General features: G+C 39.1%; 3 protein-coding genes across 3 annotated transcripts; all 3 read right to left on the minus strand.

The window, feature by feature from the left end:
* Positions 1-3,033: 3,033 nt before the first annotated feature.
* LOC138857357 (uncharacterized) lies at positions 3,034-3,657 on the minus strand. Its single transcript, XM_070109760.1, has one exon. It carries the CDS (start codon positions 3,655-3,657, stop codon positions 3,034-3,036), a length of 624 nt encoding a protein of 207 aa, XP_069965861.1.
* Positions 3,658-19,036: 15,379 nt separating this feature from the next.
* LOC138857358 (uncharacterized) lies at positions 19,037-19,660 on the minus strand. Its single transcript, XM_070109761.1, has one exon. It carries the CDS (start codon positions 19,658-19,660, stop codon positions 19,037-19,039), a length of 624 nt encoding a protein of 207 aa, XP_069965862.1.
* A 32,634-nt stretch (positions 19,661-52,294) lies between these two features.
* Positions 52,295-52,918, minus strand: LOC138857359 (uncharacterized). Its single transcript, XM_070109762.1, has one exon. It carries the CDS (start codon positions 52,916-52,918, stop codon positions 52,295-52,297), a length of 624 nt encoding a protein of 207 aa, XP_069965863.1.
* Positions 52,919-57,332: the final 4,414 nt, after the last annotated feature.

The raw sequence follows: 57,332 nt of genomic DNA on the forward strand, positions 1-57,332 counted from the left end.
CTAATATAAAATTAATGTGTAGAAATATTGTAGTGTATAACAAGTGCATAATATAAAAGAAAAGTTAACCATAAATCAAAAAATTTTAAAATAAAATTTGTGAAACTTTCAACTTAAAATGCAAATATCTCGAAAACTATAAGTTTTCGACGGCAAGAATGGTATATATTCGTGATCTGGAGAGTCTCCTCTATCCAATACCATACCTCTATTAACCCTGAAATCGTGGGATGGTATACTAAAACCAACCCAAATGTATAGTTCAGGTCCCCCAACTAAGGAGGCCTCAAAAATATTTTTTTTTTTAAATCGGGTTATTTTGACTCGAATATTACAAATCCGTGAGCGAAATGTGATTTTTTTCAACATTTCTATTTTTTTTTTCAAAAAAACCAAAAAAAATGTTTTTTAAATTTTTTATACATATGCATTAAAAATAAAAAATTGTGATACATTAAAATTAATTCTTTTTCTTTCCGCTGCTGAATGGAATTCGGTGCGAAAGGACTATGAACACCCCGGTGTTAGACCAACCAGGATTTTTTTTGAAGCGCGACCGAAGGCCACTACGGGGGAAAGGAGTTCGACGATCTCCAATATTCGTCCATACCATCAGATCACGGCGCAAAAGAAATTGTGACTGTTCCCTTTCTTCAGTATTTTTTTCACAAGAAAATGTTTAACTCGCGGAATTGATAATTAAAGCTAAGTCATCAGAATTCTGCAGAGTTTTGCCGCTACAACATTTAAGTGAGTTGGAAAATATGTTCAAAGTGTGTTAAATATGTTTGTAAATACATGCATAAATTATTGAAAAAATTCACTTTCCGCTCACGGATTTGTAATATTCGCGTCAAAATAAGACGATTAAAAAAAAAATTTCATTTTTGAGGCCTCCTTAGTTGGGGGACTTAAACTATACATTTGCCTATAAATGTATAGCCATTATTGTTACCTTAATCTTTTGTAAATGTGGCAACATCATCCACTACCGACAGGCTAGAACTATGTTGTACTATGTTACCGACCGTCAAAACGCACAACACTACCGACCGGCAACCCTTTACTACATTTTTATATTTTCCACCATAAGCAACCCCATTCTCCTTCATCCTGCAATTCTTCCCTTTTATCACGGACACCGAGCTGATCAGACGTGCTAGCAGCAGCAGCCATTAGCATCAAACATTAATTTAAAGAGTATACAAGTATAGCTTATTGTAACTTTGAAATAATTTAATAAAACTTCTTTTTAAAAGCGCAACCATTCAATATAATATAATATATAAGACATTATTAGTTTTTCGCGTAGAAGTCCTATTTGAGTTGGCGATGTTGTTGATGGGTGGTGAGCTATAGTTTAGTTGTAGTCGTGGTCATCTAACTGGAGGCCCAGTTGTATCGGGGGGACTTATTTCATGCAGGACATATATTGGGTATGTCGGGGTCTACTCTGGATAAGTAGGAGTTTAAGCTGCTACAGTATCCAGAACGAAGTTGCGCAATTATCACTCTAGATTGACAAAGCAACTCGAGCTCTACGTCTTTAATGGGTAGTGGTTTGACTCCTAGTAAGCCATTCACTGAGAGGGAGTCGATGAAGGTGTTGATAGCCCCACTGGCGGTCCGTGCTTGTCTATAGTTCGTTGCGTCCGAAGTCTGGTCGGCGTACTGTCTTATGTCAACGACGTAATCAAGGAAGGACATCTTGATGTTCCTAGGAGGCGGTTCCGCTTCAAGCAGACGACTGCAGGGGTGGTTTCTACGAAAACAATGTCTATCTATCACTATGAAGGTGTTCGATTGTGGACATCAAGAGGCATCCCGTGATAGTACGGAGTGCAGTGTTTTGACAAGTCTGAAGCTTCTTCGTCTACGTTGAACTACATCCAGGCGACCATATTGAAGCAGCATAGTTTAACACTGGCCGGCCGATTGCCTTGTAAGTTGCCAGTAACGTTTCGTTGGCTTTTCCCCAAGAGCTGCCGGCAAGCGATTTGACGATTTTTTTGCGGATCTGTACTTTGGCAGTTATCCCGGTAGATTGACAAAGCAACTCGAGCTCTACGTCTTTAATGGGTAGTGGTTTGACTCCTAGTAAGCCATTCACTGAGAGGGAGTCGATGAAGGTGTTGATAGCCCCACTGGCGGTCCGTGCTTGTCTATAGTTCGTTGCGTCCGAAGTCTGGTCGGCGTACTGTCTTATGTCAACGACGTAATCAAGGAAGGACATCTTGATGTTCCTAGGAGGCGGTTCCGCTTCAAGCAGACGACTGCAGGGGTGGTTTCTACGAAAACAATGTCTATCTATCACTATGAAGGTGTTCGATTGTGGACATCAAGAGGCATCCCGTGATAGTACGGAGTGCAGTGTTTTGACAAGTCTGAAGCTTCTTCGTCTACGTTGAACTACATCCAGGCGACCATATTGAAGCAGCATAGTTTAACACTGGCTGGCCGATTGCCTTGTAAGTTGCCAGTAACGTTTCGTTGGCTTTTCCCCAAGAGCTGCCGGCAAGCGATTTGACGATTTTTTTGCGGATCTGTACTTTGGCAGTTATCCCGGTAGTGTGAGGAGTGAAGGAGCACAGGCTGAGAAGAAGCAAGAAAGTTCGGAGTGAGAGCCGTTTACTTTTGAGCACATGCCATCGATTACATTGCCCGACGTCAATATCGTGCAGTTTTCAGCGTACCAGGACATGGAAACTCCCTCTGGTGGCTGGAGGAGTTTCGAAATACAGAAATTAAACAGTAGCGGGTAGAGGACACCGCCCCGCGGAATCCCTGTTTAATTCTTCTAAGTTTGGAGTTTTCACCTCGAAACAGTACGGATGAATGTCGACCGCTCAGGCGGTTCTTAGTCCACCGCTTCAGCTCTCAAGGGAGCGTGGATTGTTCTATACCCTCAAGTAGTGTTATGTGGTTGATTGTGTCAAAACTTTTGACAAGTCCAACGCTACGAGGATCGTCCTCTTTGCGGAAGCCATGCTGAAGGTCTGCTAGACTCAGGTGGTGAGTAAATGTCGGGAGTAGCTAGGTCTCAAGTGTCTTCACTACTGGTGGGAGGGGAGTTATCGGACGATAATACTCTCCTTTGTGGGCAGGTTTCCCAGGTTTCAGTAGTGGGTCCACTCTTCCGACTTTCCACACTTCGGGTATTTGAAGAGTGATCATCGACAAGTTGAGAACCTTGGTGAGATAGCTTACTCCCGTCGAGCCGAGGTTTTTTAGCATAAGCATTCTTATTTCGTCAGGGCCAATGGGTTTGGACGATTTGGCTTTGTTGATGGCACTCTGCAACTCCCCATCGGTGAAAGTTAGTGGTATGCGTTCTTTTGGCATTTTGCGCAGCCGTCGATTAACACATCGTTTGGTCTTGTCAGCCGAAGGGTGCAGTATAAATTGTGGGCTAAAATACCCTCCGCACTTCTTCGGGTCCGAGGAGGCATGGCCATCGAATTGAATTTCAACTCGGTCATGTCTCCTCGGATTAGACAAGGCCTTGACAGTAGTCCAAAGCTTACGCACACCGGTGGAAAGGTTGCCGGACTTCAGATGCTCTATCCATTTTTTCCGCTTATGTTGATTTATCATTTGCCGAATCTCCAAATTGAGATCCCTTATCCAGGGATTACAGGGATCAGCAACCAGCTCCATCCCCCAATGATCGTTTGATATGATCGTATATATAGACGATATTGCACAGTGTTGTGCAGTCTGAAGGTTAGACCTCCACCAAATTCTCGCTCGCGATCTTTACGTAAAACGTTGAAACCTGCGCAACTCAGAAGATTTGAGCGGCTGTTTAACTTGGTTTCTTGGACCGCTGCTATCCATATGCCTTCCCGGCTCATAAATGCAACTATCTTCTCGATCATAATCTGGAGTCCGCTGCAGTTAAATAGTAAAAGTGCGTTTGATTCAGGTGTCCGGTGGTTATCCTGGGGGTAAGGGAGGTACATGTAGATGGTGGTTGTTGCAGCTGTAATATCCTCATGAGCGGTTATTGCACTGTCATGTTGTGTTGCGGGGGAGACTCCTACAGCACGGGGCAACGTACGACGCACTTTACTCACGTGCGGTGCGCAGCCTGGAACACAGAAAGGGACATCAGAACTGACACACAGAACAGACTGTGCGAGGAACCAGGAAATGCTGGGTGGTTCTCGGACGAAGATTGGAGCGGGATGAAGGTTGGGAGGGATCGGGCAGGCAAGGAGTCATGCTGCCTGTGTGAGCTCCTTAAGGCCGTGGAGGTCCTTTTATAGCCACTCAACTGGAGAGGCGGCGCAGTGCCCGAACATGGTGCATGTTGCAGGGCCACATAACTCGTGGTCCACTCCCTATGAGCCTATGAGAACAGGTCTTAAGATGGCTCCATTCATGCCATGTGTTGCACCTAACCAAGCAACAGAAGAATTCCTCGGGGCCCAAGTTGGGCTCGATGCCGGCACGGATCAGGAGGATACGGAGCAACCCTGCTGCTTGGCGTTGCTCTAAGGACGACAAACTTAAACTAAAACTCACTTCGACCGCACTTCAAAAAAATAATCCTTTACGGTCCAACTTATTGTCCATATTCAATTATGGTTTCTGTATTTGGGTAATAATATTTCTTTTTTTTTTTTTTTTTCGTTTGCGAAATATATTATTATGGTAGCACTGGGTATTAGTCAGTGTGCAACCGTTTTGTTATTGTGTGAATAAATAAAATTGAACAATAAGTTAAATATTGAATGAAAGATATTTTTTCACTATACAATGTGAAATCAATGTGTACCAACGAATAAATGAAGTGTTAGTGGTGTAAAAGTAAAATTCATTCTTCAAAGAAAAAATACGTACTTTAAATAGTTGAATCTACAAATTGTGTTTTCAAGAGGATTTCAATCGCACCGAATTGAATAGTATATGGGAGGATTGAGGATATTCTGCAGATCAAAAATATATTAGTTATAGCAATAAGTTAAACTCGAATAACGAGTAGTAAGCGTAAAGTTATTAGAAATATAACTGGGTAAATGTATGGGGAAACTTTGGTATACCATCCCACGATTTCAGAGTTAAGAGGGGTATGGTTGGATAGAGGAGACTCTCCAGATCACGAATATATACCATTATTGCCGCCAGAATTATAGTTTTCGAGATATTTGCATTTTAAGTTGAAAATTTCACAAATTTTATTTTAAAATTTCTCTATTTATGGTTAACTTTTTTTTTATATTATGCACTTATTATACACTAACACTTCACTACAATGTTTCTATATATTTTTTTATATTAATTATTTAAATATTTGCTTTAAATAAGCATATTATTTTTACAAAATTTTCGTTAAATGCACAATAACAAAATATATCAAAAAACCTTCACTGTTATTATAATTATCCTTAATAAAAATTGAAGTTTAAAGAGAGAGAGATACACCCTTTAACATTACTTTTTTTTGTTTAGATTTCCTATTTGCACTGGCGGCCTTCGGCCGCGCTTCAAAAAAATAACCCTGGTCGGTCCAACACCGGGGTGTTCATAATTCAATCGCGTCAAACTTCTTTCTACACCAAAAAAAAGTATTGTTAAAGAAAGTATATAACTCTTTTTAAACTTCATTTTCTATAACAGAATATAACAGATATTGTTACAACTAAACAAGGTACCGTTTCTTTTTTTGTCTGTTTTGTCATTATTTTCATATTCAAATTGAATTGGTAAATATTGTGCATATAATTTTTATTATTTTTTAGTTTTTTATTTATTTTGATTGCTTTCATTCATTTGGATATGGCAACACTTATTATCTGTCAACATGAACCCATTTGTTATTGTGCATATAACGAAAATTGTGTTAAAATAAAATGCTTATTTAAAGCAAATATTTAAATAACTAATATAAAATTAATGTGTAGAAATATTGTAGTGTATAACAAGTGCATAATATAAAAGAAAAGTTAACCATAAATCGAGAAATTTTAAAATAAAATTTGTGAAACTTTCAACTTAAAATGCAAATATCTCGAAAACTATAAGTTTTCGGCGGCAATAATGGTATATATTCGTGATCTGGAGAGTCTCCTCTATTCAATACCATACCTCTCTTAACCCTGAAATCGTGGGATGGTATACTAAAGCCAACCCAAATGTATAGTTTAGGTCCCCCAACTAAGGAGGCCTTAAAAATAATTTTTTTTTTTAAATCGGGTTATTTTGACTCGAATATTACAAATCCGTGAGCGAAATGTGATTTTTTTCAACATTTCTATTTTTTTTTCAAAAAAAACCAAAAAAAATGTTTTTTAAGTTTTTTAATACATATGCATTAAAAATAAAAAATTGTGATACATTAAAATTAATTCTTTTTTTTTCCGCTGCTGAATGGAATTCGGTGCGAAAGGACTATGAACACCCCGGTGTTAGACCAACCAGGTTTTTTTTGAAGCGCGACCGAAGGCCACTACGGCGGAAAGGAGTTCGACGATCTCCAATATTCGTCCATACCATCAGATCACGGCGCAAAAGAAATTGTGACTGTTAACTTTCTTCAGTATTTTTTTTACAAGAAAATGTTTAACTCGCGGAATTGATAATTAAAGCTAAGTCATCAGAATTCTGCAGAGTTTTGCCGCTACAACATTTAAGTGAGTTGAAAAATATGTTCAAAGTGTGTTGAATATATTTGTAAATACATGCATAAATTATTAAAAAAATTCACTTTCCGCTCACGGATTTGTAATATTCGCGTCAAAATAAGACGATTAAAAAAAAAAAATTTCATTTTTGAGGCCTCCTTGGTTGGGGGACCTAAACTATACATTTGCCTATAAATGTATAGCCATTATTGTTACCTTAATCTTTTGTAAATGTGGCAACATCATCCACTACCGACAGGCTAGAACTATGTTGTACTATGTTACCGACCGTCAAAACGCACAACACTACCGACCGGCAACCCTTTACTACATTTTTATATTTTCCACCATAAGCAACCCCATTCTTCCTTTTCTGACGGACATCGAGCTGATCAGACTTGCTAGCAGCAGCAGCCATTAGCATCAAACATTAATTTAAAGAGTATACAAGTATAGCTTATTGTAACTTTGAAATAATTTAATAAAACTTCTTTTTATAAGCGCAACCATTCAATATAATATAATATATAAAACATTATTAGTTTTTCGCGTAGAATTCCTATTTGAGTTGGCGATGTTGTTGATGGGTGGTGAGCTAAAGTTTAGTTGTAGTCGTGGTCATCTAACTGGAGGCCCAGTTGTATCGGGGGGACTTATTTCATGCAGGACATATATTGGGTATGTCGGGGTCTACTCTGGATAAGTAGGAGTTTAAGCTGCTACAGTATCCAGAACGAAGTTGCGCAATTATCACTCTAGATTGACAAAGCAACTCGAGCTCTACGTCTTTAATGGGTAGTGGTTTGACTCCTAGTAAGCCATTCACTGAGAGGGAGTCGATGAAGGTGTTGATAGCCCCACTGGCGGTCCGTGCTTGTCTATAGTTCGTTGCGTCCGAAGTCTGGTTGGCGTACTGTCTTATGTCAACGACGTAATCAAGGAAGGACATCTTGATGTTCCTAGGAGGCGGTTCCGCTTCAAGCAGACGACTGCAGGGGTGGTTTCTACGAAAACAATGTCTATCTATCACTATGCAGGTGTTCGATTGTGGACATCAAGAGGCATCCCGTGATAGTCCGGAGTGCAGTGTTTTGACATCCAGGCGACCATATTGAAGCAGCATAGTTTAACACTGGCCGGCCGATTGCCTTGTAAGGTGCCAGTAACGTTTCGTTGGCTTTTCCCCAAGAGCTGCCGGCAAGCGATTTGACGATTTTTTTGCGGATCTGTACTTTGGCAGTTATCCCGGTAGTGTGAGGAGTGAAGGAGCACAGGCTGAGAAGAAGCAAGAAAGTTCGGAGTGAGAGCCGTTTACTTTTGAGCACATGCCATCGATTACATTGCCCGACGTCAATATCGTGCAGTTTTCAGCGTACCAGGACATGGAAACTCCCTCTGGTGGCTGGAGGAGTTTCGAAATACAGAAATTAAACAGTAGCGGGTAGAGGACACCGCCCCGCGGAATCCCTGTTTAATTCTTCTAAGTTTGGAGTTTTCACCTCGAAACAGTACGGATGAATGTCGACCGCTCAGGTGGTTCTTAGTCCACCGCTTCAGCTCTGAAGGGAGCGTGGATTGTTCTATACCCTCAAGTAGCGTTATGTGGTTGATTGTGTCAAAACTTTTGACAAGTCCAACGCTACGAGGATCGTCCTCTTTGCGGAAGCCATGCTGAAGGTCTGCTAGACTCAGGTGGTGAGTAAATGTCGGGAGTAGCTAGGTCTCAAGTGTCTTCACTACTGGTGGGAGGGGAGTTATCGAACGATAATACTCTCCTTTGTGGGCAGGTTTCCCAGGTTTCAGTAGTGGGTCCACTCTTCCGACTTTCCACACTTCGGGTATTTGAAGAGTGATCATCGACAAGTTGAGAATCTTGGTGAGATAGCTTACTCCCGTCGAGCCGAGGTTTTTTAGCATAAGCATTCTTATTTCGTCAGGGCCAATGGGTTTGGACGATTTGGCTTTGTTGATGGCACTCTGCACCTCCCCATCGGTGAAAGTTAGTGGTGTGCGTTCTTTTGGCATTTTGCGCAGCCGTCAATTAACACATCGTTTGGTCTTGTCAGCCTAAGGGTGCAGTATAAATTGTGGGCTAAAATACCCTCCGCACTTCTTCGGGTCCGAGGAGGCATGGCCATCGAATTGAATTTCAACTCGGTCATGTCTCCTCGGATTAGACAAGGCCTTGACAGTAGTCCAAAGCTTACGCACACCGGTGGAAAGGTTGCCGGACTTCAGATGCTCTATCCATTTTTTCCGCTTATGTTGATTTATCATTTGCCGAATCTCCAAATTGAGATCCCTTATCCAGGGATTACAGGGATCAGCAACCAGCTCCATCCCCCAATGATCGTTTGATATGATCGTATATATAGACGATATTGCACAGTGTTGTGCAGTCTGAAGGTTAGACCTCCACCAAATTCTCGCTCGCGATCTTTACGTAAAACGTTGAAACCTGCGCAACTCAGAAGATTTGAGCGGCTGTTTAACTTGGTTTCTTGGACCGCTGCTATCCATATGCCTTCCCGGCTCATAAATGCAACTATCTTCTCGATCATAATCTGGAGTCCGCTGCAGTTAAATAGTAAAAGTGCGTTTGATTCAGGTGTCCGGTGGTTATCCTGGGGGTAAGGGAGGTACATGTAGATGGTGGTTGTTGCAGCTGTAATATCCTCATGAGCGGTTGTTGCACTGTCATGTTGTGTTGCGGGGGAGACTCCTACAGCACGGGGCAACGTACGACGCACTTTACTCACGTGTGGTGCGCAGCCTGGAACACAGAAAGGGACATCAGAACTGACACACAGAACAGACTGTGCGAGGAACCAGGAAATGCTGGGTGGTTCTCGGACGAAGATTGGAGCGGGATGAAGGTTGGGAGGGATCGGGCAGGCAAGGAGTCATGCTGCCTGTGTGAGCTCCTTAAGGCCGTGGAGGTCCTTTTATAGCCACTCAACTGGAGAGGCGGCGCAGTGCCCGAACATGGTGCATGTTGCAGGGCCACATAACTCGTGGTCCACTCCCTATGAGCCTATGAGAACAGGTCTTAAGATGGCTCCATTCATGCCATGTGTTGCACCTAACCAAGCAACAGAAGAATTCCTCGGGGCCCAAGTTGGGCTCGATGCCGGCACGGATCAGGAGGATACGGAGCAACCCTGCTGCTTGGCGTTGCTCTAAGGACGACAAACTTAAACTAAAACTCACTTCGACCGCACTTCAAAAAAATAATCCTTTACGGTCCAACTTATTGTCCATATTCAATTATGGTTTCTGTATTTGGGTAATAATATTTCTTTTTGTTTTTTATTTTCGTTTGCGAAATATATTATTATGGTAGCACTGGGTATTAGTCAGTGTGCAACCGTTTTGTGATTGTGTGAATAAATAGAATTGAACAATAAGATAAATATTGAATGAAAGATATTTTTTCACTAAACAATGTGAAATCAATGTGTACCAACGAATAAATGAATGTTAGTGGTGTAAAAGTAAAATTCATTCTTCAAAGAAAAAATACGTACTTTAAATAGTTGAATCTACAAATTGTGTTTTCAAGAGGATTTCAATCGCACCGAATTGAATAGTATATGGGAGGATTGAGGATATTCTGCAGATCAAAAATATATTAGTTATAGCAATAAGTTAAACTCGAATAACGAGTAGTAAGCGTAAAGTTATTAGAAATATAACTGGGTAAATGTATGGGGAAACTTTGGTATACCATCCCACGATTTCAGAGTTAAGAGGGGTATGGTTGGATAGAGGAGACTCTCCGGATCACGAATATATACCATTATTGCCGCCAGAATTATAGTTTTCGAGATATTTGCATTTTAAGTTGAAAATTTCACAAATTTTATTTTAAAATTTCTCTATTTATGGTTAACTTTTTTTTTATATTATGCACTTATTATACACTAACACTTCACTACAATGTTTCTATATATTTTTTTATATTAATTATTTAATAATTTTACAAAATTTTCGTTAAATGCACAATAACAAAATATATCAAATTTTAAAAATCTTCACTGTTATTATAATTATCCTTAATAAAAATTGAAGTTTAAAGAGAGAGAGATACACCCTTTAACATTACTTTTTTTTGTTTAGATTTCCTATTTGCACTGGCGGCCTTCGGCCGCGCTTCAAAAAAATAACCCTGGTCGGTCCAACACCGGGGTGTTCATAATTCAATCGCGTCAAACTTCTTTCTACACCAAAAAAAAGTATTGTTAAAGAAAGTATATCACTCTTTTTAAACTTCATTTTCTATAACAGAATATAACGGATATTGTTACAACTAAACAAGGTACCGTTTCTTTTTTTGTCTGTTTTGTCATTATTTTCATATTCAAATTGAATTGGTAAATATTGTGCATATAATTTTTATTATTTTTTAGTTTTTTATTTATTTTGATTGCTTTCATTCATTTGGATATGGCAACACTTATTATCTGTCAACATGAACCCATTTGTTATTGTGCATATAACGAAAATTGTGTTAAAATAAAATGCTTATTTAAAGCAAATATTTAAATAACAAATATAAAATTAATGTGTAGAAATATTGCACTACGTATAAGAAGTGCATAATTTAAAAGAAAAGTTAACCATAAATCGAGAAATTTTAAAATAAAATTTGTGAAACTTTCAACTTAAAATGCAAATATCTCGAAAACTATAAGTTTTCGGCGGCAATAATGGTATATATTCGTGATCTGGAGAGTCTCCTCTATCCAATACCATACCTCCCTTAATCCTGAAATCGTGGGATGGTATACTAAAGCCAACCCAAATGTATAGTTCAGGTCCCCCAACTAAGGAGGCCTCAAAAATATTTTTTTTTTTAAATCGGGTTATTTTGACTCGAATATTACAAATCCGTGAGCGAAATGTGATTTTTTTCAACATTTCTATTTTTTTTTTTTAAAAAAAACCAAAAAAAATGTTTTTAAATTTTTTAATACATATGCATTAAAAATAAAAAATTGTGATACATTAAAATTAATTCTTTTTTTTTCCGCTGCTGAATGGAATTCGGTGCGAAAGGACTATGTACACCCCGGTGTTAGACCAACCAGGATTTTTTTTGAAGCGCGACCGAAGGCCACTACGGCGGAAAGGAGTTCGACGATCTCCAATATTCGTCCATACCATCAGATCACGGCGCAAAAGAAATTGTGACTGTTCCCTTTCTTCAGTATTTTTTTCACAAGAAAATGTTTAACTCGCGGAATTGATAATTAAAGCTAAGTCATCAGAATTCTGCAGAGTTTTGCCGCTACAACATTTAAGTGAGTTGAAAAATATGTTCAAAGTGTGTTGAATATATTTGTAAATACATGCATAAATTATTAAAAAAATTCACTTTCCGCTCACGGATTTGTAATATTCGCGTCAAAATAAGACGATTAAAAAAAAAATTTAATTTTTGAGGCCTCCTTGGTTGGGGGACCTAAACTATACATTTGCCTATAAATGTATAGCCATTATTGTTACCTTAATCTTTTGTAAATGTGGCAACATTATCCACTACCGACAGGCTAGAACTATGTTGTACTATGTTACCGACCGTCAAAACGCACAACACTACCGACCGGCAACCCTTTACTACATTTTTATATTTTCCACCATAAGCAACCCCATTCTCCCTTTTCTCACGGACATCGAGCTGATCAGACTTGCTAGCAGCAGCAGCCATTAGCATCAAACATTAATTTAAAGAGTATACAAGTATAGCTTATTGTAACTTTGAAATAATTTAATAAAACTTCTTTTTATAAGCGCAACCATTCAATATAATATAATATATAAGACATTATTAGTTTTTCGCGTAGAAGTCCTATTTGAGTTGGCGATGTTGTTGATGGGTGGTGAGCTATAGTTTAGTTGTAGTCGTGGTCATCTAACTGGAGGCCCAGTTGTATCGGGGGGACTTATTTCATGCAGGACATATATTGGGTATGTCGGGGTCTACTCTGGATAAGTAGGAGTTTAAGCTGCTACAGTATCCAGAACGAAGTTGCGCAATTATCACTCTAGATTGACAAAGCCACTCGAGCTCTACGTCTTTAATGGGTAGTGGTTTGACTCCTAGTAAGCCATTCACTGAGAGGGAGTCGATGAAGGTGTTGATAGCCCCACTGGCGGTCCGTGCTTGTCTATAGTTCGTTGCGTCCGAAGTCTGGTCGGCGTACTGTCTTATGTCAACGACGTAATCAAGGAAGGACATCTTGATGTTCCTAGGAGGCGGTTCCGCTTCAAGCAGACGACTGCAGGGGTGGTTTCTACGAAAACAATGTCTATCTATCACTATGAAGGTGTTCGATTGTGGACATCAAGAGGCATCCCGTGATAGTACGGAGTGCAGTGTTTTGACAAGTCTGAAGCTTCTTCGTCTACGTTGAACTACATTCAGGCGACCATATTGAAGCAGCATAGTTTAACACTGGCCGGCCGATTGCCTTGTAAGTTGCCAGTAACGTTTCGTTGGCTTTTCCCCAAGAGCTGCCGGCAAGCGATTTGACGATTTTTTTGCGGATCTGTACTTTGGCAGTTATCCCGGTAGTGTGAGGAGTGAAGGAGCACAGGCTGAGAAGAAGCAAGAAAGTTCGGAGTGATAGCCGTTTACTTTCGAGCACATGCCATCGATTACATTGCCCGACGTCAATATCGTACAGTTTTCAGCGTACCAGGACATGGAAACTCCCTCTGGTGGCTGGAGGAGTTTCGAAATACAGAAATTAAACAGTAGCGGGTAGAGGACACCGCCCCGCGGAATCCCTGTTTAATTCTTCTAAGTTTGGAGTTTTCACCTCGAAACAGTACGGATGAATGTCGACCGCTCAGGTGGTTCTTAGTCCACCGCTTCAGCTCTGAAGGGAGCGTGGATTGTTCTATACCCTCAAGTAGCGTTATGTGGTTGATTGTGTCAAAACTTTTGACAAGTCCAACGCTACGAGGATCGTCCTCTTTGCGGAAGCCATGCTGAAGGTCTGCTAGACTCAGGTGGTGAGTAAATGTCGGGAGTAGCTAGGTCTCAAGTGTCTTCACTACTGGTGGGAGGGGAGTTATCGAACGATAATACTCTCCTTTGTGGGCAGGTTTCCCAGGTTTCAGTAGTGGGTCCACTCTTCCGACTTTCCACACTTCGGGTATTTGAAGAGTGATCATCGACAAGTTGAGAATCTTGGTGAGATAGCTTACTCCCGTCGAGCCGAGGTTTTTTAGCATAAGCATTCTTATTTCGTCAGGGCCAATGGGTTTGGACGATTTGGCTTTGTTGATGGCACTCTGCACCTCCCCATCGGTGAAAGTTAGTGGTGTGCGTTCTTTTGGCATTTTGCGCAGCCGTCGATTAACACATCGTTTGGTCTTGTCAGCCGAAGGGTGCAGTATAAATTGTGGGCTAAAATACCCTCCGCACTTCTTCGGGTCCGAGGAGGCATGGCCATCGAATTGAATTTCAACTCGGTCATGTCTCCTCGGATTAGACAAGGCCTTGACAGTAGTCCAAAGCTTACGCACACCGGTGGAAAGGTTGCCGGACTTCAGATGCTCTATCCATTTTTTCCGCTTATGTTGATTTATCATTTGTTGAATCTCCAAATTGAGATCCCTTATCCAGGGATTACAGGGATCAGCAACCAGCTCCATCCCCCAATGATCGTTTGATATGATCGTATATATAGACGATATTGCACAGTGTTGTGCAGTTTGAAGGTTAGACCTCCACCAAATTCTCGCTCGCGATCTTTACGTAAAACGTTGAAACCTGCGCAACTCAGAAGATTTGAGCGGCTGTTTAACTTGGTTTCTTGGACCGCTGCTATCCATATGCCTTCCCGGCTCATAAATGCAACTATCTTCTCGATCATAATCTGGAGTCCGCTGCAGTTAAATAGTAAAAGTGCGTTTGATTCAGGTGTCCGGTGGTTATCCTGGGGGTAAGGGAGGTACATGTAGATGGTGGTTGTTGCAGCTGTAATATCCTCATGAGCGGTTATTGCACTGTCATGTTGTGTTGCGGGGGAGACTCCTACAGCACGGGGCAACGTACGACGCACTTTACTCACGTGTGGTGCGCAGCCTGGAACACAGAAAGGGACATCAGAACTGACACACAGAACAGACTGTGCGAGGAACCAGGAAATGCTGGGTGGTTCTCGGACGAAGATTGGAGCGGGATGAAGGTTGGGAGGGATCGGGCAGGCAAGGAGTCATGCTGCCTGTGTAAGCTCCTTAAGGCCGTGGAGGTCCTTTTATAGCCACTCAACTGGAGAGGCGGCGCAGTGCCCGAACATGATGCATGTTGCAGGGCCACATAACTCGTGGTCCACTCCCTATGAGCCTTAAGGCTTGAACAGGTCTTAAGATGGCTCCATTCATGCCATGTGTTGCACCTAACTAAGCAACAGAAGAATTCCTCGGGGCCCAAGTTGGGCTCGATGCTGGCACGGATCAGGAGGATACGGAGCAACCCTGCTGCTTGGCGTTGCTCTAAGGACGACAAACTTAAACTAAAACTCACTTCGACCGCACTTCAAAAAAATAATCATTTACGGTCCAACTTATTGTCCATATTCAATTATGGTTTCTGTATTTGGGTAATAATATTTCTTTTTGTTTTTTTTTTTCGTTTGCGAAATATATTATTATGGTAGCACTGGGTATTAGTCAGTGTGCAACCGTTTTGTGATTGTGTGAATAAATAGAATTGAACAATAAGTTAAATATTGAATGAAAGATATTTTTTCACTATACAATGTGAAATCAATGTGTACCAACGAATAAATGAAGTGTTAGTGGTGTAAAAGTAAAATTCATTCTTCAAAGAAAAAATACGTACTTTAAATAGTTGAATCTACAAATTGTGTTTTCAAGAGGATTTCAATCGCACCGAATTGAATAGTATATGGGAGGATTGAGGATATTCTGCAGATCAAAAATATATTAGTTATAGCAATAAGTTAACTCGAATAACGAGTAGTAAGCGTAAAGTTATTAGAAATATAACTGGGTAAATGTATGGGGAAACTTTGGTATACCATCCCACGATTTCAGAGTTAAGAGGGGTATGGTTGGATAGAGGAGACTCTCCAGATCACGAATATATACCATTATTGCCGCCAGAATTATAGTTTTCGAGATATTTGCATTTTAAGTTGAAAATTTCACAAATTTTATTTTAAAATTTCTCTATTTATGGTTAACTTTTTTTTTATATTATGCACTTATTATACACTAACACTTCACTACAATGTTTCTATATATTTTTTTTATATTAATTATTTAAATATTTGCTTTAAATAAGCATATTATTTTTACAAAATTTTCGTTAAATGCACAATAACAAAATATATCAAATTTTAAAAATCTTCACAGTTATTATAATTATCCTTAATAAAAATTGAAGTTTAAAGAGAGAGAGATACACCCTTTAACATTACTTTTTTTTGTTTAGATTTCCTATTTGCACTGGCGGCCTTCGGCCGCGCTTCAAAAAAATAACCCTGGTCGGTCCAACACCGGGGTGTTCATAATTCAATCGCGTCAAACTTCTTTCTACACCAAAAAAAAGTATTGTTAAAGAAAGTATATCACTCTTTTTAAACTTCATTTTCTATAACAGAATATAACGGATATTGTTACAACTAAACAAGGTACCGTTTCTTTTTTTGTCTGTTTTGTCATTATTTTCATATTCAAATTGAATTGGTAAATATTGTGCATATAATTTTTATTTTTTTTTAGTTTTTTATTTATTTTGATTGCTTTCATTCATTTGGATATGGCAACACTTATTATCTGTCAACATGAACCCATTTGTTATTGTGCATATAACGAAAATTGTGTTAAAATAAAATGCTTATTTAAAGCAAATATTTAAATAACTAATATAAAATTAATGTGTAGAAATATTGTAGTGTATAACAAGTGCATAATATAAAAGAAAAGTTAACCATAAATCGAGAAATTTTAAAATAAAATTTGTGAAACTTTCAACTTAAAATGCAAATATCTCGAAAACTATAAGTTTTCGGCGGCAATAATGGTATATATTCGTGATCTGGAGAGTCTCCTCTATCCAATACCATACCTCTCTTAACCCTGAAATCGTGGGATGGTATACTAAAGCCAACCCAAATGTATAGTTCAGGTCCCCCAACTAAGGAGGCCTCAAAAATAATTTTTTTTTTAAATCGGGTTATTTTGACTCGAATATTACAAATCCGTGAGCGAAATGTGATTTTTTTCAACATTTCTATTTTTTTTTCAAAAAAAACCAAAAAAAATGTTTTTTAAGTTTTTTAATACATATGCATTAAAAATAAAAAATTGTGATACATTAAAATTAATTCTTTTTTTTCCGCTGCTGAATGGAATTCGGTGCGAAAGGACTATGAACACCCCGGTGTTAGACCAACCAGGATTTTTTTTGAAGCGCGACCGAAGGCCACTACGGCGGAAAGGAGTTCGACGATCTCCAATATTCGTCCATACCATCAGATCACGGCGCAAAAGAAATTGTGACTGTTCCCTTTCTTCAGTATTTTTTTCACAAGAAAATGTTTAACTCGCGGAATTGATAATTAAAGCTAAGTCATCAGAATTCTGCAGAGTTTTGCCGCTACAACATTTAAGTGAGTTGAAAAATATGTTCAAAGTGTGTTAAATATATTTGTAAATACATGCATAAATTATTAAAAAAATTCACTTTCCGCTCACGGATTTGTAATATTCGCGTCAAAATAAGACGATTAAAAAAAAAAATTTCATTTTTGAGGCCTCCTTAGTTGGGGGACCTAAACTATACATTTGCCTATAAATGTATAGCCATTATTGTTACCTTAATCTTTTGTAAATGTGGCAACATCATCCACTACCGACAGGCTAGAACTATGTTGTACTATGTTACCGACCGTCAAAACGCACAACACTACCGACCGGCAACCCTTTACTACATTTTTATATTTTTCACCATAAGCAACCCCATTCTCCTTCATCCTGCAATTCTTCTCTTTTATCACGGACACCGAGCTGATCAGACGTGCTAGCAGCAGCAGCCATTAGCATCAAACATTAATTTAAAGAGTATGCAAGTATAGCTTATTGTAACTTTGAAATAATTTAATAAAACTTCTTTTTATAAGCGCAACCATTCAATATAATATAATATATAAGACATTATTAGTTTTTCGCGTAGAAGTCCTATTTGAGTTGGCGATGTTGTTGATGGGTGGTGAGCTAAAGTTTAGTTGTAGTCGTGGTCATCTAACTGGAGGCCCAGTTGTATCGGGGGGACTTATTTCATGCAGGACATATATTGGGTATGTCGGGGTCTACTCTGGATAAGTAGGAGTTTAAGCTGCTACAGTATCCAGAACGAAGTTGCGCAATTATCACTCTAGATTGACAAAGCAACTCGAGCTCTACGTCTTTAATGGGTAGTGGTTTGACTCCTAGTAAGCCATTCACTGAGAGGGAGTCGATGAAGGTGTTGATAGCCCCACTGGCGGTCCGTGCTTGTCTATAGTTCGTTGCGTCCGAAGTCTGGTCGGCGTACTGTCTTATGTCAACGACGTAATCAAGGAAGGACATCTTGATGTTCCTAGGAGGCGGTTCCGCTTCAAGCAGACGACTGCAGGGGTGGTTTCTACGAAAACAATGTCTATCTATCACTATGAAGGTGTTCGATTGTGGACATCAAGAGGCATCCCGTGATAGTACGGAGTGCAGTGTTTTGACAAGTCTGAAGCTTCTTCGTCTACGTTGAACTACATCCAGGCGACCATATTGAAGCAGCATAGTTTAACACTGGCCGGCCGATTGCCTTGTAAGTTGCCAGTAACGTTTCGTTGGCTTTTCCCCAAGAGCTGCCGGCAAGCGATTTGACGATTTTTTTTCGGATCTGTACTTTGGCAGTTATCGCGGTAGTGTGAGGAGTGAAGGAGCACAGGCTGAGAAGAAGCAAGAAAGTTCGGAGTGATAGCCGTTTACTTTCGAGCACATGCCATCGATTACATTGCCCGACGTCAATATCGTGCAGTTTTCAGCGTACCAGGACATGGAAACTCCCTCTGGTGGCTGGAGGAGTTTCGAAATACAGAAATTAAACAGTAGCGGGTAGAGGACACCGCCCCGCGGAATCCCTGTTTAATTCTTCTAAGTTTGGAGTTTTCACCTCGAAACAGTACGGATGAATGTCGACCGCTCAGGTGGTTCTTAGTCCACCGCTTCCGCTCTGAAGGGAGCGTGGATTGTTCTATACCCTCAAGTAGTGTTATGTGGTTGATTGTGTCAAAACTTTTGACAAGTCCAACGCTACGAGGATCGTCCTCTTTGCGGAAGCCATGCTGAAGGTCTGCTAGACTCAGGTGGTGAGTAAATGTCGGGAGTAGCTAGGTCTCAAGTGTCTTCACTACTGGTGGGAGGGGAGTTATCGGACGATAATACTCTCCTTTGTGGGCAGGTTTCCCAGGTTTCAGTAGTGGGTCCACTCTTCCGACTTTCCACACTTCGGGTATTTGAAGAGTGATCATCGACAAGTTGAGAACCTTGGTGAGATAGCTTACTCCCGTCGAGCCGAGGTCTTTTAGCATAAGCATTCTTATTTCGTCAGGGCCAATGGGTTTGGACGATTTGGCTTTGTTGATGGCACTCTGCACCTCCCCATCGGTGAAAGTTAGTGGTATGCGTTCTTTTGGCATTTTGCGCAGCCGTCGATTAACACATCGTTTGGTCTTGTCAGCCGAAGGGTGCAGTATAAATTGTGGGCTAAAATACCCTCCGCACTTCTTCGGGTCCGAGGAGGCATGGCCATCGAATTGAATTTCAACTCGGTCATGTCTCCTCGGATTAGACAAGGCCTTGACAGTAGTCCAAAGCTTACGCACACCGGTGGAAAGGTTGCCGGACTTCAGATGCTTTATCCATTTTTTCCGCTTATGTTGATTTATCATTTGCCGAATCTCCAAATTGAGATCCCTTATCCAGGGATTACAGGGATCAGCAACCAGCTCCATCCCCCAATGATCGTTTGATATGATCGTGTATATAGACGATATTGCACAGTGTTGTGCAGTCTGAAGGTTAGACCTCCACCAAATTCTCGCTCGCGATCTTTACGTAAAACGTTGAAACCTGCGCAACTCAGCGGATTTGAGCGGCTGTTTAACTTGGTTTCTTGGACCGCTGCTATCCATACGCCTTCCCGGCTCATAAATGCAACTATCTTCTCGATCATAATCTGGAGTCCGCTGCAGTTAAATAGTAAAAGTGCGTTTGATTCAGGTGTCCGGTGGTTATCCTGGGGGTGAGGGAGGTACGTGTAGATGGTGGTTGTTGCAGCTGTAATATCCTCATGAGCGGTTGTTGCACTGTCATGTTGTGTTGCGGGGGAGACTCCTACAGCACGGGGCAACGTACGACGCACTTTACTCACGTGTGGTGCGCAGCCTGGAACACAGAAAGGGACATCAGAACTGACACACAGAACAGACTGTGCGAGGAACCAGGAAATGCTGGGTGGTTCTCGGACGAAGATTGGAGCGGGATGAAGGTTGGGAGGGATCGGGCAGGCAAGGAGTCATGCTGCCTGCGTGAGCTCCTTAAGGCCGTGGATGTCCTTCTATAGCCACTCAACTGGAGAGGCGGCGCAGTGCCCGAACATGGTGCATGTTGCAGGGCCACATAACTCGTGGTCCACTCCCTATGAGCCTTAAGGCTTGAACAGGTCTTAAGATGGCCCAAGTTGGGCTCGATGCCGGCACGGATCAGGAGGATTGGCGTTGCTCTAAGGACGACAAACTTAAACTAAAACTCACTTCGACCACACTTCAAAAAAATAATCCTTTACGGTCCAACTTATTGTCCATATTCAATTATGGTTTCTGTATTTGGGTAATAATATTTCTTTTTGTTTTCTTTTTCGTTTGCGAAATATATTATTATGGTAGCACTGGGTATTAGTCAGTGTGCAACCGTTTTGTTATTGTGTGAATAAATAAAATTGAACAATAAGTTAAATATTGAATGAAAGATATTTTTTCACTATACAATGTGAAATCAATGTGTACCAACGAATAAATGAAGTGTTAGTGGTGTAAAAGTAAAATTCATTCTTCAAAGAAAAAATACGTACTTTAAATAGTTGAATCTACAAATTGTGTTTTCAAGAGGATTTCACGCACCGAATTGAATAGTATATGGGAGGATTGAGGATATTCTGCAGATCAAAAATATATTAGTTATAGCAATAAGTTAAACTCGAATAACGAGTAGTAAGCGTAAAGTTATTGAAATATAACTGGGTAAATGTATGGGGAAACTTTGGTATACCATCCCACGATTTCAGAGTTAAGAGGGGTATGGTTGGATAGAGGAGACTCTCCAGATCACGAATATATACCATTATTGCCGCCAGAATTATAGTTTTCGAGATATTTGCATTTTAAGTTGAAAATTTCACAAATTTTATTTTAAAATTTCTCTATTTATGGTTAACTTTTTTTTTATATTATGCACTTATTATACACTAACACTTCACTACAATGTTTCTATATATTTTTTTTATATTAATTATTTAAATATTTGCTTTAAATAAGCATATTATTTTTACAAAATTTTCGTTAAATGCACAATAACAAAATATATCAAATTTTAAAAATCTTCACTGTTATTATAATTATCCTTAATAAAAATTGAAGTTTAAAGAGAGAGAGATACACCCTTTAACATTACTTTTTTTTGTTTAGATTTCCTATTTGCACTGGCGGCCTTCGGCCGCGCTTCAAAAAAATAACCCTGGTCGGTCCAACACCGGGGTGTTCATAATTCAATCGCGTCAAACTTCTTTCTACATCAAAAAAAAGTATTGTTAAAGAAAGTATATCACTCTTTTTAAACTTCATTTTCTATAACAGAATATAACGGATATTGTTACAACTAAACAAGGTACCGTTTCTTTTTTTGTCTGTTTTGTCATTATTTTCATATTCAAATTGAATTGGTAAATATTGTGCATATAATTTTTATTATTTTTTAGTTTTTTATTTATTTTGATTGCTTTCATTCATTTGGATATGGCAACACTTATTATCTGTCAACATGAACCCATTTGTTATTGTGCATATAACGAAAATTGTGTTAAAATAAAATGCTTATTTAAAGCAAATATTTAAATAACTAATATAAAATTAATGTGTAGAAATATTGTAGTGTATAACAAGTTCATAATATAAAAGAAAAGTTAACCATAAATCGAGAAATTTTAAAATAAAATTTGTGAAACTTTCAACTTAAAATGCAAATATCTCGAAAACTATAAGTTTTCGGCGGCAATAATGGTATATATTCGTGATCTGGAGAGTCTCCTCTATCCAATACCATACCTCTCTTAACCCTGAAATCGTGGGATGGTATACTAAAGCCAACCCAAATGTATAGTTCAGGTCCCCCAACTAAGGAGGCCTCAAAAATAATTTTTTTTTTAAATCGGGTTATTTTGACTCGAATATTACAAATCCGTGAGCGAAATGTGATTTTTTTCAACATTTCTATTTTTTTTTCAAAAAAAACCAAAAAAAATGTTTTTTAAGTTTTTTAATACATATGCATTAAAAATAAAAAATTGTGATACATTAAAATTAATTCTTTTTTTTCCGCTGCTGAATGGAATTCGGTGCGAAAGGACTATGAACACCCCGGTGTTAGACCAACCAGGATTTTTTTTGAAGCGCGACCGAAGGCCACTACGGCGGAAAGGAGTTCGACGATCTCCAATATTCGTCCATACCATCAGATCACGGCGCAAAAGAAATTGTGACTGTTCCCTTTCTTCAGTATTTTTTTCACAAGAAAATGTTTAACTCGCGGAATTGATAATTAAAGCTAAGTCATCAGAATTCTGCAGAGTTTTGCCGCTACAACATTTAAGTGAGTTGAAAAATATGTTCAAAGTGTGTTAAATATATTTGTAAATACATGCATAAATTATTGAAAAAATTAACGGATTTGTAATATTCGCGTCAAAATAAGACGATTAAAAAAAAAATTTCATTTTTGAGGCCTCCTTAGTTGGGGGACCTAAACTATACATTTGCCTATAAATGTATAGCCATTATTGTTACCTTAATCTTTTGTAAATGTGGCAACATCATCCACTACCGACAGGCTAGAACTATGTTGTACTATGTTACCGACCGTCAAAACGCACAACACTACCGACCGGCAACCCTTTACTACATTTTTATATTTTCCACCATAAGCAACCCCATTCTCCTTCATCCTGCAATTCTTCCCTTTTATCACGGACACCGAGCTGATCAGACGTGCTAGCAGCAGCAGCCATTAGCATCAAACATTAATTTAAAGAGTATACAAGTATAGCTTATTGTAACTTTGAAATAATTTAATAAAACTTCTTTTTAAAAGCGCAACCATTCAATATAATATAATATATAAGACATTATTAGTTTTTCGCGTAGAAGTCCTATTTGAGTTGGCGATGTTGTTGATGGGTGGTGAGCTATAGTTTAGTTGTAGTCGTGGTCATCTAACTGGAGGCCCAGTTGTATCGGGGGGACTTATTTCATGCAGGACATATATTGGGTATGTCGGGGTCTACTCTGGATAAGTAGGAGTTTAAGCTGCTACAGTATCCAGAACGAAGTTGCGCAATTATCACTCTAGATTGACAAAGCAACTCGAGCTCTACGTCTTTAATGGGTAGTGGTTTGACTCCTAGTAAGCCATTCACTGAGAGGGAGTCGATGAAGGTGTTGATAGCCCCACTGGCGGTCCGTGCTTGTCTATAGTTCGTTGCGTCCGAAGTCTGGTCGGCGTACTGTCTTATGTCAACGACGTAATCAAGAAGGACATCTTGATGTTCCTAGGAGGCGGTTCCGCTTCAAGCAGACGACTGCAGGGGTGGTTTCTACGAAAACAATGTCTATCTATCACTATGAAGGTGTTCGATTGTGGACATCAAGAGGCATCCCGTGATAGTACGGAGTGCAGTGTTTTGACAAGTCTGAAGCTTCTTCGTCTACGTTGAACTACATCCAGGCGACCATATTGAAGCAGCATAGTTTAACACTGGCCGGCCGATTGCCTTGTAAGTTGCCAGTAACGTTTCGTTGGCTTTTCCCCAAGAGCTGCCGGCAAGCGATTTGACGATTTTTTTGCGGATCTGTACTTTGGCAGTTATCCCGGTAGTGTGAGGAGTGAAGGAGCACAGGCTGAGAAGAAGCAAGAAAGTTCGGAGTGATAGCCGTTTACTTTCGAGCACATGCCATCGATTACATTGCCCGACGTCAATATCGTGCAGTTTTCAGCGTACCAGGACATGGAAACTCCCTCTGGTGGCTGGAGGAGTTTCGAAATACAGAAATTAAACAGTAGCGGGTAGAGGACACCGCCCCGCGGAATCCCTGTTTAATTCTTCTAAGTTTGGAGTTTTCACCTCGAAACAGTACGGATGAATGTCGACCGCTCAGGTGGTTCTTAGTCCACCGCTTCAGCTCTGAAGGGAGCGTGGATTGTTCTATACCCTAAAGTAGTGTTATGTGGTTGATTGTGTCAAAACTTTTGACAAGTCCAACGCTACGAGGATCGTCCTCTTTGCGGAAGCCATGCTGAAGGTCTGCTAGACTCAGGTGGTGAGTAAATGTCGGGAGTAGCTAGGTCTCAAGTGTCTTCACTACTGGTGGGAGGGGAGTTATCGGACGATAATACTTCCTTTGTGGGCAGGTTTCCCAGGTTTCAGTAGTGGGTCCACTCTTCCGACTTTCCACACTTCGGGTATTTGAAGAGTGATCATCGACAAGTTGAGAACCTTGGTGAGATAGCTTACTCCCGTCGAGCCGAGGTCTTTTAGCATAAGCATTCTTATTTCGTCAGGGCCAATGGGTTTGGACGATTTGGCTTTGTTGATGGCACTCTGCACCTCCCCATCGGTGAAAGTTAGTGGTATGCGTTCTTTTGGCATTTTGCGCAGCCGTCGATTAACACATCATTTGGTCTTGTCAGCCGAAGGGTGCAGTATAAATTGTGGGCTAAAATACCCTCCGCACTTCTTCGGGTCCGAGGAGGCATGGCCATCGAATTGAATTTCAACTCGGTCATGTTTCCTCGGATTAGACAAGGCCTTGACAGTAGTCCAAAGCTTACGCACACCGGTGGAAAGGTTGCCGGACTTCAGATGCTTTATCCATTTTTTCCGCTTATGTTGATTTATCATTTGCCGAATCTCCAAATTGAGATCCCTTATCCAGGGATTACAGGGATCAGCAACCAGCTCCATCCCCCAATGATCGTTTGATATGATCGTATATATAGACGATATTGCACAGTGTTGTGCAGTCTGAAGGTTAGACCTCCACCAAATTCTCGCTCGCGATCTTTACGTAAAACGTTGAAACCTGCGCAACTCAGCGGATTTGAGCGGCTGTTTAACTTGGTTTCTTGGACCGCTGCTATCCATACGCCTTCCCGGCTCATAAATGCATCTATCTTCTCGATCATAATCTGGAGTCCGCTGCAGTTAAATAGTAAAAGTGCGTTTGATTCAGGTGTCCGGTGGTTATCCTGGGGGTGAGGGAGGTACGTGTAGATGGTGGTTGTTGCAGCTGTAATATCCTCATGAGCGGTTGTTGCACTGTCATGTTGTGTTGCGGGGGAGACTCCTACAGCACGGGGCAACGTACGACGCACTTTACTCACGTGTGGTGCGCAGCCTGGAACACAGAAAGGGACATCAGAACTGACACACAGAACAGACTGTGCGAGGAACCAGGAAATGCTGGGTGGTTCTCGGACGAAGATTGGAGCGGGATGAAGGTTGGGAGGGATCGGGCAGGCAAGGAGTCATGCTGCCTGCGTGAGCTCCTTAAGGCCGTGGATGTCCTTCTATAGCCACTCAACTGGAGAGGCGGCGCAGTGCCCGAACATGGTGCATGTTGCAGGGCCACATAACTCGTGGTCCACTCCCTATGAGCCTTAAGGCTTGAACAGGTCTTAAGATGGCCCAAGTTGGGCTCGATGCCGGCACGGATCAGGAGGATTGGCGTTGCTCTAAGGACGACAAACTTAAACTAAAACTCACTTCGACCACACTTCAAAAAAATAATCCTTTACGGTCCAACTTATTGTCCATATTCAATTATGGTTTCTGTATTTGGGTAATAATATTTCTTTTTGTTTTTTTTTTCGTTTGCGAAATATATTATTATGGTAGCACTGGGTATTAGTCAGTGTGCAACCGTTTTGTTATTGTGTGAATAAATAGAATTGAACAATAAGTTAAATATTGAATGAAAGATATTTTTTCACTATACAATGTGAAATCAATGTGTACCAACGAATAAATGAAGTGTTAGTGGTGTAAAAGTAAAATTCATTCTTCAAAGAAAAAATACGTACTTTAAATAGTTGAATCTACAAATTGTGTTTTCAAGAGGATTTCAATCGCACCGAATTGAATAGTATATGGGAGGATTGAGGATATTCTGCAGATCAAAAATATATTAGTTATAGCAATAAGTTAAACTCGAATAACGAGTAGTAAGCGTAAAGTTATTGAAATATAACTGGGTAAATGTATGGGGAAACTTTGGTATACCATCCCACGATTTCAGAGTTAAGAGGGGTATGGTTGGATAGAGGAGACTCTCCAGATCACGAATATATACCATTATTGCCGCCAGAATTATAGTTTTCGAGATATTTGCATTTTAAGTTGAAAATTTCACAAATTTTATTTTAAAATTTCTCTATTTATGGTTAACTTTTTTTTTATATTATGCACTTATTATCCACTAACACTTCACTACAATGTTTATATATATTTTTTTTATATTAATTATTTAAATATTTGCTTTAAATAAGCATATTATTTTTACAAAATTTTCGTTAAATGCACAATAACAAAATATATCAAATTTTAAAAATCTTCACTGTTATTATAATTATCCTTAATAAAAATTGAAGTTTAAAGAGAGAGAGATACACCCTTTAACATTACTTTTTTTTGTTTAGATTTCCTATTTGCACTGGCGGCCTTCGGCCGCGCTTCAAAAAAATAACCCTGGTCGGTCCAACACCGGGGTGTTCATAATTCAATTGCGTCAAACTTCTTTCTACACCAAAAAAAAGTATTGTTAAAGAAAGTATATCACTCTTTTTAAACTTCATTTTCTATAACAGAATATAACGGATATTGTTACAACTAAACAAGGTACCGTTTCTTTTTTTGTCTGTTTTGTCATTATTTTCATATTCAAATTGAATTGGTAAATATTGTGCATATAATTTTTATTATTTTTTAGTTTTTTATTTATTTTGATTGCTTTCATTCATTTGGATATGGCAACACTTATTATCTGTCAACATGAACCCATTTGTTATTGTGCATATAACGAAAATTGTGTTAAAATAAAATGCTTATTTAAAGCAAATATTTAAATAACTAATATAAAATTAACGTGTAGAAATATTGTAGTGTATAACAAGTTCATAATATAAAAGAAAAGTTAACCATAAATCGAGAAATTTTAAAATAAAATTTGTGAAACTTTCAACTTAAAATGCAAATATCTCGAAAACTATAAGTTTTCGGCGGCAATAATGGTATATATTCGTGATCTGGAGAGTCTCCTCTATCCAATACCATACCTCTCTTAACCCTGAAATCGTGGGATGGTATACTAAAGCCAACCCAAATGTATAGTTCAGGTCCCCCAACTAAGGAGGCCTCAAAAATAATTTTTTTTTTAAATCGGGTTATTTTGACTCGAATATTACAAATCCGTGAGCGAAATGTGATTTTTTTCAACATTTCTATTTTTTTTTCAAAAAAAACCAAAAAAAATGTTTTTTAAGTTTTTTAATACATATGCATTAAAAATAAAAAATTGTGATACATTAAAATTAATTCTTTTTTTTCCGCTGCTGAATGGAATTCGGTGCGAAAGGACTATGAACACCCCGGTGTTAGACCAACCAGGATTTTTTTTGAAGCGCGACCGAAGGCCACTACGGCGGAAAGGAGTTCGACGATCTCCAATATTCGTCCATACCATCAGATCACGGCGCAAAAGAAATTGTGACTGTTCCCTTTCTTCAGTATTTTTTTCACAAGAAAATGTTTAACTCGCGGAATTGATAATTAAAGCTAAGTCATCAGAATTCTGCAGAGTTTTGCCGCTACAACATTTAAGTGAGTTGAAAAATATGTTCAAAGTGTGTTAAATATATTTGTAAATACATGCATAAATTATTGAAAAAATTCACGGATTTGTAATATTCGCGTCAAAATAAGACGATTAAAAAAAAAATTTCATTTTTGAGGCCTCCTTAGTTGGGGGACCTAAACTATACATTTGCCTATAAATGTATAGCCATTATTGTTACCTTAATCTTTTGTAAATGTGGCAACATCATCCACTACCGACAGGCTAGAACTATGTTGTACTATGTTACCGACCGTCAAAACGCACAACACTACCGACCGGCAACCCTTTACTACATTTTTATATTTTCCACCATAAGCAACCCCATTCTCCTTCATCCTGCAATTCTTCCCTTTTATCACGGACACCGAGCTGATCAGACGTGCTAGCAGCAGCAGCCATTAGCATCAAACATTAATTTAAAGAGTATACAAGTATAGCTTATTGTAACTTTGAAATAATTTAATAAAACTTCTTTTTATAAGCGCAACCATTCAATATAATATAATATATAAGACATTATTAGTTTTTCGCGTAGAAGTCCTATTTGAGTTGGCGATGTTGTTGATGGGTGGTGAGCTATAGTTTAGTTGTAGTCGTGGTCATCTAACTGGAGGCCCAGTTGTATCGGGGGGACTTATTTCATGCAGGACATATATTGGGTATGTCGGGGTCTACTCTGAACGAAGTTGCGCAATTATCACTCTAGATTGACAAAGCAACTCGAGCTCTACGTCTTTAATGGGTAGTGGTTTGACTCCTAGTAAGCCATTCACTGAGAGGGAGTCGATGAAGGTGTTGATAGCCCCACTGGCGGTCCGTGCTTGTCTATAGTTCGTTGCGTCCGAAGTCTGGTCGGCGTACTGTCTTATGTCAACGACGTAATCAAGGAAGGACATCTTGATGTTCCTAGGAGGCGGTTCCGCTTCAAGCAGACGACTGCAGGGGTGGTTTCTACGAAAACAATGTCTATCTATCACTATGAAGGTGTTCGATTGTGGACATCAAGAGGCATCCCGTGATAGTACGGAGTGCAGTGTTTTGACAAGTCTGAAGCTTCTTCGTCTACGTTGAACTACATCCAGGCGACCATATTGAAGCAGCATAGTTTAACACTGGCCGGCCGATTGCCTTGTAAGTTGCCAGTAACGTTTCGTTGGCTTTTCCCCAAGAGCTGCCGGCAAGCGATTTGACGATTTTTTTGCCGATCTGTACTTTGGCAGTTATCCCGGTAGTGTGAGGAGTGAAGGAGCACAGGCTGAGAAGAAGCAAGAAAGTTCGGAGTGATAGCCGTTTACTTTCGAGCACATGCCATCGATTACATTGCCCGACGTCAATATCGTGCAGTTTTCAGCGTACCAGGACATGGAAACTCCCTCTGGTGGCTGGAGGAGTTTCGAAATACAGAAATTAAACAGTAGCGGGTAGAGGACACCGCCCCGCGGAATCCCTGTTTAATTCTTCTAAGTTTGGAGTTTTCACCTCGAAACAGTACGGATGAATGTCGACCGCTCAGGTGGTTCTTAGTCCACCGCTTCAGCTCTGAAGGGAGCGTGGATTGTTCTATACCCTCAAGTAGCGTTATGTGGTTGATTGTGTCAAAACTTTTGACAAGTCCAACGCTACGAGGATCGTTCTCTTTGCGGAAGCCATGCTGAAGGTCTGCTAGACTCAGGTGGTGAGTAAATGTCGGGAGTAGCTAGGTCTCAAGTGTCTTCACTACTGGTGGGAGGGGAGTTATCGGACGATAACACTCTCCTTTGTGGGCAGGTTTCCCAGGTTTCAGTAGTGGGTCCACTCTTCCGACTTTCCACACTTCGGGTATTTGAAGAGTGATCATCGACAAGTTGAGAACCTTGGTGAGATAGCTTACTCCCGTCGAGCCGAGGTTTTTTAGCATAAGCATTCTTATTTCGTCAGGGCCAATGGGTTTGGACGATTTGGCTTTGTTGATGGCACTCTGCACCTCCCCATCGGTGAAAGTTAGTGGTGTGCGTTCTTTTGGCATTTTGCGCAGCCGTCGATTAACACATCGTTTGGTCTTGTCAGCCGAAGGGTGCAGTATAAATTGTGGGCTAAAATACCCTCCGCACTTCTTCGGGTCCGAGGAGGCATGGCCATCGAATTGAATTTTAACTCGGTCATGTCTCCTCGGATTAGACAAGGCCTTGACAGTAGTCCAAAGCTTACGCACACCGGTGGAAAGGTTGCCGGACTTCAGATGCTTTATCCTTTTTTTCCGCTTATGTTGATTTATCATTTGCCGAATCTCCAAATTGAGATCCCTTATCCAGGGATTACAGGGATCAGCAACCAGCTCCATCCCCCAATGATCGTTTGATATGATCGTATATATAGACGATATTGCACAGTGTTGTGCAGTCTGAAGGTTAGACCTCCACCAAATTCTCGCTCGCGATCTTTACGTAAAACGTCGAAACCTGCGCAACTCAGCGGATTTGAGCGGCTGTTTAACTTGGTTTCTTGGACCGCTGCTATCCATACGCCTTCCCGGCTCATAAATGCAACTATCTTCTCGATCATAATCTGGAGTCCGCTGCAGTTAAATAGTAAAAGTGGGTTTGATTCAGGTGTCCGGTGGTTATCCTGGGGGTGAGGGAGGTACGTGTAGATGGTGGTTGTTGCAGCTGTAATATCCTCATGAGCGGTTGTTGCACTGTCATGTTGTGTTGCGGGGGAGACTCCTACAGCACGGGGCAACGTACGACGCACTTTACTCACGTGTGGTTCGCAGCCTGGAACACAGAAAGGGACATCAGAACTGACACACAGAACAGACTGTGCGAGGAACCAGGAAATGCTGGGTGGTTATCGGACGAAGATTGGAGCGGGATGAAGGTTGGGAGGGATCGGGCAGGCAAGGAGTCATGCTGCCTGCGTGAGCTCCTTAAGGCCGTGGAGGTCCTTTTATAGCCACTCAACTGGAGAGGCGGCGCAGTGCCCGAACATGGTGCATGTTGCATGGCCACATAACTCGTGGTCCACTCCCTATGAGCCTTAAGGCTTGAACAGGTCTTAAGATGGCTCCATTCATGGCATGTGTTGCACCTAACCAAGCAACAGAAGAATTCCTCGGGGCCCAAGTTGGGCTCGATGCCGGCACGGATCAGGAGGATACGGAGCAACCCTGCTGCTTGGCGTTGCTCTAAGGACGACAAACTTAAACTAAAACTCACTTCGACCGCACTTCAAAAAAAAAATCCTTTGCGGTCCAACTTATTGTCCATATTCAATTATGGTTTCTGTATTTGGGTAATAATATTTCTTTTTGTTTTTTTTTTCGTTTGCGAAATATATTATTATGGTAGCACTGGGTATTAGTCAGTGTGCAACCGTTTTGTTATTGTGTGAATAAATAGAATTGAACAATAAGTTAAATATTGAATGATATTATTTCACTATACAATGTGAAATCAATGTGTACCAACGAATAAATGAAGTGTTAGTGGTGTAAAAGTAAAATTCATTCTTCAAAGAAAAAATACGTACTTTCAATAGTTGAATCTACTAATTGTGTTTTCAAGAGGATTTCAATCGCACCGAATTGAATAGTATATGGGAGGATTGAGGATATTCTGCAGATCAAAAATATATTAGTTATAGCAATAAGTTAAACTCGAATAACGAGTAGTAAGCGTAAAGTTATTAGAAATATAACTGGGTAAATGTATGGGGAAACTTTGGTATACCATCCCACGATTTCAGAGTTAAGAGGGGTATGGTTGGATAGAGGAGACTCTCCAGATCACGAATATATACCATTATTGCCGCCAGAATTATAGTTTTCGAGATATTTGCATTTTAAGAAAATTTCACAAATTTTATTTTAAAATTTCTCTATTTATGGTTAACTTTTTTTTTATATTATGCACTTATTATCCACTAACACTTCACTACAATGTTTATATATATTTTTTTTATATTAATTATTTAAATATTTGCTTTAAATAAGCATATTATTTTTACAAAATTTTCGTTAAATGCACAATAACAAAATATATCAAATTTTAAAAATCTTCACTGTTATTATAATTATCCTTAATAAAAATTGAAGTTTAAAGAGAGAGAGATACACCCTTTAACATTACTTTTTTTTGTTTAGATTTCCTATTTGCACTGGCGGCCTTCGGCCGCGCTTCAAAAAAATAACCCTGGTCGGTCCAACACCGGGGTGTTCATAATTCAATCGCGTCAAACTTCTTTCTACACCAAAAAAAAGTATTGTTAAAGAAAGTATATCACTCTTTTTAAACTTCATTTTCTATAACAGAATATAACGGATATTGTTACAACTAAACAAGGTACCGTTTCTTTTTTTGTCTGTTTTGTCATTATTTTCATATTCAAATTGAATTGGTAAATATTGTGCATATAATTTTTATTATTTTTTAGTTTTTTATTTATTTTGATTGCTTTCATTCATTTGGATATGGCAACACTTATTATCTGTCAACATGAACCCATTTGTTATTGTGCATATAACGAAAATTGTGTTAAAATAAAATGCTTATTGAAAGCAAATATTTAAATAACTAATATAAAATTAATGTGTAGAAATATTGTAGTGTATAACAAGTGCATAATATAAAAGAAAAGTTAACCATAAATCAAAAAATTTTAAAATAAAATTTGTGAAACTTTCAACTTAAAATGCAAATATCTCGAAAACTATAAGTTTTCGGCGGCAATAATGGTATATATTCGTGATCTGGAGAGTCTCCTCTATCTAATACCATACCTCTATTAACCCTGAAATCGTGGGATGGTATACTAAAGCCAACCCAAATGTATAGTTCAGGTCCCCCAACTAAGGAGGCCTCAAAAATATTTTTTTTTTTAAATCGGGTTATTTTGACTTGAATATTACAAATCCGTGAGCGAAATGTGATTTTTTTCAACATTTCTATTCTTTTTTTCAAAAAAACCAAAAAAAAATGTTTTTTAAATTTTTTAATACATATGCATTAAAAATAAAAAATTGTGATACATTAAAATTAATTCTTTTTTTTTCCGCTGCTGAATGGAATTCGGTGCGAAAGGACTATGAACACCCCGGTGTTAGACCAACCAGGATTTTTTTTGAAGCGCGACCGAAGGCCACTACGGGGGAAAGGAGTTCGACGATCTCCAATATTCGTCCATACCATCAGATCACGGCGCAAAAGAAATTGTGACTGTTCCCTTTCTTCAGTATTTTTTCACAAGAAAATGTTTAACTCGCGGAATTGATAATTAAAGCTAAGTCATCAGAATTCTGCAGAGTTTTGCCGCTACAACATTTAAGTGAGTTGAAAAGTATGTTCAAAGTGTGTTAAATATATTTGTAAATACATGCATAAATTATTGAAAAAATTCACTTTCCGCTCACGGATTTGTAATATTCGCGTCAAAATAAGACGATTAAAAAAAAAATTTCATTTTTGAGGCCTCCTTAGTTGGGGGACTTAAACTATACATTTGCCTATAAATGTATAGCCATTATTGTTACCTTAATCTTTTGTAAATGTGGCAACATCATCCACTACCGACAGGCTAGAACTATGTTGTACTATGTTACCGACCGTCAAAGCGCACAACACTACCGACCGGCAACCCTTTACTACATTTTTATATTTTCCACCATAAGCAACCCCATTCTCCTTCATCCTGCAATTCTTCCCTTTTATCACGGACACCGAGCTGATCAGACGTGCTAGCAGCAGCAGCCATTAGCATCAAACATTAATTTAAAGAGTATACAAGTATAGCTTATTGTAACTTTGAAATAATTTAATAAAACTTCTTTTTATAAGCGCAACCATTCAATATAATATAATATATAAGACATTATTAGTTTTTCGCGTAGAAGTCCTATTTGAGTTGGCGATGTTGTTGATGGGTGGTGAGCTATAGTTTAGTTGTAGTCGTGGTCATCTAACTGGAGGCCCAGTTGTATCGGGGGGACTTATTTCATGCAGGACATATATTGGGTATGTCGGGGTCTACTCTGGATAAGTAGGAGTTTAAGCTGCTACAGTATCCAGAACGAAGTTGCGCAATTATCACTCTAGATTGACAAAGCAACTCGAGCTCTACGTCTTTAATGGGTAGTGGTTTGACTCCTAGTAAGCCATTCACTGAGAGGGAGGCGATAAAGGTGTTGATAGCCCCACTGGCGGTCCGTGCTTGTCTATAGTTCGTTGCGTCCGAAGTCTGGTTGGCGTACTGTCTTATGTCAACGACGTAATCAAGGAAGGACATCTTGATGTTCCTAGGAGGCGGTTCCGCTTCAAGCAGACGACTGCAGGGGTGGTTTCTACGAAAACAATGTCTATCTATCACTATGCAGGTGTTCGATTGTGGACATCAAGAGGCATCCCGTGATAGTCCGGAGTGCAGTGTTTTGACAAGTCTGAAGCTTCTTCGTCTATGTTGAACTACATCCAGGCGACCATATTGAAGCAGCATAGTTTAACACTGGCCGGCCGATTGCCTTGTAAGTTGCCAGTAACGTTTCGTTGGCTTTTCCCCAAGAGCTGCCGGCAAGAGATTTGACGATTTTTTTGCGGATCTGTACTTTGGCAGTTATCGCGGTAGTGTGAGGAGTGAAGGAGCACAGGCTGAGAAGAAGCAAGAAAGTTCGGAGTGATAGCCGTTTACTTTCGAGCACATGCCATCGATTACATTGCCCGACGTCAATATCGTGCAGTTTTCAGCGTACCAGGACATGGAAACTCCCTCTGGTGGCTGGAGGAGTTTCGAAATACAGAAATTAAACAGTAGCGGGTTCGAGTTTTCACCTCGAAACAGTACGGATGAATGTCGACCGCTCAGGTGGTTCTTAGTCCACCGCTTCAGCTCTGAAGGGAGCGTGGATTGTTCTATACCCTCAAGTAGCGTTATGTGGTTGATTGTGTCAAAACTTTTGACAAGTCCAACGCTACGAGGATCGTCCTCTTTGCGGAAGCCATGCTGAAGGTCTGCTAGACTCAGGTGGTGAGTAAATGTCGGGAGTAGCTAGGTCTCAAGTGTCTTCACTACTGGTGGGAGGGGAGTTATCGGACGATAATACTCTCCTTTGTGGGCAGGTTTCCCAGGTTTCAGTAGTGGGTCCACTCTTCCGACTTTCCACACTTCGGGTATTTGAAGAGTGATCATCGACAAGTTGAGAATCTTGGTGAGATAGCTTACTCCCCTCGAGCCGAGGTTTTTTAGCATAAGCATTCTTATTTCGTCAGGGCCAATGGGTTTGGACGATTTGGCTTTGTTGATGGCACTCTGCACCTCCCCATCGGTGAAAGTTAGTGGTGTGCGTTCTTTTGGCATTTTGCGCAGCCGTCGATTAACACATCGTTTGGTCTTGTCAGCCGAAGGGTGCAGTATAAATTGTGGGCTAAAATACCCTCCGCACTTCTTTGGGTCCGAGGAGGCATGGCCATCGAATTGAATTTCAACTCGACCATGTCTCCTCGGATTAGACAAGGCCTTGACAGTAGTCCAAAGCTTACGCACACCGGTGGAAAGGTTGCCGGACTTCAGATGCTCTATCCATTTTTTCCGCTTATGTTGATTTATCATTTGCCGAATCTCCAAATTGAGATCCCTTATCCAGGGATTACAGGGATCAGCAACCAGCTCCATCCCCCAATGATCGTTTGATATGATCGTATATATAGACGACATTGCACAGTGTTGTGCAGTCTGAAGGTTAGACCTCCACCAAATTCTCGCTCGCGATCTTTACGTAAAACGTTGAAACCTGCGCAACTCAGAAGATTTGAGCGGCTGTTTAACTTGGTTTCTTGGACCGCTGCTATCCATATGCCTTCCCGGCTCATAAATGCAACTATCTTCTCGATCATAATCTGGAGTCCGCTGCAGTTAAATAGTAAAAGTGCGTTTGATTCAGGTGTCCGGTGGTTATCCTGGGGGTAAGGGAGGTACATGTAGATGGTGGTTGTTGCAGCTGTAATATCCTCATGAGCGGTTATTGCACTGTCATGTTGTGTTGCGGGGGAGACTCCTACAGCACGGGGCAACGTACGACGCACTTTACTCACGTGTGGTGCGCAGCTTGGAACACAGAAAGGGACATCAGAACTGACACACAGAACAGACTGTGCGAGGAACCAGGAAATGCTGGGTGGTTCTTGGACGAAGATTGGAGCGGGATGAAGGTTGGGAGGGATCGGGCAGGCAAGGAGTCATGCTGCCTGTGTGAGCTCCTTAAGGCCGTGGAGGTCCTTTTATAGCCACTCAACTGGAGAGGCGGCGCAGTGCCCGAACATGGTGCATGTTGCAGGGCCACATAACTCGTGGTCCACTCCCTATGAGCCTTAAGGCTTGAACAGGTCTTAAGATAGCTCCATTCATGGCATGTGTTGCACCTAACCAAGCAACAGAAGAATTCCTCGGGGCCCAAGTTGGGCTCGATGCCGGCACGGATCAGGAGGATACGGAGCAACCCTGCTGCTTGGCGTTGCTCTAAGGACGACAAACTTAAACTAAAACTCACTTCGACCGCACTTCAAAAAAATAATCCTTTACGGTCCAACTTATTGTCCATATTCAATTATGGTTTCTGTATTTGGGTAATAATATTTCTTTTTGTTTTTTTTTTTCGTTTGCGAAATATATTATTATGGTAGCACTGGGTATTAGTCAGTGTGCAACCGTTTTGTTATTGTGTGAATAAATAGAATTGAACAATAAGTTAAATATTGAATGAAAGATATTTTTTCACTATACAATGTGAAATCAATGTGTACCAACGAATAAATGAAGTGTTAGTGGTGTAAAAGTAAAATTCATTCTTCAAAGAAAAAATACGTACTTTAAATAGTTGAATCTACAAATTGTGTTTTCAAGAGGATTTCAATCGCACCGAATTGAATATTATATGGGAGGATTGAGGATATTCTGCAGATCAAAAATATATTAGTTATAGCAATAAGTTAAGCTCGAATAACGAGTAGTAAGCGTAAAGTTATTAGAAATATAACTGGGTAAATGTATGGGGAAACTTTGGTATACCATCCCACGATTTCAGAGTTAAGAGGGGTATGGTTGGATAGAGGAGACTCTCCAGATCACGAATATATACCATTATTGCCGCCAGAATTATAGTTTTCGAGATATTTGCATTTTAAGTTGAAAATTTCACAAATTTTATTTTAAAATTTCTCTATTTATGGTTAACTTTTTTTTTATATTATGCACTTATTATACACTAACACTTCACTACAATGTTTCTATATATTTTTTTTATATTAATTATTTAAATATTTGCTTTAAATAAGCATATTATTTTTACAAAATTTTCGTTAAATGCACAATGAATAATTATGCTATAATGTTAGCACTCAACATTGACATTATTACTTCCCGTTTCTTTCACAAACGCCTTTTTAAGGTTTAAATTGAAATATTCTTTATTTTTTTATTGAATGTTTCACAAGTTTTTTATTGGTTTAACACTTTTGTGATAAAAATTAATACTACGATTTTAAACTCAGAAAGTTTTGACGGTTGGTAGCGGAGATAGCGATTTCATACATTTACGTTGCGCAAAGAGATCGGAATTATTTCGAATGAGTTGAATTGAAGATCCAATCCCTCTTTTTGTTGATTGTGTGGGGTGTCATCGTGTATGGTGGTAACTTCTGTGCTGACATCGTGTGCAGTGTGGTCGTTTATGTTGTGAGTGCGTGTTGTGTTCCAAGGTGTGGTGTGTTGTATTAGGGTGTGACATTATTTACCCTGAAGAAGCGGTGTAGTTGGAAGGGGAGTTTACAGTCATTTAAACATCCTGGGCCCCCTAGGCGAATATTTTGCCTAGTAGTACAGATATGCTGTAAATGTCCCAGGTATCACGGCGTACTGCAATTGGAGTAGCCGAGGGCGCGGTATGCATGATAATGCAGTAGTGGTAGATCCATATTTACCTGTACGTGTAGGATGGAATCTTTATTTTGAAATGGGTATTATGTTTTTTGATTTAGAAGTTAGTGCGTTAAGCAAGCAACGTTGTTTTGCATTTATTCGATTTGTTGTTGTGACGACGTATTATTAGATGGTATAATTTTGTTTATTCATTTTATTGCCGGTTATCTACTATTATTTTATTATCGGCTTATAGGATGGCGACTCCACGCCTAGCTCAGATATGGCCAGAATGGGTGCTCCTTTGAAACCTTTGAAGAGGGATCTTGCGAGCGTAAGATTTGTGATTTACGGCTACTTTTTAAGTGCATTTGTACACGTATTACAAGTATTTCCCATAAACCACCAATACGAAGGGGGCTTAGATATATTCGATTAGAGCGACCTTTGCTTGTTGTAAGGCTTAGTGCGTCATTGTATCGCATTGGGAGCATGCTGATCGCTTAACTTTATTTTTAAATTGTTTTATAATTTTGAAAAAGTAAGCTACTAGAGCATAATTTGTTGTGTCGATTTTTTCGACTTTTTTGGGATAGTTTGGATATATGTATGTTAAAGTGCGTATGCACTAATTTGGCAAGTAGGAGGGCACAACATATCTCAAGCTTTTTGAATCAGGATTTTTGTATCATTATTGGCAAGAGCCATCCTGCGGGGTCGAAAAGTTACATATTTGTGTTTTTTCAAACTGATCTTGTCAGAAGGGACTCTGAGTTTGTTTTTTCGGCCAATTCTTGGAGTGTTGGAACATTGTGAATTTAGTGGTAGTCGTATGACGTACCGACCATTATTTGATCGAGTAGTTGTGGCTTTGCAGAAGTCTTTACAATACTGATCTTCTGGGGTTTTAATTGATATGAGGGGGCATTTTTCTAACTCCCGAAATTTCCTTGATTGTGAATTAAGGTATTCTTTTGAATTTTCGTCAACTTGAGTTGTTGATGTGGAAACTGGTTCAGTAACTAGTCCACTTAGAATCCAACCGAATATTGTATTTTGGGCTAGAAGGGTCGTTGAAATTTTTTCAACACCTTCAAGCATTATTTGCGGTATAAGGTCGCTGCCTATTAGAATATCTATGTTAGCGGGGGTGTTGCAGTTGGGATCTGCTAGCTTTAGGTGTGAAACCTTTTGCCAATGCTTTCTATTTATATGATAGCTTGGAAGCATATTTGTAAGTTGCGGTAAGACTATAGCTTCTGCTTGTATGTGCTTATCCGCTTGGGGGGAAATTAGGGTAATGGGGCAGATTTTATTTGAGTTTTGGACTACTCTTCCGCCCATTCCCGTGATTTCAAAATTGGCTAGTTTTGTTGGCAGTTGTAGTCTCTTTTGAGCCCTAGACGCTATGAAGGATCGTTGTGATCCTTGGTCAATTAAGGCCCTAAGTTTAAACAGCTCTCCTCGGTGTTCGATAGAGACGACTGCTGTTGGTAGTAGTACCCTACTTTGATTTTCGCTGTGTAGCGTTTGGGTTTTTAATGCCTTTGAGCAGCATGGTGCTTTTTGGCAATTTCCAGGATTTCGGTTTTTGGCAGTTTCTGTTACCACTAAACCTGTGGTTCTTTTTGTATAAGCGCTTCTTTGGGGTGATATGGGAAATTTGCTGTAATGGAGCATTGAGTGGTGTCTTTTGTGACAATATGAGCAATTGAATTTGCTTTTGCAATTTTTATATTTATGCGCATGTGACAAGCAATTTGTACAAAGTTTTTTTGATCTCACGAAATAGTTTCGTTCGTTAACTTTTAAGTTTTTAAACTTCTCGCAAGATTGTAGTTTATGCCCTCTCGTGCATAGTTCGCATGACGTATGATTGTTCTGTTCGGATGTGAACGATTGAGATTTGTAGAAGCTTCTGTTTAATTTGTTTTTGCTACTAGCTTGGGGTCTATTGAAGCTTCTTTTTATGTCGTTTTGAACGTTTTTAGTTCTAACTAGCTTTTTGTCTACCCTTTCAGCGATTTCGTACTGGGTAGTTAGAAAGTCTTTCATTTGTTGCCACGTGGGGCATTTCTTTCGTGATGAGAGCGATTGCTCCCATAAAAGTAGCGATTTTTCTGGTAATGCGGCAGTGCATATGTTTACCAGTATAGGGTCCCAGCTGTCTGTGGGAATATTTTGTGTCGATAAAACCGACAAACAATTTGAAACAGTGGATTGAAGTTTGATAAATTCTTCACTTGTTTCCTTTTGAATTTTTGGCAAGTTCATTAATATCGATATTTGTTTATCGACCAATATTCTTTCGTTTTCGAATCTTGATTTAAGAGCTTCCCAAGCCAAATTGAAATTGTCGTCATTAAGTGCGAACTGTTTGACTATTGCGCCTGCTTGACCTTTAGTTTTGTATCGGAGGTGATACAATTTTTGCGCTTTTGATAATTTTGGATGGTTGATGTATACGGCAGTGAACATGTCCCGGAAGGACGGCCATTCTTCATAACCTCCATAAAATATTTCTGTGTCACATGCGGGCACCTCGAGATGGATGCCCGAACTTGCCTCTTGACTTTGAACTTGTGGCAGCTCTACTCGCTGATGTGGAGTAGGTGCAATTGCTTTTATTACCTTTAGTTGATCGGAGATCATAGCTTTTGTAGCTTCGTACTGGTCTAAGCAGTTTTCGTATAGTGCGTAAGCCGATGATTTAAAATCGTGTGGTAGATCTGAATTGTCATAATCTACTATGGCGTCATGAGCCGTTTGGAGACGAGTCCAAAAATTGTCAATATTTTGTTTTTTCATTTCCAATAACGATTCAGAAATGTCTTGAATCGGTGAAAATGAAAATCGAGTGCAGTATCGTGTTAATCTGTCACTCTCGGAAATGAATTTGGCAACACAAATATTTTTGCCCTTTATTTGCTTTGTGGTAACCTGTCTTGCGCGTATAGCTTCTGCAGGTGTAATTTGATTTTTATCGTCATTAACCATTTTTGTTTTGTTATTTATTGCTATATGTGTCAAAGTTAATTAAAATTTTCTCAGTGTAAACTGATTTAAACGCCGCAATAAATGATAATTAATACCGAATACTATTTTACGTATATACGATTTTTTTTTTTTCGGACTAGATATATATTGACTTGCGAAATAATTTTTTAATTTGTATTTTATTTTAAATATATATTTGTCAGCGTAATTTAAATTTTCTTAATTTAGTTATTAAGAATGACACTTTTAATTTAATAATACTTATGTTCTTATGTTGGTGTATTTAGGTACACCCTAATACACGGACTTGTGTGTACATATATATTTATGTGCTCGTGAAATTGAGAGCTCGTTGAAGAGATCAATACGAATTGTTTGTGCGTATGTAATATTTTTATTTTCTAGGGCAATTGAGAGCTCGTTGTAGAGATCAATTTGCTTTTACTTTTGTGTACGCAATCCTGCTTGTTTGTTACAAGGGGTATTGCGGGATGTATGCCAATGTGGACTTTGAAACTATGTGTATTTTTGTTTTTAATAAATTATTTCTTATTTTTAATATCTAGTAGTGTTATCTTTATTGTTTTATTCTTCATGTAATTTTGTAAATTTTCAATGTGTAATTGACCCAATGTATATAGGGTATATAAGCATAGGCATAGATTATATGCCGTATGTATAAATATGTATGTTCGCACTGCGAAGAGAGCGCGAAAGCGAAGTGAATAATGTGCAGGTATTTTCCCTTATGCACTTTGTAAATATATTTTTGTTTATATATATTTGTTTAGTAAAAATATATATATAACGACATATATAGATATAATATGTAAACGTTAATTCGATATGCATATATGTATGTTTGTCTGTTGTATTTTTATTTCTTTCTCTGTTTGTTTTATGTTTGATATTTTGCCTTTGCTTACTTATTGAATGCAATCCTGCTTATTGCTATATTAAGCATAAGGGGTATTGCTGGATTAATGTGCAAGTGTATACTTGAATTGGTTTTTTTTTTTTTTGTTTTTTTTTTTTTTTTGGTTCTTGATGGTGTGTTTGAACACACGAAGGTAAGCTTTTAATTGGGCAATAAGTTAAGATCCATTTGTTTTTTTTTTTTTTTTTAAATATATAAGTATGTATTTGAAATACACTCGGAATTGTGTCAGTTTGGTAACCGTTTTTTTATGCTGTTAAAACGGATTTTCTGTTACAGGTTTTATGTTATAATATATAAAACTGAAATTTTTACATACATATACGCATAAAATAAGATATGTAAATGAAATAAATACGCTCACTTTGTAGGGTATACGGTTTTTACATATACATATATTTATTTATATTTCCTTTTGTGCCAATTCGTGTGTTTATTCTCCAGCTGCTTACAGGTATGCTTTGTTGTTGTTTTTTGTTTAAAAATTCGCGCCCGTTTGTTCTATTTATGTTTTGTGCTAAGATTTCGCGGCCGGTTGTGTGAATTTTTGTTTGTTAAAAATGGTTATATGTTTGTTGAAATACATATATATATACATTAGCACTGTATCTTTGGTGAGGTTTGTGTTACATTTTTAAATTTAATAATTGTTATTTTGTCACTGCACCATTTTTAACATTTTTTGACTTAAATTGCAAATTTTGTTACTTTTTTGTTGTTCCACTGCACTGCTCTTTGTTACTTGTTTGTAATAATTATTAATTGTGTTTCTTAACACAGTTTTGTAAAAATCCGAAGGTGCCTTTCGGTAAGGCTCGAAGGACCATGAATAATTATGCTATAATGTTAGCACTCAACATTGACATTATTACTTCCCGTTTCTTTCACAAACGCCTTTTTAAGGTTTAAATTGAAATATTCTTTATTTTTTTATTGAATGTTTCAGAAGTTTTTTATTGGTTTAACACTTTTGTGATAAAAATTAATACTACGATTTTAAACTCAGAAAGTTTTGACGGTTGGTAGCGGAGATAGCGATTTCATACATTTACGTTGCGCAAAGAGATCGGAATTATTTCGAATGAGTTGAATTGAAGATCCAATCCCTCTTTTTGTTGATTGTGTGGGGTGTCATCGTGTATGGTGGTAACTTCTGTGCTGACATCGTGTGCAGTGTGGTCGTTTATGTTGTGAGTGCGTGTTGTGTTCCAAGGTGTGGTGTGTTGTATTAGGGTGTGACATTATTTACCCTGAAGAAGCGGTGTAGTTGGAAGGGGAGTTTACAGTCATTTAAACACACAATAACAAAATATATCAAATTTTAAAAACCTTCACTGTTATTATAATTATCCTTAATAAAAATTGAAGTTTAAAGAGAGAGAGATACACCCTTTAACATTACTTTTTTTTGTTTAGATTTCCTATTTGCACTGGCGGCCTTCGGCCGCGCTTCAAAAAAATAACCCTGGTCGGTCCAACACCGGGGTGTTCATAATTCAATCGCGTCAAACTTCTTTCTACACCAAAAAAAAGTATTGTTAAAGAAAGTATATCACTCTTTTTAAACTTCATTTTCTATAACAGAATATAACGGATATTGTTACAACTAAACAAGGTACCGTTTCTTTTTTTGTCTGTTTTGTCATTATTTTCATATTCAAATTGAATTGGTAAATATTGTGCATATAATTTTTATTATTTTTTAGTTTTTTATTTATTTTGATTGCTTTCATTCATTTGGATATGGCAACACTTATTATCTGTCAACATGAACCCATTTGTTATTGTGCATATAACGAAAATTGTGTTAAAATAAAATGCTTATTTAAAGCAAATATTTAAATAACTAATATAAAATTAATGTGTAGAAATATTGTAGTGTATAACAAGTGCATAATATAAAAGAAAAGTTAACCATAAATCGAGAAATTTTAAAATAAAATTTGTGAAACTTTCAACTTAAAATGCAAATATCTCGAAAACTATAAGTTTTCGGCGGCAATAATGGTATATATTCGTGATCTGGAGAGTCTCCTCTATCCAATACCATACCTCTCTTAACCCTGAAATCGTGGGATGGTATACTAAAGCCAACCCAAATGTATAGTTCAGGTCCCCCAACTAAGGAGGCCTCAAAAATATTTTTTTTTTTAAATCGGGTTATTTTGACTCGAATATTACAAATCCGTGAGCGAAATGTGATTTTTTTTTGAAGCGCGACCGAAGGCCACTACGGCGGAAAGGAGTTCGACGATCTCCAATATTCGTCCATACCATCAGATCACGGCGCAAAAGAAATTGTGACTGTTCCCTTTCTTCAGTATTTTTTTCACAAGAAAATGTTTAACTCGCGGAATTGATAGTTAAAGCTAAGTCATCAGAATTCTGCAGAGTTTTGCCGCTACAACATTTAAGTGAGTTGAAAAATATGTTCAAAGTGTGTTAAATATATTTGTAAATACATGCATAAATTATTAAAAAAATTCACTTTCCGCTCACGGATTTGTAATATTCGCGTCAAAATAAGACGATTAAAAAAAAAAAATTTCATTTTTGAGGCCTCCTTAGTTGGGGGACCTAAACTATACATTTGCCTATAAATGTATAGCCATTATTGTTACCTTAATCTTTTGTAAATGTAGCAACATCATCCACTACCGACAGGCTAGAACAATGTTGTACTATGTTACCGACCGTCAAAACGCACAACACTACCGACCGGCAACCCTTTACTACATTTTTATATTTTCCACCATAAGCAACCCCATTCTCCCTTTTCTCACGGACATCGAGCTGATCAGACTTGCTAGCAGCAGCAGTCATTAGCATCAAACATTAATTTAAAGAGTATACAAGTATAGCTTATTGTAACTTTGAAATAATTTAATAAAACTTCTTTTTATAAGCGCAACCATTCAATATAATATAATATATAAGACATTATTAGTTTTTCGCGTAGAAGTCCTATTTGAGTTGGCGATGTTGTTGATGGGTGGTGAGCTATAGTTTAGTTGTAGTCGTGGTCATCTAACTGGAGGCCCAGTTGTATCGGGGGGACTTATTTCATGCAGGACATATATTGGGTATGTCGGGGTCTACTCTGGATAAGTAGGAGTTTAAGCTGCTACAGTATCCAGAACGAAGTTGCGCAATTATCACTCTAGATTGACAAAGCAACTCGAGCTCTACGTCTTTAATGGGTAGTGGTTTGATTCCTAGTAAGCCATTCACTGAGAGGGAGTCGATGAAGGTGTTGATAGCCCCACTGGCGGTCCGTGCTTGTCTATAGTTCGTTGCGTCCGAAGTCTGGTTGGCGTACTGTCTTATGTCAACGACGTAATCAAGGAAGGACATCTTGATGTTCCTAGGAGGCGGTTCCGCTTCAAGCAGACGACTGCAGGGGTGGTTTCTACGAAAACAATGTCTATCTATCACTATGCAGGTGTTCGATTGTGGACATCAAGAGGCATCCCGTGATAGTCCGGAGTGCAGTGTTTTGACAAGTCTGAAGCTTCTTCGTCTACGTTGAACTACATCCAGGCGACCATATTGAAGCAGCATAGTTTAACACTGGCCGATTGCCTTGTAAGTTGCCAGTAACGTTTCGTTGGCTTTTCCCCAAGAGCTGCCGGCAAGCGATTTGACGATTTTTTTGCGGATATGTACTTTGGCAGTTATCCCGGTAGTGTGAGGAGTGAAGGAGCACAGGCTGAGAAGAAGCAAGAAAGTTCGGAGTGATAGCCGTTTACTTTCGAGCACATGCCATTGATTACATTGCCCGACGTCAATATTGTGCAGTTTTCAGCGTACCAGGACATGGAAACTCCCTCTGGTGGCTGGAGGAGTTTCGAAATACAGAAATTAAACAGTAGCGGGTAGAGGACACCGCCCCGCGGAATCCCTGTTTAATTCTTCTAAGTTTGGAGTTTTCACCTCGAAACAGTACGGATGAATGTCGACCGCTCAGGTGGTTCTTAGTCCACCGCTTCAGCTCTGAAGGGAGCGTGGATTGTTCTATACCCTCAAGTAGCGTTATGTGGTTGATTGTGTCAAAACTTTTGACAAGTCCAACGCTACGAGGATCGTCCTCTTTGCGGAAGCCATGCTGAAGGTCTGCTAGACTCAGGTGGTGAGTAAATGTCGGGAGTAGCTAGGTCTCAAGTGTCTTCACTACTGGTGGGAGGGGAGTTATCGAACGATAATACTCTCCTTTGTGGGCAGGTTTCCCAGGTTTCAGTAGTGGGTCCACTCTTCCGACTTTCCACACTTCGGGTATTTGAAGAGTGATCATCGACAAGTTGAGAATCTTGGTGAGATAGCTTACTCCCGTCGAGCCGAGGTTTTTTAGCATAAGCATTCTTATTTCGTCAGGGCCAATGGGTTTGGACGATTTGGCTTTGTTGATGGCACTCTGCACCTCCCCATCGGTGAAAGTTAGTGGTGTGCGTTCTTTTGGCATTTTGCGCAGCCGTCGATTAACACATCGTTTGGTCTTGTCAGCCGAAGGGTGCAGTATAAATTGTGGGCTAAAATACCCTCCGCACTTCTTCGGGTCCGAGGAGGCATGGCCATCGAATTGAATTTCAACTCGGTCATGTCTCCTCGGATTAGACAAGGCCTTGACAGTAGTCCAAAGCTTACGCACACCGGTGGAAAGGTTGCCGGACTTCAGATGCTCTATCCATTTTTTCCGCTTATGTTGATTTATCATTTGCCGAATCTCCAAATTGAGATCCCTTATCCAGGGATTACAGGGATCAGCAACCAGCTCCATCCCCCAATGATCGTTTGATATGATCGTATATATAGACGACATTGCACAGTGTTGTGCAGTCTGAAGGTTAGACCTCCACCAAATTCTCGCTCGCGATCTTTACGTAAAACGTTGAAACCTGCGCAACTCAGAAGATTTGAGCGGCTGTTTAACTTGGTTTCTTGGACCGCTGCTATCCATATGCCTTCCCGGCTCATAAATGCAACTATCTTCTCGATCATAATCTGGAGTCCGCTGCAGTTAAATAGTAAAAGTGCGTTTGATTCAGGTGTCCGGTGGTTATCCTGGGGGTAAGGGAGGTACATGTAGATGGTGGTTGTTGCAGCTGTAATATCCTCATGAGCGGTTATTGCACTGTCATGTTGTGTTGCGGGGGAGACTCCTACAGCACGGGGCAACGTACGACGCACTTTACTCACGTGTGGTGCGCAGCTTGGAACACAGAAAGGGACATCAGAACTGACACACAGAACAGACTGTGCGAGGAACCAGGAAATGCTGGGTGGTTCTTGGACGAAGATTGGAGCGGGATGAAGGTTGGGAGGGATCGGGCAGGCAAGGAGTCATGCTGCCTGTGTGAGCTCCTTAAGGCCGTGGAGGTCCTTTTATAGCCACTCAACTGGAGAGGCGGCGCAGTGCCCGAACATGGTGCATGTTGCAGGGCCACATAACTCGTGGTCCACTCCCTATGAGCCTTAAGGCTTGAACAGGTCTTAAGATAGCTCCATTCATGGCATGTGTTGCACCTAACCAAGCAACAGAAGAATTCCTCGGGGCCCAAGTTGGGCTCGATGCCGGCACGGATCAGGAGGATACGGAGCAACCCTGCTGCTTGGCGTTGCTCTAAGGACGACAAACTTAAACTAAAACTCACTTCGACCGCACTTCAAAAAAATAATCCTTTACGGTCCAACTTATTGTCCATATTCAATTATGGTTTCTGTATTTGGGTAATAATATTTCTTTTTGTTTTTTTTTTTCGTTTGCGAAATATATTATTATGGTAGCACTGGGTATTAGTCAGTGTGCAACCGTTTTGTGATTGTGTGAATAAATAGAATTGAACAATAAGTTAAATATTGAATGAAAGATATTTTTTCACTATACAATGTGAAATCAATGTGTACCAACGAATAAATGAAGTGTTAGTGGTGTAAAAGTAAAATTCATTCTTCAAAGAAAAAATACGTACTTTAAATAGTTGAATCTACAAATTGTGTTTTCAAGAGGATTTCAATCGCACCGAATTGAATAGTATATGGGAGGATTGAGGATATTCTGCAGATCAAAAATATATTAGTTATAGCAATAAGTTAAACTCGAATAACGAGTAGTAAGCGTAAAGTTATTAGAAATATAACTGGGTAAATGTATGGGGAAACTTTGGTATACCATCCCACGATTTCAGAGTTAAGAGGGGTATGGTTGGATAGAGGAGACTCTCCAGATCACGAATATATACCATTATTGCCGCCAGAATTATAGTTTTCGACATATTTGCATTTTAAGTTGAAAATTTCACAAATTTTATTTTAAAATTTCTCTATTTATGGTTAACTTTTTTTTTATATTATGCACTTATTATACACTAACACTTCACTACAATGTTTCTATATATTTTTTTTATATTAATTATTTAATAATTTTACAAAATTTTCGTTAAATGCACAATAACAAAATATATCAAATTTTAAAAATCTTCACTGTTATTATAATTATCCTTAATAAAAATTGAAGTTTAAAGAGAGAGAGATACACCCTTTAACATTACTTTTTTTTGTTTAGATTTCCTATTTGCACTGGCGGCCTTCGGCCGCGCTTCAAAAAAATAACCCTGGTCGGTCCAACACCGGGGTGTTCATAATTCAATCGCGTCAAACTTCTTTCTACACCAAAAAAAAGTATTGTTAAAGAAAGTATATCACTCTTTTTAAACTTCATTTTCTATAACAGAATATAACGGATATTGTTACAACTAAACAAGGTACCGTTTCTTTTTTTGTCTGTTTTGTCATTATTTTCATATTCAAATTGAATTGGTAAATATTGTGCATATAATTTTTATTATTTTTTAGTTTTTTATTTATTTTGATTGCTTTCATTCATTTGGATATGGCAACACTTATTATCTGTCAACATGAACCCATTTGTTATTGTGCATATAACGAAAATTGTGTTAAAATAAAATGCTTATTTAAAGCAAATATTTAAATAACTAATATAAAATTAATGTGTAGAAATATTGTAGTGTATAACAAGTGCATAATATAAAAGAAAAGTTAACCATAAATCGAGAAATTTTAAAATAAAATTTGTGAAACTTTCAACTTAAAATGCAAATATCTCGAAAACTATAAGTTTTCGGCGGCAATAATGGTATATATTCGTGATCTGGAGAGTCTCCTCTATCCAATACCATACCTCCCTTAATCCTGAAATCGTGGGATGGTATACTAAAGCCAACCCAAATGTATAGTTCAGGTCCCCCAACTAAGGAGGCCTCAAAAATAATTTTTTTTTTAAATCGGGTTATTTTGACTCGAATATTACAAATCCGTGAGCGAAATGTGATTTTTTTCAACATTTCTATTTTTTTTTTCAAAAAAAAACCAAAAAAAAATGTTTTTAAATTTTTTAATACATATGCATTAAAAATAAAAAATTGTGATACATTAAAATTAATTCTTTTTTTTTCCGCTGCTGAATGGAATTCGGTGCGAAAGGACTATGTACACCCCGGTGTTAGACCAACCAGGATTTTTTTTGAAGCGCGACCGAAGGCCACTACGGCGGAAAGGAGTTCGACGATCTCCAATATTCGTCCATACCATCAGATCACGGCGCAAAAGAAATTGTGACTGTTCCCTTTCTTCAGTATTTTTTTCACAAGAAAATGTTTAACTCGCGGAATTGATAATTAAAGCTAAGTCATCAGAATTCTGCAGAGTTTTGCCGCTACAACATTTAAGTGAGTTGAAAAATATGTTCAAAGTGTGTTGAATATATTTGTAAATACATGCATAAATTATTAAAAAAATTCACTTTCCGCTCACGGATTTGTAATATTCGCGTCAAAATAAGACGATTAAAAAAAAAATTTCATTTTTGAGGCCTCCTTGGTTGGGGGACCTAAACTATACATTTGCCTATAAATGTATAGCCATTATTGTTACCTTAATCTTTTGTAAATGTGGCAACATCATCTACTACCGACAGGCTAGAACTATGTTGTACTATGTTACCGTCAAAACGCACAACACTACCGACCGGCAACCCTTTACTACATTTTTATATTTTCCACCATAAGCAACCCCATTCTCCTTCATCCTGCAATTCTTCCCTTTTATCACGGACACCGAGCTGATCAGACGTGCTAGCAGCAGCAGCCATTAGCATCAAACATTAATTTAAAGAGTATAAAAAATAAAATTTGTGAAACTTTCAACTTAAAATGCAAATATCTCGAAAACTATAAGTTTTCGGCGGCAATAATGGTATATATTCGTGATCTGGAGAGTCTCCTCTATCCAATACCATACCTCCCTTAATCCTGAAATCGTGGGATGGTATACTAAAGCCAACCCAAATGTATAGTTCAGGTCCCCCAACTAAGGAGGCCTCAAAAATAATTTTTTTTTTAAATCGGGTTATTTTGACTCGAATATTACAAATCCGTGAGCGAAATGTGATTTTTTTCAACATTTCTATTTTTTTTTTCAAAAAAAAACCAAAAAAAAATGTTTTTAAATTTTTTAATACATATGCATTAAAAATAAAAAATTGTGATACATTAAAATTAATTCTTTTTTTTTCCGCTGCTGAATGGAATTCGGTGCGAAAGGACTATGTACACCCCGGTGTTAGACCAACCAGGATTTTTTTTGAAGCGCGACCGAAGGCCACTACGGCGGAAAGGAGTTCGACGATCTCCAATATTCGTCCATACCATCAGATCACGGCGCAAAAGAAATTGTGACTGTTCCCTTTCTTCAGTATTTTTTTCACAAGAAAATGTTTAACTCGCGGAATTGATAATTAAAGCTAAGTCATCAGAATTCTGCAGAGTTTTGCCGCTACAACATTTAAGTGAGTTGAAAAATATGTTCAAAGTGTGTTGAATATATTTGTAAATACATGCATAAATTATTAAAAAAATTCACTTTCCGCTCACGGATTTGTAATATTCGCGTCAAAATAAGACGATTAAAAAAAAAATTTCATTTTTGAGGCCTCCTTGGTTGGGGGACCTAAACTATACATTTGCCTATAAATGTATAGCCATTATTGTTACCTTAATCTTTTGTAAATGTGGCAACATCATCTACTACCGACAGGCTAGAACTATGTTGTACTATGTTACCGTCAAAACGCACAACACTACCGACCGGCAACCCTTTACTACATTTTTATATTTTCCACCATAAGCAACCCCATTCTCCTTCATCCTGCAATTCTTCCCTTTTATCACGGACACCGAGCTGATCAGACGTGCTAGCAGCAGCAGCCATTAGCATCAAACATTAATTTAAAGAGTATACAAGTATAGCTTATTGTAACTTTGAAATAATTTAATAAAACTTCTTTTTATAGGCGCAACCATTGAATATAATATAATATATAAGACATTATTAGTTTTTCGCGTAGAAGTCCTATTTGAGTTGGCGATGTTGTTGATGGGTGGTGAGCTATAGTTTAGTTGTAGTCGTGGTCATCTAACTGGAGGCCCAGTTGTATCGGGGGGACTTATTTCATGCAAGACATATATTGGGTATGTCGGGGTCTACTCTGGATAAGTAGGAGTTTAAGCTGCTACAGTATCCAGAACGAAGTTGCGCAATTATCACTCTAGATTGACAAAGCCACTCGAGCTCTACGTCTTTAATGGGTAGTGGTTTGACTCCTAGTAAGCCATTCACTGAGAGGGAGTCGATGAAGGTGTTGATAGCCCCACTGGCGGTCCGTGCTTGTCTATAGTTGGTTGCGTCCGAAGTCTGGTCGGCGTACTGTCTTATGTCAACGACGTAATCAAGGAAGGACATCTTGATGTTCTTAGGAGGCGGTTCCGCTTCAAGCAGACGACTGCAGGGGTGGTTTCTACGAAAACAATGTCTATCTATCACTATGCAGGTGTTCGATTGTGAACATCAAGAGGCATTCCGTGATAGTACGGAGTGCAGTGTTTTGACAAGTCTGAAGCTTCTTCGTCTACGTTGAACTACATTCAGGCGACCATATTGAAGCAGCATAGTTTAACACTGGCCGGCCGATTGCCTTGTAAGTTGCCAGTAACGTTTCGTTGGCTTTTCCCCAAGAGCTGCCGGCAAGCGATTTGACGATTTTTTTGCGGATCTGTACTTTGGCAGTTATCGCGGTAGTGTGAGGAGTGAAGGAGCACAGGCTGAGAAGAAGCAAGAAAGTTCGGAGTGATAGCCGTTTACTTTCGAGCACATGCCATCGATTACATTTCCCGACGTCAATATCGTGCAGTTTTCAGCGTACCAGGACATGGAAACTCCCTCTGGTGGCTGGAGGAGTTTCGAAATACAGAAATTAAACAGTAGCGGGTAGAGGACACCGCCCCGCGGAATCCCTGTTTAATTCTTCTAAGTTTGGAGTTTTCCCCTCGAAACAGTACGGATGAATGTCGACCGCTCAGGTGGTTCTTAGTCCACCGCTTCAGCTCTGAAGGGAGCGTGGATTGTTCTATACCCTCAAGTAGCGTTATGTGGTTGATTGTGTCAAAACTTTTGACAAGTCCAACGCTACGAGGATCGTCCTCTTTGCGGAAGCCATGCTGAAGGTCTGCTAGACTCAGGTGGTGAGTAAATGTCGGGAGTAGCTAGGTCTCAAGTGTCTTCACTACTGGTGGGAGGGGAGTTATCGGACGATAATACTCTCCTTTGTGGGCAGGTTTCCCAGGTTTCAGTAGTGGGTCCACTCTTCCGACTTTCCACACTTCGGGTATTTGAAGAGTGATCATCGACAAGTTGAGAATCTTGGTGAGATAGCTTACTCCCGTCGAGCCGAGGTTTTTTAGCATAAGCATTCTTATTTCGTCAGGGCCAATGGGTTTGGACGATTTGGCTTTGTTGATGGCACTCTGCACCTCCCCATCGGTGAAAGTTAGTGGTATGCGTTCTTTTGGCATTTTGCGCAGCCGTCGATTAACACATCGTTTGGTCTTGTCAGCCGAAGGGTGCAGTATAAATTGTGGGCTAAAATACCCTCCGCACTTCTTCGGGTCCGAGGAGGCATGGCCATCGAATTGAATTTCAACTCGGTCATGTCTCCTCGGATTAGACAAGGCCTTGACAGTAGTCCAAAGCTTACGCACACCGGTGGAAAGGTTGCCGGACTTCAGATGCTCTATCCATTTTTTCCGCTTATGTTGATTTATCATTTGCCGAATCTCCAAATTGAGATCCCTTATCCAGGGATTACAGGGATCAGCAACCAGCTCCATCCCCCAATGATCGTTTGATATGATCGTATATATAGACGACATTGCACAGTGTTGTGCAGTCTGAAGGTTAGACCTCCACCAAATTCTCGCTCGCGATCTTTACGTAAAACGTTGAAACCTGCGCAACTCAGAAGATTTGAGCGGCTGTTTAATTTGGTTTCTTGGACCGCTGCTATCCATACGCCTTCCCGGCTCATAAATGCAACTATCTTCTCGATCATAATCTGGAGTCCGCTGCAGTTAAATAGTAAAAGTGCGTTTGATTCAGGTGTCCGGTGGTTATCCTGGGGGTGAGGGAGGTACGTGTAGATGGTGGTTGTTGCAGCTGTAATATCCTCATGAGCGGTTGTTGCACTGTCATGTTGTGTTGCGGGGGAGACTCCTACAGCACGGGGCAACGTACGACGCACTTTACTCACGTGTGGTGCGCAGCCTGGAACACAGAAAGGGACATCAGAACTGACACACAGAACAGACTGTACGAGGAACCAGGAAATGCTGGGTGGTTCTCGGACGAAGATTGGAGCGGGATAAAGGTTGGGAGGGATCGGGCAGGCAAGGAGTCATGCTGCCTGCGTGAGCTCCTTAAGGCCGTGGAGGTCCTTTTATAGCCACTCAACTGGAGAGGCGGCGCAGTGCCCGAACATGGTGCATGTTGCAGGGCCACATAACTCGTGGTCCACTCCCTATGAGCCTTAAGGCTTGAACAGGTCTTAAGATAGCTCCATTCATGGCATGTGTTGCACCTAACCAAGCAACAGAAGAATTCCTCGGGGCCCAAGTTGGGCTCGATGCCGGCACGGATCAGGAGGATACGGAGCAACCCTGCTGCTTGGCGTTGCTCTAAGGACGACAAACTTAAACTAAAACTCACTTCGACCGCACTTCAAAAAAATAATCCTTTACGGTCCAACTTATTGTCCATATTCAATTATGGTTTCTGTATTTGGGTAATAATATTTCTTTTCGTTTTTTTTTTTCGTTTGCGAAATATATTATTATGGTAGCACTGGGTATTAGTCAGTGTGCAACCGTTTTGTTATTGTGTGAATAAATAGAATTGAACAATAAGTTAAATATTGAATGAAAGATATTTTTTCACTATACAATGTGAAATCAATGTGTACCAACGAATAAATGAAGTGTTAGTGGTGTAAAAGTAAAATTCATTCTTCAAAGAAAAAATACGTACTTTAAATAGTTGAATCTACAAATTGTGTTTTCAAGAGGATTTCAATCGCACCGAATTGAATAGTATATGGGAGGATTGAGGATATTCTGCAGATCAAAAATATATTAGTTATAGCAATAAGTTAAACTCGAATAACGAGTAGTAAGCGTAAAGTTATTAGAAATATAACTGGGTAAATGTATGGGGAAACTTTGGTATACCATCCCACGATTTCAGAGTTAAGAGGGGTATGGTGGGATAGAGGAGACTCTCCAGATCACGAATATATACCATTATTACCGCCAGAATTATAGTTTTCGACATATTTGCATTTTAAGTTGAAAATTTCACAAATTTTATTTTAAAATTTCTCTATTTATGGTTAACTTTTTTTTTATATTATGCACTTATTATACACTAACACTTCACTACAATGTTTCTATATATTTTTTTTATATTAATTATTTAATAATTTTACAAAATTTTCGTTAAATGCACAATAACAAAATATATCAAATTTTAAAAATCTTCACTGTTATTATAATTATCCTTAATAAAAATTGAAGTTTAAAGAGAGAGAGATACACCCTTTAACATTACTTTTTTTTGTTTAGATTTCCTATTTGCACTGGCGGCCTTCGGCCGCGCTTCAAAAAAATAACCCTGGTCGGTCCAACACCGGGGTGTTCATAATTCAATCGCGTCAAACTTCTTTCTACACCAAAAAAAAGTATTGTTAAAGAAAGTATATCACTCTTTTTAAACTTCATTTTCTATAACAGAATATAACGGATATTGTTACAACTAAACAAGGTACCGTTTCTTTTTTTGTCTGTTTTGTCATTATTTTCATATTCAAATTGAATTGGTAAATATTGTGCATATAATTTTTATTATTTTTTAGTTTTTTATTTATTTTGATTGCTTTCATTCATTTGGATATGGCAACACTTATTATCTGTCAACATGAACCCATTTGTTATTGTGCATATAACGAAAATTGTGTTAAAATAAAATGCTTATTTAAAGCAAATATTTAAATAACTAATATAAAATTAATGTGTAGAAATATTGTAGTGTATAACAAGTGCATAATATAAAAGAAAAGTTAACCATAAATCGAGAAATTTTAAAATAAAATTTGTGAAACTTTCAACTTAAAATGCAAATATCTCGAAAACTATAAGTTTTCGGCGGCAATAATGGTATATATTCGTGATCTGGAGAGTCTCCTCTATCCAATACCATACCTCCCTTAACCCTGAAATCGGGATGGTATACTAAAGCCAACCCAAATGTATAGTTCAGGTCCCCCAACTAAGGAGGCCTCAAAAATAATTTTTTTTTTAAATCGGGTTATTTTGACTCGAATATTACAAATCCGTGAGCGAAATGTGATTTTTTTCAACATTTCTATTTTTTTTTTCAAAAAAAAACCAAAAAAAAATGTTTTTAAATTTTTTAATACATATGCATTAAAAATAAAAAATTGTGATACATTAAAATTAATTCTTTTTTTTTCCGCTGCTGAATGGAATTCGGTGCGAAAAGGACTATGTACACCCCGGTGTTAGACCAACCAGGATTTTTTTTGAAGCGCGACCGAAGGCCACTACGGCGGAAAGGAGTTCGACGATCTCCAATATTCGTCCATACCATCAGATCACGGCGCAAAAGAAATTGTGACTGTTCCCTTTCTTCAGTATTTTTTTCACAAGAAAATGTTTAACTCGCGGAATTGATAATTAAAGCTAAGTCATCAGAATTCTGCAGAGTTTTGCCGCTACAACATTTAAGTGAGTTGAAAAATATGTTCAAAGTGTGTTGAATATATTTGTAAATACATGCATAAATTATTAAAAAAATTCACTTTCCGCTCACGGATTTGTAATATTCGCGTCAAAATAAGACGATTAAAAAAAAAATTTCATTTTTGAGGCCTCCTTGGTTGGGGGACCTAAACTATACGTTTGCCTATAAATGTATAGCCATTATTGTTACCTTAATCTTTTGTAAATGTGGCAACATTATCCACTACCGACAGGCTAGAACTATGTTGTACTATGTTACCGACCGTAAAAACGCACAACACTACCGACCGGCAACCCTTTACTACATTTTTATATTTTCCACCATAAGCAACCCCATTCTCCCTTTTCTCACGGACATCGAGCTGATCAGACTTGCTAGCAGCAGCAGTCATTAGCATCAAACATTAATTTAAAGAGTATACAAGTATAGCTTATTGTAACTTTGAAATAATTTAATAAAACTTCTTTTTATAAGCGCAACCATTCAATATAATATAATATATAAGACATTATTAGTTTTTCGCGTAGAAGTCCTATTTGAGTTGGCGATGTTGTTGATGGGTGGTGAGCTATAGTTTAGTTGTAGTCGTGGTCATCTAACTGGAGGCCCAGTTGTATCGGGGGGACTTATTTCATGCAGGACATATATTGGGTATGTCGGGGTCTACTCTGGATAAGTAGGAGTTTAAGCTGCTACAGTATCCAGAACGAAGTTGCGCAATTATCACTCTAGATTGACAAAGCAACTCGAGCTCTACGTCTTTAATGGGTAGTGGTTTGACTCCTAGTAAGCCATTCACTGAGAGGGAGTCGATGAAGGTGTTGATAGCCCCACTGGCGGTCCGTGCTTGTCTATAGTTCGTTGCGTCCGAAGTCTGGTCGGCGTACTGTCTTATGTCAACGACGTAATCAAGGAAGGACATCTTGATGTTCCTAGGAGGCGGTTCCGCTTCAAGCAGACGACTGCAGGGGTGGTTTCTACGAAAACAATGTCTATCTATCACTATGCAGGTGTTCGATTGTGGACATCAAGAGGCATCCCGTGATAGTCCGGAGTGCAGTGTTTTGACAAGTCTGAAGCTTCTTCGTCTACGTTGAACTACATCCAGGCGACCATATTGATGCAGCATAGTTTAACACTGGCCGGCCGATTGCCTTGTAAGTAGCCAGTAACGTTTCGTTGGCTTTTCCCCAAGAGCTGCCGGCAAGCGATTTGACGACTTTTTTGCGGATCTGTACTTTGGCAGTTATCCCGGTAGTGTGAGGAGTGAAGGAGCACAGGCTGAGAAGAAGCAAGAAAGTTCAGAGTGATAGCCGTTTACATGCCATCGATTACATTGCCCGACGTCAATATCGTGCAGTTTTCAGCGTACCAGGACATGGAAACTCCCTCTGGTGGCTGGAGGAGTTTCGAAATACAGAAATTAAACAG

This window comes from Bactrocera oleae, chromosome 5 (assembly GCF_042242935.1).
Source record: "Bactrocera oleae isolate idBacOlea1 chromosome 5, idBacOlea1, whole genome shotgun sequence".
Classification (NCBI taxonomy): domain Eukaryota; kingdom Metazoa; phylum Arthropoda; class Insecta; order Diptera; family Tephritidae; genus Bactrocera; species Bactrocera oleae.

Bases quoted from the DNA above. Each gene is read 5' to 3' on its own strand.
- LOC138857357 (XM_070109760.1), bottom strand. From the start codon at position 3,657: ATGGAGCTGGTTGCTGATCCCTGTAATCCCTGGATAAGGGATCTCAAT.
- LOC138857358 (XM_070109761.1), bottom strand. From the start codon at position 19,660: ATGGAGCTGGTTGCTGATCCCTGTAATCCCTGGATAAGGGATCTCAAT.
- LOC138857359 (XM_070109762.1), bottom strand. From the start codon at position 52,918: ATGGAGCTGGTTGCTGATCCCTGTAATCCCTGGATAAGGGATCTCAAT.